Here is a 60,948-nt window from a genome sequence, read left to right on the forward strand (position 1 = left end):
CTGGAGACACTGAAAATCGTGCTCGCGCAATTGTGCGAGCTCGTCACGCCGAGGACGGCGTTGGGGAGAGCCGATGGAGGTCCGCAGGTCGCTGCCTTGCCTCCGCTGTCGGCGCCATTGGCCACGCGGCAAGAAGACGCCATCTTGAGCGTGGCAGGAGAAGAACGGCGGGAAGCCGCCATCTTGCGCTCTCCGCGGCGAGAGGCCGCCATCTTGAACATGTTGCGATGCGACGCCATTTTGAATATGCCGCCGGGTGAGTCATCGGCTGAGGACGGTGCAACAAGGAGTCGCAGTTGTCATCTCACGACCGTTAAAGAATTCTCCATCGGGGGCGATTGGAGTGCTTTCTGGCGGCGGTACGCTCAGCAAGGTGGACGGACGCTGAGGCATTGGAGGTTTTACCGACTCTTCTCGATGACGAGTCGGTGAGATTCTTCTGCTCTATAAAGGCCGAGAAGAAGAAAACATTAAGAGGAGTTTTCGACGAGATGGCAGATGCATATGAGCCACCGGATGATGCTCATCGCCGGTTTGTTCAACGTCAGCGAGCACCCGAGGAGTCGCTGGTGGCATACAGGGGTGCGGTATTGGAGTTGGCCATGGCTGCATACCCGGAGACGGAGCCTGACCTGCTCGAACCTCTCATCTTGGGTAAGATGCTCGAGCTGTCCCGGGATTTGGGGATTCCTATGCCGGTGTGTGGCCACAAAAAGCTCACGTCCCGGGTGGCCGCTAAATGTCTTGATGCCCAGTTCAACCTGCGCCGTTGGAAGCAAGTTACGGCGTGGATGGGGGGGCCCATCGTCGATGGAGGTGCGCGGGTTGGGATCCCAAGAAGGCGGTGTACGTTCCTGACGGGGGGGGGCCCGCAGGAGCTGACAGCTGCCTCTGCTCAGTGGTCGGCCCGCAGTACGCCGGGGCCGCGATCTCTGCGCCACCGCCACGGGAGCGTCGGGACGGGGTGCCTGCGGCGCGGCGCAACAACATCGACTGCTTCCGCTGCGGCCGTAAAGGCCATTACGCCAGGGACTGCTGGGCCCGCGTCCCGGGTCCGCCCCAGCAGGAGGCCTCGTCAGCGGACGTGCCACGGAAGGATCCTCCAGGACAGGCAAGTCGGTGCGCACCAGACACCCGGCAAGGCTTGACACCTCACTCATCACCGTTGTCGTGCGATCCGGGTGTTGTTAATAACGGGGGGAGGCCATCGACTGGGCCACGTCACTCGGTAACGCAGTGGCGTAAATTGGCATGGCGGGTCGTCGCGGCCGCTACTGGTTCGTCCACTGTACCTGGTTCTATACAAGGGGTGGACGTACGTGTGTTAGTGGATTCAGGGGCGTCCGTGACCATTATATCGGATGTCATTTTCCATCTGTTGAACATCCCACCTGAGGCCGTGCGTCCGGTTTACGATTCCTGCGTCGCTGCCAACGGGGGTAGCATGGGCATTGTGGGCCAGGTGGACGCTACAATATCTATCGGGGGAGTGTCGGCCTCGGGAATTGTGTTAATTTCGAGGTCCCTCGCGGTTCCTTGCTTGTTGGGAACTGACTTCCTGGCCAAGATGCCCATTCTAATTCGAATTAATCAAAACTGCATTGAATTACCGGGTGGGCGAAAAATTACATTTCTACCGTCGCCCTGGGGGCGACCTGCTCCGGTCACTCAGGTGCAGGCGCTGTCCGAGGTATCTGTTGATATTCCACCTGGCTCACAGATGCTTATCCCCTTGCAATATCGGAAGCCTGTACCTGGTCGTCAGGGTGCAATTGGGATTTTGCTGTCGCCGTCCGCCACTATAACGGGCGGAGCGGCGCTTGTTGGGGCGCAAACTATTGTCCGGCCTGACCAGCAGCCGTTTCTGCAGGTGCTTAATGCAAGTACCGAAAATGTGTGTGTGCCGGCTGGTACGGTTGTGGAACATGCCACTACGGCGTTTACGGCACAAGATCATCTGGGCAGCCAGGTCGTGGTTGGTGGTGTTTGAGGTCCTGGTGCCGCTGATAATCGTTGGATCGCCGAATTGTGTGGGGAAAATTCTTCCCTTTCCGGTGAACAACGTTGTGCGCTTCGTAAATTATTGTTGACTTATTCTGATGTGTTTAGCTCCGACGAGTTGGTCTTGGGAAGCACCTCGTTGCTTTAACATCATATTGACACAGGGGACGCTGCCCCTATTCGGTTGAACTCGCATCGGATGAGGCCGGCGGAGCGAGATCAGGTTCGAGGGGCAGTGGATGACATGTTGGCTGCGGACATAATATCTCCATCTAACAGCCCATGGGGCGCGCCTGTTGTTTTGGTTAAAAAGAAGGATGGCAAATTGCGATTTTGTGTCGACTTTCGGAAATTGAATAAAGTGTCTGTGGCAGATGCGTACCCCCTGCCGCGTATGGACGACTCCCTCGATGCCTTGTCGGGGGCGAAGTTCTTTTCAACGCTGGATCTCTCTTCGGGATTCTGGCAGCTTCCCCTTGACGAGCCCTCGCGGGAGAAGACTGCTTTCCATACGCCGCAGGGGTTATTCCAATTTAATTGTCTTCCGATGGGGCTGAATGCTGCCCCTGCCACATTTCAAGGGTTGATGGAGTTGGTGTTAACGGGGTTGCAGTGGGAGACATGTCTGATATATTTAGATGATATTATCGTCTTCAGCCGCACATTTGATGAGCATTTACTGCGGTTGGAGGCGGTGTTCGCCAGGATGCGTTCCGCAAATTTGAAATTTAAGCCTAAGAAATGTCACCTACTGCAACGGTCCTTGCGCTATTTGGGGCATATCGTAAGTGCGGACGGGGTGGCCACGGATCCGGACAAGACAGCATGCGTCCGTGACTGGCCAACCCCGGCCACGGTGGGGGATGTACGTCGCTTTGTGGGGTTTGCCTCATACTATCGGAGGTTTGTTCCGGATTTCGCGACGATCGCGAGGCCCTTGCACCTCTTTACGGGTAAAGGAAGAAAATTTGCTTGGGGACCGCCGATCACCCCTTCATTCTGGATATGGATGCGAGTGACACGGGCATTGGGGCCGTGTTGTCTCAATCAAAAGGTGGTGTGGAATGCGTGGTGGCGTATGGTAGCCGGGTTTTGTCTCCCGCAGAAACTCGCTACTGCGTCACACACAGGGAACTTTTGGCTATTGTTTTCTTTCTCCGCCAATTTCGACCGTATCTCTACGGTCGTTCGTTTATTGTTCTCACGGATCATGCGGCCTTGAAGTATGCTCTTAAGATGGACCAACCATCTGGCCAGTTGGCGCGGTGGTTGGACACGCTGCAATAATTTTCCTTCCAAATTCACCATCGGAAGGGGGTGCGTCACGCGAATGCGGACGCGCTTTCTAGGTTACCGCAGCGATCCCCTTGCGCGTGCGCGTCGGGGACGCATAGATGTGCGCCGATTCAGCAACCCCCTCAGCCTGTTGCGTTGGAGGTCGACGTGCCTGAAGCTCCAAAGCAGCCGGGACCGGCTGATGGGATTCTGAATCTTCCAAGGGCTGTGTGGATTCGGGAACAAATGTTGGATGGTTCATTGGTCTCGTTACGGAATCGGACTGCGAAGAAGAGTGGGGGACTGGGTACGGGGGATATGCCAGAAACCGCTCTCCGCGATGGTCTGCTGATGTGGAGGGAAGGGTTACAGGAACGCTGGCGTCTGGTTGTACCGGCATCCTTGCGGTACGAGTTGATTAGGACTCTGCATGGGGACACGCTTTTACATCTGGGGGTGCAGAAGACCCTATTGACGCTGCAGCGAGACTATTTTTGGCACGGCATGACAACGGATGTCGTCGGTCACGTTCGCGCGTGTCCCGATTGTGCCCGGCGAAAACCACCTAAGCAACCATATGTGCCGCCCATACAGTCTATTCAGGTGTCTAGAGTTAACAAATTGGTGGCGTTGGACATTTTGGGACCCTTCCCGCCATCCGCTAAGGGAAATAAATACTTGCTAGTTGGGGTGGAGTACCTCTCCCGCTGGCCGATGGCCTGGCCTTTGCCTGACCAGTCAGCGGCGTCTATCACAGACGCCTTTCTATTCGGGTACATTATGGACAAGGGGGCGCCGGAAAATTATGGCCTTGGTCACAGACCAAGGCCGTAATTTTTCTTCTAAATTGTTGGGGGAGGTGTGCGCGGCTCTTGGAACTAAAAAGATACGGACATCTCCCTACCATCTGCAAACGGATGGTATGGTGGAACGGCTAAATCGGACATTGTCCGCCATGTTGTGTCACACCGTGAGTGAAAAACAATCAGATTGGGATTTGCATATCCCTGGGGTACTTTCGGCATACCGAATGACGCCGCATGCGGCTACAGGATATTCGCCGTTTTTCCTTATGTACGGTCGCGAGAACGTGCCGCCAATGGATGTGCAGTTGGGAACTGGAGTGAGGGGACCTGCTAAGCCTCTTCCTGATTACATTCGGGATACCGTTCGCCGGGTTACTGAGGCACGGGAGGGGGCCCTCATGGCTACTGCCAAAGCCCAGGACCGGAACGAGCGGTGTGCTCGACGCTCGAAGGGGGAGTGCCCCTGGAAGGCGGGGGACATGGCCTGGCTCCATTGCCCACAGGTGCGGCCAGGTACCTCTCCTAAATTACACAAGCCATGGCAAGGGCCGGTCCGCCTCATCGAGGTTCCCAGCCCACAGTCTGCGCGTGTTTGGTTTGGATCTCGGCGTTGGTTCGTTCACACGTCGCGCTTGAAACCATATGTGGCCCCTCGAGACGATGCGTCATCTCCCGATGTTGCCTTGCCGGGGTCTGTGGCTGCCGACTCATCCTTGCCTGTGCCTGTTGACCTTGCAAGAGCGCCTGTCGTGCCTTTTACAGACAAGCCGCCCGTGACATTGCTGGAGACCGGAGACTCTGCTCGGGGTGTGCCTACCACGGCTGCGGGGACTCCGAGCCCCGCCGCCCTTCCGACCCCGTCGCAGACACGATCGCGACGCACCCCCGACGCTGGGCCTTCAGGGACACGGGACCGGGACGTTGACGGGCCTCCAATAGCGACAGGAAGACTTCATCCTGTCGCTCCTAAAACCCCGTCACGTTCCCGGTCTGCAGGAGGGCCGCCGCCTGTCCGGGACGGACCGGCGACCCGAACGAGCTTACATTTCGTTGAATTTTACTGTTGTGTTGTTGTTGTTGTTGTTATATTTATTGTATGCTTCGTTGTCCTTGAATGTGTGATGGTTGTGTTCGCTCGCATTACTTGTCTCGTTATTGTTCAGCCGAGGTCGGCTGGATTTTCTCTACGGGGGAGGGTGGTGTAATGCGGGCGTAAACGACCTCGCGGATATGACGTCATGGGGGGGAGGAGTTAGGTCACGTGGGAGAAAGGGGTGAGGTCTTAAGGGAGAGATACCGGAAGAGACGGGAGAGTGTGGGAGATAGAGTTAGAGTGAGGCCACGCAGGGCGGAGGTCGAGGAGTGGCGAGATCGCCACACACACGCAGAGTAAAACTTGGCACCGTCGGCCAGCGGTGACCAAGCGCGGAGGAACGACGGGCAGCGGTGGAGCTGCAGTGAGGGCAGCCGGAGGACTGCACAGGGGATCTGCAGCGGAGTTGCAGAGGTGTGGAGGCTACGGGAGCGAGCGCAGCTATGGAGCTGCCAAGGGGAGAGCTCTGAGCGAGGGCCGTGTGGGACAAGTGTAAGAACCCGAATAAAGGACAACGGAGACAGACCCAGGATCGAGTCCTTTATTACACATGTATGGATTTACACACACATGTGGACTAACAAACACACACATATGGACTGACACACACATACACAAGGATGCACACACACACATGGACTGACACACATAGACACACAAACGCACATTGACTTACACACTCAGATGGAGCCATGCACACACGTCAACGAACACACACATATGGAATAACACACACACAGCGACTGATACGCAATCAAATAGACTGACACGTACACTTGGATTGACACACAAACACTTCTCTACGGTCGTTCGTTGTCCGTTCGAAAAAAACAGACACACACATGGACTTAAAAACACGCATGGACCTACACGCACACACATATCGACTGAAACACGCACACATCGACTCACACACACACACATGGACGTGCACAGCACTCCCCGATGATGGCACAGTTATCAGCATCGCAGAAAAACGTATGAGTAAATAGCGTGATGTGAGCAATCGAAACAATAGAAATGCATAGAAGAAATGTTGAAATATGTGTAAATTTAAGAGCAGCAGTACACACAGGTAAATAGAGAAGCAGGCTACAGTCGAGATTATAGACTGGCAGTTCGCCGACTAAATGACATAAGCATAGCTACAGTCGACCTAAAATGCTTGCAATACGGGCAGCAGCTGAAAAAGCAGGATACAGTCGACATGAAAGGCTGGCAGTACACTGAGGTAAAGAAGCAGGCAACAGATTATAGACTAGCATACACTAATAATGGGCAAAAGCAAAATTAACAGTGTAGATAATAGAGTGGCAGTGCACTGATGTTAATTAATCAGCAGGCCACATCACAGACTGGCAGTACACTGTCGCAGCGTAATAAAAACGCAGTTAAAAAGAAGAAATTTATCAACTTAATAATGAAATATTACATTTGTGCACACAAACATTATTATTGTAATATTTTGCAACGTATTAGTCTCATAAGAGTAAACAATGAACCTGAGTTGTTATCTGCACACAAACATTGTTATGTAAAGATTAGCAAACGTATTAGTTTCATAATAGTAGACAGTGCAGCTGAGTTGTTAGCGAAAGATTCAATGAAATAGTACTTTACATTGGCGTGATGAGGCCTAGTCCTGTGCAGAGCCCGCGGCGTCGCCTACATTGCCCCCACCCCCCACCATCTCCACGGGCTGATCTACAAGAATACTATTTAAGCGTTGTAATAATATGAATATGTAAGGACTTTATAGCAGTAACTGCACGCATTGGGGTGGGGGGGGGGGACATCACACTGTGAAGAGAAATCCGCAGCGTGATGTATATATTTGTTCCGTGTAAAACGCGTAAAATAAAAGGTCCCCCGTGAACTCGACCGAACGCGCATCACTTGGCAGGGTCCGCCCCCCCCCATGCAATTGTCGTCAGTTGGTACGGTCAAACCCGCACAATAAGTAAATACTTAAAATAAGAATGGCACTAAATCGCTAATTATCGCTAATCGCTAATTAAATTTAGTTAAAGTTGACGAATGGGAAAACAAAATAACCTATTCCCACCGCCGGGCTTGGGGCGTGCCACCCGGCAATTTTTTTATAACCTCACCATTCGTGAGCCAAATCCCCCAAAGGCGTGCGCGGAGACTTTTACACGTGAAAGAAGATAATAATAATGGTCACAAAAGCATACACGTCAAACTGATCATGATTGTAAGCATAGCATTGGCTTTAACCTTTCCCGCAATAATGCAAGCAGGAAGTTAAGAAGTCCAAACACCAAAAAGACACCAAGGCACCCTCAAGTCTGCATTCCCCACAGATCATGATTGTGTTAAAATATGTTAACATATACTGTTTTCATCTTCTTGGTTCTTTCGGTAAAGTCACGTAGAAGGGAAGTAATAAAATAATAAAAATAAAACATAATAAAATAATTCTCACGACGTTTCGGCCACAACGCAAGTAGCCGACCTCAGGTGGAAACCAGGTCTGTCGAGGCGACAGCGTCTGAATGAAACAGCACACGTGCTTGGAGCATGTATATAAGCTGAGTTGGAAGGGGGGGAAGAATGGGGGAGCCTTAACAAAATAATATGCATATCCAGAGGAACTTAGCATATTTATGGGAAATGCAGGTATGTGATTAGTACTGCATATGCCCGTGCATTATGCAGGATTAGCAGCATCAAAGGGAGGGGATAAGGGAAATGCAGGTATGTGATATGGGAAATGCAAGTATGTGAATAGTACTATTTATGGCCGTGCATTATGCAGGATTAGCAGCATCAAAGGGAGGGGATAAGGGAAATGCAGGTATGTGATATGGGAAATGCAAGTATGTGAATAGTACTATTTATGCCCGTGCATTATGCAGGATTAGCAGCATCAAAGGGAGGGGGATAAGGGAAATGCAGGTATGTGATATGGGAAATGCAGGTATGTGAATAGTACTATTTATGCCCGTGTATTATGCAGGATTAGCAGCATCAAAGGGAGGGGATAGGGGTAGCATTAATGAAGGGAAGGAGTGTTAATAGTATGTAGCTGCAGTAACTAAAACCACCACGTAAACAACTAAAGTATAAACTACATATTATCATCAGTATACTAAATATACTCTACAATAAGCTGAGTTACTAACAGTAAGAAATACATTACAATTCTACGTCGTAAAAAAAAATATATATAATATGCTTCCATCTAAACTTTATTCTCTTGCATCACACGAGTCTACACCGTACTATATACTGCCATAGACAAACCCAACATTAAATTATATACTGTATTGCTATAAACCACCCTATACCTTGTAAATTATAATATAAGACTATGTATTTTTCTACCCACCTGAATGTATATCACACTGCTGTATATTCACTATACAATTACGATACTATATATTACTTTGTACATTGTATTAAGCATATAAATGTTATACTATTTGTTATTATACACTGTACCATTGACCGTCGTGTGAAAGATACTAAGAGGAAGAGTAGTGGGAGGAAACTTGCAGCGGAGCAAAGAATCCATTCCCTGCGGAGAATACAATGCCGGTGAGTGGAACGCGGTCAGAGTGGAACGCGGTCAGACCGCGTTCAGACCGCGTTCCACTCACCGGCATTGTATTCTCCGCAGGGAATGGATTCTTTGCTCCGCTGCAAGTTTCCTCCCACTACTCTTCCTCGTAGTATCTTTCACACGACGGTCAATGGTACAGTGTATAATAACAAATAGTATAACATTTATATGCTTAATACAATGTACAAAGTAATATTTAGTATCGTAATTGTATAGTGAATATACAGCAGTGTGATATACATTAAGGTGGGTAGAATAATACATAGTGTTATATTACAATGTATAAGGTGGTTTATAGCAATACAGTATATAATTTAATGTTGGGTTTGTCTATGACAGTATATAGTACGGTGTAGACTCGTGTGATGTAAGAGAATAAAGTTTAGATGGAAGCATATTATATATATATTTTTACGACGTAGAATTGTAATGTATTACGTATTGTTAGTAACTCAGCTTATTGTAGAGTACATTTAGTATACTGATGATAATATGTAGTTGATACTTTAGTTGTTTACGTGATGGTTTTAGTTACTGCAGCTACATACTATTAACACTCCTTCCCTTCATTAATGTTACCCCTATTCCCTCCCTTTGATGCTGCTAATCCTGCATAATGCACGGGCATATGCAGTACTAATCACATACCTGCATTTCCCATAAATATGCTAAATTCCTCTTGATATGCATATTCTTTTTTCAAGGCTCCCCCTTTCTTCCCCCCTTCCAACCCAGCTTATATACATGCTCCAAGCGCGTGTGTTGTTTCATTCAAACGCTGTCGCCTCGACAGACCTGCTTTTCACCTGAGGACGGCCACTTGCGTTGTGGCCGAAACGTCGTGAGAATAATTTTATTATGTTTTATTTTTATTATTTTATTACTTCCCTTCTACGTGACTTTACCGAAAGAACCAAGAAGATACCAATATGTTGTTAAACCCACCACCATGTGACGCAGGTGATTAGTAAGGAGTTTGTCATGCAAACATAACGTGTCAGTTATTTACTACTTCAGCACAACGTGTGTGCGTTTGAGAGTGTTCCCACAACATTTACAATTCGAATACCATACTGGTGACGTTTCGCTGAAAATTACAACCAGCTGCATCAGGCGATTTGCCAGAATTGGCAAGTAATTTTCTATTTGGCTGTGTCGGGTGGTGGCGAGTTTATCGACACATGTATTTTGTTTGGTTTAACCTAAAAAAGCTTGATTATGGTTATTGGTTTTGAAAGCCTACTGCTACTACTACGCATGAACATATATGATTATTTAACATGTAGGATTTGGCAACTGATATTATCCATAATAGAGGGGTTCTTTTGGGTTAGATCGCATCTTTTTTTTTATATATGTATAGCTTTATTTTGTTGATTTCGAAAACGTTTTGGTTTAGCCATATTTGTTTGTTGTAGTACAGAGTTAGACTGATGACTTTAATCTAATTGTCTTATGGTTGTTATGGTTTGACTTGCATCCCACAGGGATTTTTGCACACAGCATTGATATACAGTGCTTTTTCTGGAAGACTTTGCTATGTTTTCCTGGATTTCTCTGTTGCGTATAGTCACTTTAATATGTTTCTTGTTCATGTTTTTGTTTGTTAAGGTTGCACCCGATTCAAGAGCCGCATGGATCACAGGGCTATCTTTTCTTCTTTATTTTCTTATAATAAAAGTCTCTGTGCGCGCTTGCGAGGGACTTGGCTCTCGAACGGTGGGGTTGATGACCGAAATAATTTGCCAGCCAGCACGCCCTCAGCCCTGCGGTGGGAATAGGCTATTCCTTTTTCACGTCCGTCACCTTTAAATTAGTTAAATTAGCAATGTCTTGGGATTTAACTATATTTATTGATTGTGCGACATCGGCCGTATCAACTCACACCATTTGGGTGGGGGCGGACCCTCCCAAGTGATGCGCGTTCGGTCGAGCTCACGGGGTACATTTTCTTTCACGTGTTTAACATGCAATAAATATACACGTAACGCTGCGGCTATTTATTCACGGTGTCATGTCCTCTTCCTCCCCCCCAACACAATGCGTGCAGTTACTGCTATAAAGTCCGTAGATATTAATATTATTACAGCGCTTAGATAGCATTTTTGTAGTGTTATTGTTTACTATTATCAAACAAATACGTTGGCAGATATTACAATAATAATGTTTGTGTGCAGTAAATGTATTTTTCATTATTAGGTTGCTAAATATTCCCTTTTTTTGCTGTCTTTTTTTACGCTGCGATGGTGTACTGCCAGTCTGTGCTGTGGCCTGCTGCCTGCTCAATAATTAACGTCAGTGCACTTGCACTCCATTATCTACACTGATATTTGCCATTTGGCCATCATGAGTGTATGCCAGTCTATAATCTGGTGCCTGTTTCTTTACTTCAATCAGTGTACTGCCAGCCTTTCATGTCGACTGTATCCTGATTTTTCAGCTGCTGCCTGTATTGCCAGCTTTTAATGTCAACCGTAGCTATGCTTATGTCATTGAGTCGGCGTACTGCAAGTCTATAATCTAACTTACCTGTGCGTACCGCTGCTCTTAAATTTACACTTATTTCAGCTTATTTCTTCGATGAATTTCCATTGTTTCCATTGCTCACGTCACGCTATTTATTCATACATACTACTGCGATGCTGATAGGTGTGCCATCATCGGGGATTGCTGTGCACGTCGATGTTTGCGTGTGAGTCCATGTGTGAGTGTTCGAGTTCATATGTGTGTGCGTGTTGGTCCATGCGTATATTTAAGTCCATGTGTGTCTGTCTTTTTCGAACGGACAATGCCCGGTGTGTGTGTGTCAGTCCAAGTGTGCGTGCCAGTATATTTGTGTGCATATCAGTCTCTGTGTGTGTGTTAGTCCATGTGTGCGTGTTCATCGACGTGTGTGCATGGCTCCATCTGAGTGTGTAAGTCAATGTGCATTTGTGCGTCTATGTGTGTCAGTCGATGTGTATGAGTACGTCGATGTCTATGTGTGTGTCAGTCCATATGTGTGTGTGTTAGTCCACATGTGTGTGTAAGTCCAAACATGTGTGTGTCACTCGATGTGTGTGTGTAAGTCAATGCGTGTGTGAGTCGATGTGTGATAATCCATGTGTGTGTATCTAAAGTAGATGTCTGTGTGTCACAGTCCATATGTGTATGTGTGTGTCGGGCAATGTATGTGTCAGTCTATGTATGTGTGTGTTTGAGTCCATGTGTGTGTGTCTTAGTCGATATGTCTGTGTGTAAGTACATATGTGTGTTTACGTCAATGTGTGTGTGAGTCCACGTATGTCTGTGTGTGAGTCGATGTCTGTGTGTACGTCGATATATGTGTGTATCTGCATGTGTGTGTGTATCTAAAGTTGATGTCTATGCGTGTGTGAGTCAAAATGTGTGCGTGTAAGTCCATGTGTTTGTGTGTGTGAGTCTATATGTCTGTGTGTGTCAGTCCATGGGCGTGTGTGTTAGTCGCTTTATGTGCGTGGCTCCATGTGAGTCAGTGTAAGTCCATTTCTTTGCCTGTCTGTGGGTCCATTTGTGCATGTGAGTGAATCAGTGTGCTTTATTGACCTGGTCAAGGCCTATATAATCAGTAGGCTTAACCTCTGGGTTGTTCTTCATGCTTTCAGAGTCCCTCACCCTTTGCTCACGATGGTCAGCGGCCCGCGTCAAACTACATGGCCGTCAGTTAGAGACATTCCCTTCATACCTTCGCGTGCAACAGGGATGTCTGCTCCCACATTATTTTACGTAGATTTGTACCACGTAGTTCGGAGGAATTACCATCTGGTATAGATACAATGGGAGGCTGATCGATGCCCGGATGCGGTCAAGGCTCCCTATTGCTCAACCACTTTATGTATGCCGATGATCTGCTAATTGCTGCTCACTCAGAGGAGGAGTTCGAGGTGCTGCTACTGAACCTGGAGTTTGCCACCAAGAGGTGGGGCCTTATCATCAGCCCCACCAAAACTAAGCACCCGCCTGGGTATTTTTTACCATCGGACACTCCACCCCCGCAACTCCCAATTGGTGATGGGCCAGTTGTGGAGATAGTGGAGAGTTTCCCATACCTTGGCAGTGTGCTAATGACCAGCTCCGGTTTAACAGCAGAGGTCTCACTTCGAATTAGTCAAGCCACATTATCTTTTCATCAGTTGCGTAATGATGTGTGGAAGCTATCACTGGTCTATCACTCCACACGAAGCGTCAGGTCTTCTCAGTCACGGTCATTACCTCCCTTCTGTACGCTTGCCAAACTTGGACCCCCCTAATGTAACATCTTCACCAGTTATTAACATTTACGGTGGCCTGCCTACGATCCATCCTGGGTTTAACCAGGCTGCATTGTGTGAGAAGCTCACAAATCCTTGAAAGATGTGGACAGAGTACCATTGGTGAGCTCCTCTGGCAGGCAAGGCTGCATTGCCTGAGTCACGTAGCCCATATGCCCAGCCACCGCATGCCTAAACATCTTTTGTTCGGCTGGATCGAGGGGGCTAAACGGGCGAGGCCCGGGCTAGAGAAGAGATGGAGTGATGTGGTACAGAAAGACGTGGAGCTTAGTGGACTTTTACATTATTAGACCTTCTTTGCCAGTAGCAAGATATAGTAATAGGTTTTTATCCTATTATCTGGCACCAAAACTGACACCTTTATACAAGGGATAATGTTTGCAATAATCACAACACTTGCAGTCAAAATGCAAACAAAAAGAAACAACTCTGATAATGATGTTCACTGTCCTTGAAATTGATTGGTCCATACCCGAGACGGCTTTTCTTAGAGCCTAGTCTCACATGGTGTTGGACCAGATGACGCCTTTTAGCGTCATTTTTGGCCTCTGTGGAGGAGGGCTCCTGAAGGACGCTATTGGGCAGTTGGAGGCAGTCGCCCTCCAACAACTACGGAGGGCGGAGGGGCGATGATCACAACAATGAGCGGAGCGCCGGGTGGCTAAAGCACAGCAAGTTGCCACAGTAGGGGGCACAGATGGTGCATCTGCCAGTCGTCTCAGTCAGTCGACCTGTGCCATCTGGGTCAGCCCCGTGATCTCCTGCCAGCGGGCGTTAGACACTTCACGTGACCTCAAGGTGCATATAGCCTGGCACAAGCGTTGTGGTGACGTCACCGCCACTTAGTGGTGAATGGCGGTTCTTGTTGTTGTTCAGTCTATGTATGTATGTGTGAGTCAATATGTGTGTGTAACTCTATGTGTGTGTCAGTCGATTTGTGTGTTTAACTACATCTATGTGTCTAAAGTCGATATCTGTGTGAGTCCATGTGTGTGTGTGCATGTAAGTCCATGTATTTCTATGTGTGTGGGTCGATGTCTGTTTGTAAGTCCATGTGTGTGTCTGCCTTTTTCGTCCGGGCAACGCCAGGTATTTACTGCTAGTTCATTATAAACGTTGCTATGGGTTAGATCGCGTAAGTACAAGTGTGTCGTTGACCCGCCAACACCCAACGCAGCCAATTAGTATGGTTTGCCAGAATTGTGGCAAAATCATCCGATGATACTGCTGTATGTAATTTCCAGGGAAACGTCACAGTACTCCAATTGCAAATGCTTTGGATTTACTCTCCAACACACCGGTGGGCTGAAGTAGTCACGAATTTGCACGTTTTGTTTACGTTGCAAACCATTACTAATTGGCTGCATCCACTGGTCGCGGGTTAACGATACATTTATATTTACGCGATCTAACCCAAAACAAACCATTTCATTTCGGACAATAATTATGTCTACAACTTGTGTAACATTCTCCAATTCCGGTCCATCGTTTTGCTGTCGTCTGTCGGTGACATGTCGGAGAAAACAGCAAGATCATCATCACGTGCTATGCAAAGTACACAACAAGGAAATATGCTGCCCTTGTTGGCTCGCTTGGATGCTGAAGGCTCATTGATGCTTGACGGTGCATTCATCACTTGCGGGTTGTGTCCAGACCAATATCATCATTACTCGCTACAGAGTACGCCTCCAGTTTGTCCACTTAACCCCTCGTCTGGCCAACGAAACGCACCTTTGAGCGAAATCGCTGTCTCACGACATACGTGGTGACATCGGGCTGGCGAGAAAACGGCAACAGGCAAGTTTATACCCATCAATTATTTATCTGTAGTATATCATTTAAAAAAAATATTACTTTTAACTCCATGTGTTGGCTCCACGTAAAATACCCGATGTTTGACAGAGGCAAAACTGGGCGTCTGGAGTGAGTCCACATTGCCGAACGTTATTTTTTTTGTTTAAACAAATATGAGAGAGTAGAAGGCAAAAAAAGAAGGTTGAGTAGTATAAAAATCCTAGACCAAGGAGAAACTTGCCACAGCCGATTATCCAGTGGTCCTTCTTCCCTTCCAGCACCGGGAAAGCGTGGACATGGGCCGCTTGGCCCCGCCGTCCCGGCTTCTGTCCGGATCATCGCAGCTGATGCTGCTGATGCTGACGCTTGGCACGGTAAGTTGGACACTGCTTGTGGGGCATCGGGGCGAAAGGGCTGGAATATGATTCGTTTCATAGGTTTGAGGTCGAGTTGGAGGGCGGCGGGGGGGGACTGAAACCCAATTGGATTTGGGGACGATAAGGGTCAGCAACGGATGCCATAGTTTGCGTGACAGTTTGAGGATTTGTGGGCTCTCGTCGTTTCGACTAACAAATGGGCATCCCTTTTAGTCGTTTGTTGGACATTGAACTTCTGTCGCATCCGTGGGAGTCAACGAGGTGCTTATACCCTGGCTCTATCGGGAGAAGGTAGTATAGCAGCAAAGTATGTGGACTGATCTCCATTTGTTCCACACTCCCTACGATTCTACCTGTGGGTGGGTGTCGAGGAGCCGTACCCCCTGGCTCTGCAAGTAGAAGGCAGTAATGCCGCAAAGTGTGTGGACTAATCTCCATCTGTTCCACACTCCCTAACCTTGTACCTGTGAGTGGGCATCGACGAGGTGATTATACTGCTGGCTGTCCCAGCAGAAGGCAGCACAGCAGGTGGAGTACTCCTAATCTGGTTCCATCTGTACAGTGGGGGGGGGGGGGGATAGAGCGTTGCCCCCTCGCGTAAGGTGTGGTGGTTTTTTCCGGGTGCTCCGGTTTCCTCTTATCCCACGTGGAGAATGACTCATTATCGCTCATTAGCATCACACTTCGTCCTTCAAAATAATATTCTGGAGCAGAAGATTAGTGCCCTGGACACAGCAGTCACGTTTGCAAATGCGATTTGTAAATTTGATTCTTTTAAATGTATTGATCGTTTAATTTTAGCGTACAATTTACTTGAGCGAATGTGTGTTGTCTTGGTGTGGTCTGGGACTGTTTTTGCTGTGGTTTTACTGCCTGACCAAGCTGGAGAATGGATGCACTAAAGCAATTTTAACTTAAATCTTTTATTTTATTTAAGGGGCGCTGTGGTACAATAAAAGCAGACTGCGATTGAATCACGGAACTTGCTGATATTAGCCAATCAAATGAAGGGGGAGTGTGTCACATAATCACTCAATCCATGGATATATTGGCAATGCATCGACAATAGCGATTAACGTGCAAATTCCTATACATCATGTATTCATCTTCTTGGTTCTTTCGGTAAAGTCACGTAGAATGTAAATAATAAAATAATAAAAATAATACATAATAAAATAATTATCATGACGTTTCGGCCACAACGCAAGCAGCCGTCCTCAGGTGGAGAACGTCGTGAAAATTATTTTATTATGTTTTATTTTTATTATTTTATTATTTACATTTTACGTGACTTTACCAAAAGAACCAATAAGATGAATCCCTGCAGTCACGAAAGCTTTACATCGAAACATCAGGTATTGTTGATGTTTGTTTATTACATTCTTACTAGTTCATGAAGCCCGTCTTTGCAAGGCAAAGGTTTTCAATAAATATAATAATTAACCTGTGATTTATTTTGTATCTACGATTAGACACTAACTACTCCAAAAATGTGTATTTTCCACTAAATAAATAGTTGACAGGTTGATTCAACTTCTAATACTTAAAGACGTACCCATCGGAGACAGCTCAATATAAATATTCCATTATTTTCATATTAGAAAGAACAGAAAAGTATAGATCTTAATTATCTGAGGGGAAGCTCTCATATCTTCTATCGTTTTAAAATTATTCAGATGTGAACATCATAAAATGCGGATTTTTCCATTAAACCCGCTTGAATCTTAAAAATCTCCAGAACAATCAAATACAGAACTCCAATGGTTCTCGCTTTAATTGTATTTCCTTTTTTAACGATCTGTCAAAGAAAAAAATCCGCCATGTTATATTTTGAACGGTTTTTGAATGACACCACGCACACAAACATGTTCATGGGGCACTTAAAATCCAGCTTTGGATGCCTTAAAATGACAGATCTCAGATTTCCCCCGTTGTTTGTGTCCTAAAAGCTACCCGTGCACCAAATTTCAGCTTTCTACCTTGTAGGGAAGTACCCTAGAGCTTGTTTTATACGTCCACTGCTGGATGAATACCTCACTCCGCTAATCTTCTCCCCCAATCTTTATTGATATCGATTACCCTTTTTTTTTACATGAATGAAGAGGAATGGATTCTGATGTCGTTTTTTTTCTTACCAATTGGCGGTAAGGGTTACTTCTAACTCCTCAGCTCTCCAGAAGCTATCAATTTAGTTCTTTATAGGCATCCACTGCTGGATGAATTCCTCAACTCCCCGAACCTCCCCCCTCTAAGACACCATCGGCATCGTCAGCCAGGGTCTCTCCACTGCTGGATGAATCACTCACTCCACTGGCCTTCTCCCCTCACTCCACTAGTCTTCTCCCCCACTCTAATGCACCATCAACGTGGCACTCGTCGATGAAGAGCACCGCTCCATGCCGCTCAGCCAGCGAGCCGATTTCCACCATCGGGGTCGCCTCCCCATCCATGGAGACACACCTCTTTGCTTTCTCAAACAATGGAACCTCCCAAATTGTTTCTTATTTTCCTCCAGCCTACAATATTCTGCAATGTCATGGCATTGTTCGTTTGATATGATCTCCACCTGTCACCTGTAGCTTAAAATAACTCTTAGATATGCATCTAAGAGTTAGGGGCCGTCCATAAATGACGTCACGCACCTAGGGGTGGGGTCAGACATTTGTGACGATGTGTGACGAAGGGGAAGGGAGGTTTGAGAAATGTGACGTCACATCAAAATGCGCAACTTTAAATAAATATGGACAACACGTTCTACTTAATTAGACTTTTTTAATAAATGTTTTTCCTACAATATCAGAGTGCAGCGCACTATAATGACAATAGTTTAAAGCGATTTGAAGCATGTTTTATTTAATGGGGGGGGGGGGTGGGCAGAGCTTTGTGACGTCATGAGGGGGGGTCTGACTTTTTGTGACGCCGTGTAATGATGGGGGGGGGGGGGGGTCAAAAATCGTCCAAAATCGCTTGACGTCATTTATGGACGGCCCTTTATTAGGTCGGGTGTTAAAACCAATCCTGTTTCCATTACCGCCACATCTTCTCCATCACTCACCTTTGACTCGTTAGATTAAAAAAAGAACAAGACTGTGTAGTTCATCTTCTTGGTTCTTTCGGTAAAGTCACGTAGAATGGAAATAATAAAATAATAAAAATAAAACATAATAAAATAAAAATAAAACATAATAAAATAATTCTCACGACGTTTCGGCCGCAACGCAAGCAGCCGTCCTCAGGTGAAGAACAAGTCTGTCGAGAAGACAGAGTCTGAATGAAACACCCCAGACTTGGAGCGCCTATTTAAGCTAAGTTGGAGGGGGGGAGAGAGCGCCTTGACAAAATAATTTGCATATCAAGAGGAATTTAGCATATTTGTAATAAAGGACTTTGTCACACGATGTTGATCTCCGTCGGTCCTTTATTTGTGTCCGTCTTCCGCTCACCCCGCTGGCCTCCTCCTCGGCCCAGCGTCGTCTCTCCTTGTGCCCCGTGCACTCTGCAGCTACCCTGCTGCTCCCTATGCAGCCCCACCGCTGCTCCGTTATGCAGCTACTCTGCTGCCTGTGCAACCTCGCACCCTCTGCTAGCCTCCGCTAGTTCTGCAGCTACTCGGCTGCTCCGTGCAACCTCGCTCGCCCTGTGCTAGCCTCCGCTAGCTCTGCAGCTACTCGGCTGCTCCACGCAACCCCTGCACGCCCTGTGCGCCACGCGCACTCTGCTCTCTCCTCACCCCGCTGGCTGGCGCCATCCGATGAGCCCCTCAGCCACCAGGCTGAGGCACGGCGGCCACCCAACGTGGTCTCCCTCTTCAATCCCTCGACTGCCCCAGATGACTTCCGGTCTCCTTCCTATAACCCCTCGCCCACGTGACCCTGACTCCTCCCTCTCCCACGTGACCCTGACTCCTCCCTCGCGGATTGTCACATCCGGCCTGGCCAATTACGCTCGCATTACATATTTATGGGAAATGCAAATATGCGATTAGTACTACTTGTGAAAGGCATAGGAGGTGGGCGTTTGGTTTAAAGTCATATTATGCCCGTGCATTATGCAAGATTAGCAGCATCAGAGGGAGGGGATAGGGGTAGCATTAATAAAGGGAAGGAATGCTAATAGTATGTAGCTGCAGTAACTAAACCAACACGTAAAAAACTAAAGTATAAACTACATAGTATCATCAGTATACTAAATATACTCTTCAATAAGCTGAGCTACTAACAGTAAGTAATACATTACAATGCAATGTCGCAAAAAAAATATATATAATATGCTTCCAGCTAAACTTTATTCTCTTACATCACACACGTATACCCCGTATACCCCGTACTGCCATAGACAAAGCCAACATTAGATGAAGCCAACATTAAATTAAATCGAAATTTAAGACTATGTAGCCACAGCAGCCACAGGCAATGCAGAGCGGCGTCTTGTTAGGACCAGGGCAAGCGGCCTGGGACCGAGGATCCAGACCAGGCCGCTCTACCCTCACCAAACGATACCAAGCTGAGGCGTGTACACAATTAACATGGCTTTCGCGACCAATATTATCCACAATAAAAGGGTTTTGCGTTAGATCGTATAATTATAAATGTCACGTTAAACCCGCCATTGTATGTTGATGAACTTTGAGCAGCCGATTATAGGTACTGCATATTTATCTGCATAATTTTAGATTAATATAATGTACATATGTAATGTGAGGATTTATCCGGGTTGCTGACGGATCACAACTCGTCACGATGATTGGCTCTGCTGGTCCTGGTCCGTAGCCAATGGAGGGAAGCCTAGGGGCGTGGCCCTGACGTATTGGGAAGGTGACAGCTGTAAGTAGAGGATTGGTTCTGCTGGCTTTAGCCACAGCCAATGGGGAGACGAGTCAGGGGTGTGGTTCCGGGAGCCTACGATGGAGTCTGGAAGATTCCATAGAGGCTAACCAGGATTGGTGGAAAGGTACCACGTGATCCTGGTATTAAATAGGAGTGGAGACGAACAACACGTGGTCAGAACTAGAACGAACGGAAGGAGAGGCCACGCGTGAGCGGGGGTCCAGGCTGCCACGTGGCTGCGCGCGTCTCTCTCTCTCTATTCCTCTCACGCTGTCTGTCAGCAGCGTGAAGGAATGTTGTAAAGAAAGACAAATAAAGATCGGATTCCAGAAGTCGCTTCCACGACCTTTATTACACATACATTATGTATGTTCATTAACTGTGAATAACCCAAACCAATAATAGGTCGAGTAAATTAACTGGTTAACATGCACTATTGTAACTTATGTAACTACTTTAACCTCTCTCTCGTCTTTGGACTTGCTAAGCCCACAGAGGTGACATCACCTTTACAAATATAATCTTGATTTGACGATTTCGTGACTGCAGGAATCTATAATCTTTGGTTCTTTCAGTAAAGTCACAGCCAATGGGGGGACGAGTTAGGGGTGTGGTCCTGGGACCGTAGGAGGGGATCTGGAAGTTTCCAGGGAGGTTACCCAGGACTGGCTGAGAGGCACCACGTGACCCAGGGATTAAAAGGGGTGGAGACGGGCAACACGTGGTCATAACTGGAACGAACGAAGGGGGGAGCCACGCGGGAGCGCGGGGTCCAGAGCCTGCCACGTGGCAGTGACTGTCATCTCTCTCTCTCTATCCCTCCCTCTCACGCTGTCTGCCAACAGCGTGAAGGAGTTAGATAGCAGAGGAGCCCGTACGATGAGAGCTGTGGAAGGAAGTTAATAAACACTGATTCCAGAAGTTGCCTCCGTGACCTTTATTACACCTGTATAAAAGACACCTGTTCACAAAGCAATCAATCAGATTCCAAACTCTCCACCATGGCCAAGACCAGAGAGCTCTCCAAGGATGTCAGGGACAAGATTGTAGATCTACACGAGGCTGGAATGGGCTACAAAGACCATCGTCAAACAGCTTGGTGAGAAGGTGACAACAGTTGGTGCGATTATTCGCAAATAGAAGAAACACAAAAGAACTGTCAATCTTTCTCGGCCTGGGGCTCTATGCAAAATCTCACCTCGTGGAGTTGCAATGATCATGAGAACGGTGAGGAATCAGGCCAGAACTACACGGGAGGATCTTGTCAATGATCTCAAGGCAGCTGGGACCATAGTCACCAAGAAAACAGTTGGTAACACACTACGCCGTGAAGGGCTGAAATCCTACAGCGCCCGCAAGGTCCCCCTCAAGAAAGCACATATACATGAGCGTCTGAAGTTTGCCAATGAACATCTGAATGATTCAGAGGACAACTGGGTGAAAGTGTTGTGGTCAGATGAGACCAACATGGGTTTCTTTGGCATCAACTCAACTCGCCGTGTTTGGAGGAGGAGGAATGCTGCCTATGACCCCAAGAATACCATCCCCACCGTCAAACGTGGAGGTGGAAACATTATGCTTTGGGGGTGTTTTTCTGCTAAGGGGACAGGACAACTTCACTGCATCAAAGGGACGATGGACGGGGCCATGTACCGTCAAATCTTGGGTGAGAACCTCCTTCCCTCAGCCAGGGCAATGAAAATGGGTCGTGGGTGGGTATTCCAGCATGACAATGACCCAAAACACACGGCAAGGCAACAAAGGAGTGGCTCAAGAAGAAGCACATTAAGGTCCTGTAGTGGCCTAGCCAGTCTCCAGACCTTCATCCCATAGAAAATCTGTGGAGGGAGCTGAAGGTTCGAGTTGCCAAACGTCAGCCTCGAAACCTTAATGACTTTAAGATCTGCAAAGAGGAATGGGACAAAATCCCTCCTGAGATGTGTGCAAACCTGGTGGTCAACTACAAGAAACGTCTGATATCTGTGATTGCCAAAGGGTTTTGTCACCAAGTACTATGTCATGTTTTGCAAAGAGGTCAAATACTTATTTCCCTCATTAAAATGCAAATCAATATCTAACATTTTTAACATGCGTTTTTCTGGATTTCTGTTGTTGTCATTCTGTCTCTCTTTGTTCGTGATAAACTTACCATTAAAATTATAGATTGATCATTTCTTTGTCAGTGGGCAAACGTACAAAATCATCAGGGGATCAAATACTTTTTTCCCTCACTGTAGTCAGCGAATACTACTATACAGTCAGTATGTTTAACACGTAGGCTTTCGCGACCAATGTTATTCATAATCAACGTTTTTGGGTTTGGATCGCGTTATTTATAAATGTGTCGTAACCCTCCACCACCCGACACGGCCAATCAGTAAAAATGTGTCACGTTGACAAAAGACAAATAGTTCACTGCTTTAGCTCACCGGTGTGTTGAAGCCACAACATTTACAATTTGAGTACAACGTTTCGCTGGTTATTGCGATTTAAAGGTTTTTATTAACTTCTCAGCGGGTACAAGGAAAACCAAAGAGAGTACTGAAAACCACTCCTTCCCGGGCGCCCCGGTTGGCCTCTTCGAGTCTCCGTCACATCCGCGGGCTCCATCACATACAATGCAACAAAAAAAAGCTCGCCGCCATAACGCACACCGCCCCGTTCCCCTTATTCACCACCACCATTCACCCATGCGCTGCTCCATCACATCGCCTTCCCCCAATCGAACACGTACATTCCTCGCCCACACGACTTAGCAGGCCGGCTAAAATGTGCATGGCCATCCTTCACTATCCCTTCCCTATACCCGCCGGTCCCCTCGCTACCCCACCCCGGGTAGGGGCCACTTCCACTTTACACCTGCGGCCTTGTATCCCAGCCTAACCCGGTCTACTTCCATCACCCTTTCTAGCAACCTCCTCGCCCAGTAGCACACCTCCAACGGTGATATAGGGGACCCATCCAACTCTTTTCTGCGAGCGCCCCACAAGGCCTCCTTTGTCGCGCCTATTATGGCCCACGTTCGATCTGTCATCTCCCCGCACCTCCCTTAAGACTCCCCACATAATGTCCCGACTTATCACCTGCGACGGGTAAAACCAGGACAACAGCGGATTGTTCAGTCTCCACACCTCCTGTGGGAAGGGACACTTCACCATGACGTGCACCGCGTCCTCATCTGTGTTGCAGCCCCTCGGGCATTTGGGCGAATGTGCCATTCGGCGAGAAAACATGAAGCCCCTCATCTACAATCTATCCCACACCGCCAACCAGGACAGATCTCTCTGTTCTTTTGTGAGCGCCATTGATGAAGTGTTCCTCCACACTTGACGGTACATAGTCCTCTTCACGCCCATTACCCCCTCGCAGGCCTCCCCTTCGTTTACTTTGGCCAATACCTCCTTGGAGTTCCACGGTCCCCCTCTCTGACTCAAATTGTACTCTTTTATGTAGTCACCCACCGCCGCATTCAGCCATCCTTGTGGCCAGGCCAAGGGCGTGCCTGCTGGTAATTGGGTCAACCCGAGCCCCCTCAGGAGCCACATCAGGCGATACCTTAAATAACAAGCGGCCTTCCCCCGGGGCTCTTCGGAAAATAATAACGTCAAAGTGTTGCACACAAAAATTGAGGACAGCACACGTGCAATATTTGGGGCACCCTTCCCCCCGTTCTCGACGCGTTTACACATCACCACCCTCTTCACTTTATCCATCCCGCCTCCCCAAATGAATTGAAACAGCGATTCCAGGATTCTTGCCTCCCTCCTACCTGGCGGGTACACATATGCGAGGTAGTTGAGTGTTGGTAAAACCACCACCCTCACTACCAGAATCCTACCTTCCATCGTGAGCCGTCTCCCGGCCCACTTGCCTAACTGTCCCTTTACCTGCTTTATCCTCCCGTCCTAGTTTCGTTCCGCTGACCTCTTTCGGCAAAAGGACACTCCCAAGACCTTGACTTCCTCCGTCTTTATCCCCAACTCAGGCGGCCGGCACTGAAATAGTCTCGGGTCCCCGAAGGCCATCAATTCGCTCTTCCTCGCATGCACCTTCAAGCCGGAGGCCAGGCCGAAGCGGTTTGTCTCCTTCATGGCCCCCCATACTGATGCCACGTCCCTACAGAGCACGACTACGTCATCCATATATAGCGCCACCTTCCCCTGTTCATTATTCCCGGGGATGGTCACTCCCTTAATCTCCTCATTGTTTCTCATTGCCTGTGCAAGGGGTTCCATACACATTACAAATAGAACCGCGGACATCGGGCACCCCTGTCTCACCCCTGACTCTACTGGAATTGTCCCCGAGAGCTCCCCATTTATCAGTAGTCTGGTCTTGAGCCCTTGGTAAAGACGCCTCACCCAATCGACCAAGGGTCCCCTCACTCCTATTTTTTCCAACACTGCGAACATATACTCGTGCGAGAGGCGGTCGAAAGCCTTCTCAAGATCCAGGCTAAGAAGCCCTAGGGGACATCCCCTCTTTCCTTCTACCTCTATTGCCTCCTTTAATAAAATCAGGGAGTCCGAAATCCTTCTTCCTGGCACCGCACACGTCTGGTCGGGTTCGACTCCTCCCTCCACCACCTTCCCCAGGCGCGTCGTAGCTATTTTTGCCATAATCTTGTAGTCCGAGTTCAGGAGCGTAACTGGACGCCAGTTTCCCAACTCTCTCCGGTCCCCCCTTCTTATACATCAGTGTGATGAGCCCCTCACACATTTCTTCTGGCACAAGTCCGCCCTCCAGCATTTCCCTATACATCTGCAGCATGTCCCCTTTCATTAAATCCCAGAATGTAATGTAGAATTCTGCTGGAATTCCATCCAGTCCTGGCGTCATGTTCTTATTCTGCCTCCTCCACTTCCTCCATCTGGATCCTCCCTCCCAGTACCTCTGGGTTCTTAACCTCATGTCTTGGCTCCCCTAGTAGTGCCTCCCTTATCCGTTCCCTTCCTCCCATACAACTCCCCATAGTACTCCTCCGCAATCTCTATCATACCCTCTGTCGTTGCCTGCCTGCCTCTGACCGGACTCACCAATTCCCTAAGTGTGTTGTCTCCTGCCTTGCATTTCTTAAAGAAGAAACGCGTACATTTCTCTCCCTGTTCCGTTGCCCTGACCCTTGCCCTGTATGCCATTTGTTTGACTCTTTTCTCCAATACCGAGGATAACCTTCCCTTTAATGTCCGTATATCCTCACCCACCGGGAATCCCAGCTCAAGTAACCTGTGCTTCTTCTCGATTCTAGCGTTCCACAGCTGCAGTTCCCTGTTTACACTCCTCCTCCTACTATGTGTCTGGAAGAGGGCCTTTATCCGGCCCTTCACCATGCTCCACCACTCCACCCTCGTGGCAAAGCATTCCTGCAGGGTCGTCCAGTCTTCGTACTTCCTTACAAAGTCTGCCACGACCCTTCTGTCTTCCAACAGGCTTACATTCATTTTCCAGGTTCCCTTCCCCATCTTCAGGTCACCTGGAATACCGAGCTTTGCCTTCACCAAGTTGTTATCTGAAAAGGGGAAGGGTTCCAGGTCTGCTCCATCCACCTTCACATTGGCAGACACAAAGATGAAATCTATTCGTGATTGCGTTCTACCGCCCTTATCCGACCACGTGTATCCCGGTCTCACCGGGTGTACCTTTCTGAAGGTGTCAGTCATTTTAAAATCCTCTATCAGCTCCTTCAACTTCCTAGAGGAAGGGTCGAGCCTCCTCCCAGCCACCGATAATAGGTCTGCCAGGTACAACGGGCAGTTAAAAATCACCCCCCATTATGACTTGCCGTCTCGTCACGAGTAGGGTCGCTACATTATTCCATAGGTCCACTTTTCTGTGCACGTCGTGGGGGCGTACACATTTATTAGTCTCAGGTCTGCCTCTCCATAAGACACGTCCACATAATGGAGGCGGCCCAGGATCACCTCTTGGGACCCGACTATCTGTATACCCGTCAAGTGGTTACCCGCCGTAATTTACAATACTACAACTGGCGTCAGGAGTGAAACAGTCGTTCCAGCCATGGATACCAGGAAGACTCATCGGACTCACGATTGTGACCGAGAGGAAAACCACGATGACTCGGGCCAGCAGGCATCAGGGGGAGAAGAGGAGGAGATGCCGGCGCCACAGGACCCCTCATGGGCGCCCAACGAGCGGCTGGGAGCTGATGCTGGACTCCGCGATGCACACTCCCGCCTGGCAGAGCTACTACTCGCCGCGGCGTCCATCCTAGCGGAGATCACCACGTCTGGAGGAGCGAGAACGTCGACGGACATTGAAAGGGCTCGCGTTGCTGATTCCCGCCAAAATGACTTTGAAATTTCCGCCATTTCTGCTGAGCCATCTATTGGCGGGAACTGCGAGCAACACGTGGAGGGAGTCCTCCAATTCCTGCCGCTTACGTCATCATCACGCGCTACGGGCCGCCATCAGCCACCCGCCATAGGGGCCGCCATTTTGCAGGTCGACGGTGCGGCGCGGGAGAGTCACGAGGCAGAGGACGACATCATTTTCCAGCAGCGTCTTCCCGCGTTGACAGCCTTCAAGGCAGAAGGCGGGGACTGGGGCACATTCCAGTGAAGATTTCTCGCCCATCAAGAGATGTCGGCCTGGTCCGATGCTACGGCGCTGCGGGCACTGCCTGCCATCTTGGACGACAACGCGCTCACGGCCTTCATGTCCGCACCAAGATCGGCCTGCTCCACGCTCAAGGCTGCGCTGGGCCTCATGGCCAAAGTGTACGGACAACCTTCGGCCTGCCGCCACCAATTTTACGACCGACGGAAGGCGGACACGGAGACCGTGCTCGCCTACCGCACGGCGTTATTGGCTCTCACCGACGCCGCGGTCCCTCATATGGACGAGGAGGGGCAGGACGCAATGGTTTTGGAACAACTGCTGAAGTTGGCGCAGGACCTGGTGGTCCCGATCAACACAGCCGACGAAGTGGACATATGTTCGTTGCATGTTGCAACGAGTATCCAGGCGCACGGGGTCCTGAAGCGGAAACAGGTGGTCGTCTGCACTGCTGCCACGGTCTCAGCTCCGGCCCCGGTGGTCACCGAGCCCCAAGTCGTTCGCCCACGGGAGGAGGCGTTCGCTGCAGCACGACCGGGGGATTGGAGGTCGGGGGGTCGGTCGCCTCTGCAATCGACCCGCAAGCTGGAGCAACCGAGACCTCCGACGTCCCTCATCACGTGCTACAACTGCGGCCTTCGGGGCCACGTGGCGTCCGGGTGCCGCGCTCCACGTCAGCGGGCCACGGGACCTCGGCTGGACGACGACCAAGGCCCCAAGTCGTCCCAACTACCCCCGGCAAGTTGCGGCACTTCACATGCTCGGCCTACATACACGACACACATGGGCCGTCGCTTTGCGGTGGAGGACGTGCGATTGGGGGTCGGGGATTCGGTTCGGAGAGGGGGGTTCGTACGGGGCCGGGGGGACATTAAATGGTCCGAGTTGGGCCACAGAATAGTGGCTGCGTCGGCCGGTTCGTCGGTCGTTACGGGATTCATAGACGGGGTCGAGGTCAGGGTGTTGGTGGACACGGGAGCGTCGGCGACTATAATTTCCGACCTCATTTATAACATTCTCCCCGTCCAATGTCGACCTCTGCTTCCGGTGGACTTGCCAATTTACGCGGCAAATGGGGGCTCGTTGGGTATTATCGGTCAGATTCGGGTGACCATTTGCATAGGGGATATTAAATTGGCGGGACCTGTTTTCGTCTCCTCTTCCCTAGCGGTTCCTTGTCTGTTGGGCACAGATTTTTTGGCTAAGATGCCCATTACAATTCTTGTGGATCAACGTTGTATTGAGCTGCCTTCGGGTCGCCGTAATTCATTTTTATCTAAATCTACTGAAATACAGACGGCGTGAGCGACGATCCAAGTGCTAGCGACACAGACGGTGCACGTGCCCCCGGGTTCGCAGATGTTGATTCCCCTCATGTTGCAGAAGCCATTGGGTGGGGAGACTGCGGGACAAGGCGTGCTTTTGGGTCCATTGAATAGAGCTGTCGGGGGTCTGGATTTGGCGGTGGCTCAAACGTTGGTTCGGGCTGACGGGGACCTGTTCGTTATGGTTTTAAACGCTGGTTCGCGGCCGGCCGTTATTCCGCCGGGCACCGTGCTTGCTCACGCGGCACGTGTCCCTGCGGAAGAGCGCCTTATTGCACATGTTGATCTCGTCCCGGCGCAGAAAATTATATCGGGTGATGACCTTGAATGGGTCGATTCGCTGTGTGCCGACTCCAGTGATTTGTCAAGGGTGCAATTGGGTGCGCTGCGCGCTCTGCTGATCGAATTCTCCAATGTGTTCAGCAAGCACAAATATGATATTGGGTGCACGGACCTGTTACGCCACCACATTGAAACAGGCGATGCGGCACCAGTCCGGCAGAATCCCTTCCGGCTGAGTCCTGCCGAGAAGGAACACGTTCAATCGGCCGTCAATGACATTCTGACGGCCGACATCATTTCGCCCTCATCCAGTCCGTGGGGAGCACCTATCGTTCTGGTTAAAAAGCAAGACAGGCGCTTGCGTTTTTGTGTAGATTTCCGTCGCCTGAATAAAATCTCCGTGGCTGACGCGTATCCGCTCCCCAGAATGGATGAGTCCCTGGACGCATTGTCCGGGGCGCGGTATTTTTCTACACTTGACTTACTGTTGGGATTCTGTCAGCTGCCACTCGACGATGAGTCTAAACCTAAGACAGCATTCCGGACCCCAGGGGGCCTGTTCCAGTTTAATCGGTTGCCCATGAGACTCCACTCCGCTCCCGACACGTTTCAGCGCCTTATGGAATTGGTTTTGTCGGGTCTGCAATGGGATACTTGCTTAATTTACCTTGACAATGTCATTGTTTTCACTAAAACTTTTGAGGAATACCTACAGCGATTAAGAGGGGTGTTCTTGCGGATGCGATCGGCTAAGTTGAAGTTTAAACCGGCGAAATGCCACCTTCTTCGGGAATCCGTGAGGTACTTGGGCCACATTGTCGATTCTTCAGGGATCTCCACCGATCCCGCGAAGACGAACTGTGTCAGTTCATGGCCAACGCCCACGTCGGTTTCTGAGGTCCGCAGCTTCATTGGTTTTGCTTCCTACTACCGCCGATTCGTTGAGCATTTCGCCACCATTGCCAAACTCTTGCACGCTCAAACAGCCAAAGGAGTCAGGTTTTGATGGGGGCCAGAGGAGGAGGCCTCGTTTTGCTCCCTCCGGGACGCCTTGGTGGGTGCCCCGCCCTTACGTTACCCTGACTTTACGAGTCCCTTCTTGCTGGATACTGATGCTAGTAACACGGGCATTGGGGGGGTGCTCTCACAGGTCGTTGGGGGAGTTGAACGGGTGGTCGCCTATGGTAGCAGGGTTTTGTCGCCTGCAGAACAGCGCTACTGCGTCACCCATCGCGAGTTGCTGGCTATTGTTTTTTTTGTACAGCAATTTAGACCTTATCTCTATGGCCGTCATTTTATGATCCGGACAGACCACGCGGCGCTTCAGTATTCATTGAGGGTCACACAACCCTCGAGCCAATTGTCACGGTGGTTGGAAGTCCTCCAGGACTATCAATTTACGACCACTTACCGTAAGGGATTCCGCCACACCAACGCGGATACCCTGTCGCGGTTGCCGCCTCGTCCCGAATGTGCGTGCTTGATGGGGTCGGCGCGCTGTAAACCACCAGGTGCTGTACCCGAGAGTGAGTTGGTCACGGCCGCGAATGCGCCGATGGTTGACGTTCCCGCTACCCCTGCGGGCGGACACTCGCTACTCTCACTGTCTCTCGTTGAGTGGGGCCGACTCTAGTTGGCTGACAGCTCCCTGCTCGCGGTGCGTCGCAGGGCAGGGGGTCCTGAGGAGGGTCGAAAGTGAGCTGGCTCCTGGCTGCTCAAGCAGGGCCTGCTAATGAGATGGGACAATATGTCCCGGCTGCACGCACTCGTCGTGCCTTCCGCTATGCGGGGCAAAGTTGTTCTGGCCGCACACGAACGCCTCTTGCATCTGGGGGTAAACAAAACGCTTGCTCTGCTCCAGCGTGACTATTATTGGCCGGGGATGGGGAGCGATGTGGTCAATATATTGAAGGGGTGTGTGGATTGCGCCAAACGGAAACCACTGCCCGTTGCGCCAAATCCACCGCTGCAGTCTATTCAGGTCTCGCGCACTAACGAGCTCGTTGCGCTGGATATTTTGGGGCCTTTTCCTGTCACGCCTAGGGGTAACAAGTACCTGTTGGTTGGTGTGGAATGCTTTACCCGATGGCCTATGGCGTGGCCACTCGCCAACCAGTCGGCGGCGGCCGTGGCGGACGCCTTTGTCCAGGGCTACGTCTTGGACAAGGGGGCTCCCGAATGCTTGCTGACCGACCAGGGAAAGAATTTTTCGAGTAAATTGCTGCAGGAGGTGTGCGACCTTTTGGGTACTAAAAAGGTGCGTACCTCCCCGTACCACCCACAGACTGACTGGATGGTGGAGCGACTCCACAGGACTTTAACTTCCATGTTGTGACAGCAGGTGTGCGAGGCACAGGTTGACTGGGACTTGCAGGTCCCGGGGGTAGTCGCCACGTATAGAATGGCCCCCCATGCAGCTACGGGGTTCTCCCCATTTTATCTGATGTATGGTCGGGAGGCCGATCCTCCCATGGAGACTCAGCTGGGACTTTCCGTGCCACGGCCTAATTCCAAATTGGCCGACCATATTAAATTTAACATTGCAAAACTCGCCGAGGCACGGGAGGCCGCACGGCTTAATTCGAGATCTCGGCAAATCGCCAACGAGCGCTTGCGTGCACGGAAGGTGTCCGTGCACGATTGGAAACCGGGCAATAGGGCCTGGCTGCACTGCCCTCATGCACCTTTGGCTACGTCGCCTAAATTGTTGAGGCCATGGCGGGGACCCGTGGAGGTCGTGCGGGTTGCACGCCCCCAGTGTGTTCAGATAAAATGGGAAAAGCACCGTTTGTACGTTCACCCCTCCCAGCTGAAACCGTTCTCGCCTCCATATGGCCTTCCTTTATGTCGTGAGGACCGAGCATGTGATGTGACCGGCGACCCGGGGAGGGAAATGTCTCCGCCTGATCCTCACATGTTTTCGCCTCATCCGCTCCCAGGTGTCTTGGAACTGACGGCTGCCGACCACCGGCGACCGGATCCCCGCGGCACGGCCGGTTCTTCCAGGCCCGAACCGTGCCTTCCTGGGCTGCCGGAGCCACCGGACGGTCGACAGCGTCCCGTCCCGTACGACGGACCGGCCAGGCGGACTCGCGCTTGGTCGCGCAACTTTTCCTGACCAAATAAATGGGGTGGGGATGCGGGCCGACGCGGCCGGAGCGTCTCGTCACTACGTTCCCCGTCCGTTCGACCGCTCTATCACCCCGTTCAAGGAGCGAGCGGAAGGGGGATCGGTAGTCAAGGAGACACTGGACACGTCTGTTTTTTCGGAATAACTTTTATTGTGTTACTCGTCGGTTTGTACATAGGTTGTTGTTGTGTTGTGTTGTTGTTTTGCGTTGTTGTTGTGTTACGGGGCACACTTGGGCAGTGGGGTTTTTGTTGTTGTTGTTGTTGTTGTTTAGCAGCCGGGCCAGCTGCGAGCTATGTGGGAGGGGGTGATGTAGGGGTGATACGCGCTGGCAGTAGGGATCGTGGGGCAGCGTGTGGTGATTGGCTGTGTAGTGGTGACGCGCGCTGACAGTGATGGATCATGTGGCAGCGCGTGGTGATTGGTTGTGTGCGCTGACACAAGCTGGAAAAAGGGATCGTGTGGCAGCGCATGGTGATTGGTCGACTAGGGTGGGTGCTCACATCGCGGTCTGCATAGGCTCCGTCTCCTCGGGAGCGGAGGGCTATATAAGGCATGCGCGCGGGCGCTCGAGGAGTTGGTGACCAGTGAAGACGGAAGACGGAGGAGGAAGAGATAGGGCCCTGAGACACCTATTCCCGCTGTCCTTGTAAGGACCGGGACCCTGTGTGGCTCAGAGGCGGGACCTTGGGACCCGGGGCCGGACGTCCGTGTGAGGGCCGGGCCGCGGGACCCAGTGGTCGTGACCCATACCCAAGCTGGGGTGGGTCTGTAGGTTCCCCCGGATGCTACGGGGCTGGAATGCCTGTGTGTGTGTAGCCGGGTGGAACGTGTAGCGTGAGCTGTAGTAACCACACGTGTCGGGTGGAACGTGTAGCGTGAGCTGTAGTGACCACACGTGTTATTGTGGCAAGACAAGTGTTAATAAAGTGTGCTACCCGTCAAGTGGTCTCCCGCCGTAATTTACAATACTACATACGTATGTGTTATGTTTTTAAGAAAAGGCAAGTTTTTAAATATATTTTCCCCTGCATAAAGCCGGGTACTTCCTGTTAGTTCAAGATAAAATCGTACAATTTCAGGATGGCTGCCCAAGCAACTTTGAGCTGGGTGCTAGATCGATTCAGCAGCATTGATTACAATTAGCCTCGATTCACGAGCCACAATGACAATATGTGCCCATTGACACGCCCCCTCGGCTATTACCACGCCCACTTTATTCCATTTATGGGGAAATCTCGGATCGGTAATTTCGTCAGGTGTTCGACTTCATCGCTCTATTACAGCGCCACGGTCGTTTGGGTGGTGTAACGTTATCTTCCTCGCCTGTCGGTTCAATACCCACCCTGATGCCTGCATATTTGGAGTTTGAATTTTCTCCCCATGGTCATGTCGATTTTTTTCTCTGGGTCCTACGAGTTTTCCCTCCACTTTTATAAACATGCATTTAGATTATTTAGATTATTGTGCTGCTGTATATGTACACGTGATAAGCCACTTCGTTGAGCTGTCATTTCTGGATAGGTCGCTTTTGAAAAAGAAGCTAAGAGCCCAGTGGTCTTTACCTGGTACAATAAGAAAAAAGTTCATTTTTCTTTGTAAATATGTTTCAAAGTGATTTGATTAATGTTGTAACATTCTGACGCGCCCCTACTGGAAAAGATCTGTAAAGTTTATTGGATTCATCCAATATAAATTAATATTCTGATCTGATTCTGATATACGTAAGCCTTCCATAACGAAATATTGAGGCATAATTAGTTTAATTTGGGTTTAAGATTGGTCACCATGTAGATATAACGCCAGTTTTTTTTCCTTAAGCCTTAACCACCCGACATCTGTGAAAAAGAGCTTTAGATTTAATCGGATTCGTCCAGTACACACAAATATTGTTATTCTGATCCAACACAGATTCATATTGCTCTCAGCACCATTTATTTCACTTTTAACCACGACCGCCCCATTTAATTCTCTGTTAGGTATATATGTTGAACTTTTTTTGCTCCATATGTAGCCAATTGTGCTAATATCCAAAAGAATTCGTCTCTTGCAATGCCCTGTGCCTACATTCTATCACTCGATCTTGCTTCGTATGTGTATGTATGGTGAACTTATTTCACACCGTACATAGCCAAACGTGCTAACCGAGAGGTGCTTCATAGACTGCACTACAATACCACCACACTGTTTATGGTAATAATCTTACAACTGAACTCTCACCACTTTTAGAACCACCGTAGCCCTTCGAGTACAAAAGCACACTCCTTGAGAAGCAAAAATGTATTGTAGAATTGGAAAAAAGAACCTGACCATAAAGTCCGCAGCCAGATCTGGAAGGATCACATTAAACCATATTATTCACCCTCAGACAGGTCCATACATTGACTTAAAGCTTTCGTGACGGCAGGAATTCAAATTATTTTGGTCTTTCAGTAAAGTCAGGTTCAAAGAAAAAAAACTAAAAATAACAAAAAAACTACGACGTTTCGATTGCAACACAAGCGTTCGTCATCAGGAAGAAACCTATCTACGTGACTTTACCGAAAGACCCAAAGAATAGGTTCCATACCTGACTTATTGTACTCTGCTCCCATCACAAATGGTGCTCTGTGGCAGGGCGGGTGTGAAAGTGCTGCCCCCTGCTGTGTAAAAGAGAGATCGCTTGAAGGGATGTCGGAAGTAGCTCGGTGGTATCCGTTGTCGTTGGCTGCTCTGACACGAAGAGTTGCACTGGTCTGCGAAGTTCTAATTAGATGCTTAATTTTTGTGACATGGTGCCGATGATAAACAATGGCAATTACAGTATTGTTCATAATTAATGTTTTTTGGAGAAATGCGTCGTTAACGACACATTTATACTTACGTGATGTAACCCAAAAAAAACGTTATTATGAATAAGACAGTATCGGTGAGTAAATTCGTGATTAACAAGCTGACGTTAAAATAATGCATGCTAATTTTTAATGGTGCGGTTGTTGTTGCCCTAGGTCGCAAGAGTTGCAAATGGTTGTCAGATATCAGGTAAGCCTGCAACCATTAATTTCCCTGTAAAACATACCCTCGCCATTTCCTGTGCTCACGATCAGCGAAACAAAATATATTTTGGGGCAAACGCGGAGGAGGATCCTAGAGATGGAGATATAGAGACACGCTCAGACAAGATGCTAGCCAAACAGATAGGACACAGACACACAGATACAAGATGCGAGCCAAACAGATAAAACACACGCAGACGAGCCAAAGAGATAGAACACAAACACAGACAATATGCTAGCCAAAGAGATAGGACACACACAGAGCAGTAGCGTAACTATAAGCGAAAAACTTGTTTTTATTTACCAGGTAAGGCCCATTGAGCTATATTGATCTTTTTCAGAAGTGACCTGGCTATCACAAATTCTAGCTCAACATGTAAATTTAGAGCAGCAGCAAAATACTGTCTTAATGTTGATTTTAAATGTGGAGGGAAAAACAGAAGGACCCAGTTGAAAAATACACATGCCCACTGGAAGAGAGAATACAAACTCCAAATATACAGGCGTCAGGGTCGGGATGAAACCGACGACCTCATAAATAGCAGGCCAGGTAGTTAACATATCCTAGCCACCATGGCGCCTAGCGTAGGGGCAGGGTTCGCCTTGGCCCCCTGGTAACCAAAGCTATGAGTTGGGGCCCTCTTGACAACCACAATGAGATTTGTTTTCGATAACAATGTCAATTGCGGTTTCAATATATTTTCATGAAAATGCTTTCACATTATAACTCCGTTTCTGGGATATTTATTTCATTAGATACGCGACAATTATATTGCAAAGAGGCACTACGGAGCTGCAGTGGCTGCATTTTGCAAAGACGGAGCGCCCCTACGGCGTTAAATATTTGAGACAACGTGAGTGTATTTACAATGTAGTTAGGACAAAATGAGCTACGATATCGAATAGCCTCTATGTGCCACCGTGCGAAGAGACAATCACACTATTTGGGGCCCCACCTGATCGATTTCCGCACCCCCTGAGCTGATGTAGCTAATATGCCACTGACATAGAGACAATGAGAGAAGCAAGGAGATGGGCACACATAGATGCAGACACAAAGATGCCCCGTATTAGCTTAACAAACTGTTGGGGAAAGTGCTGTTAGCGAGTAGCAGCGCCTATGAAGGCCGGAATGGCACATTATGGGATCGGTGGTGAGGCTATCACCGTACCCTACCGTCGTTGAGACAGGCCTAGAGAGACAGGCATCGGGTAAACGAGACAGACAGACGCAGAGGGACAACGAGAGAATGGGTGAGCGATGAACACAGAGAGGGCAGGCAAATAGTGAAAACAGCAGACATGGGAATGATCGGAGGCAAAAGGAGACAGAGGTATGCAGAGATAAACAGATACACTGAGAGAGATCCAGACGCAGCTAGACAAGAACATGAGCACAAGAGAGAAACAAGGAGACCTGAAGACAAGAACACAGCGCGAGCGATTCCTTAATGGTGCGAGATGCTGTTTAACATTTTCAATGAACTCCTTGTATTTATGATGGAGGAAGCATTGCCTTCGTGAAAAAATGGAGTTGTCCTAAGGTTGTCGTAGTGTGGAAAACCATGAGATATCGTTTCAGGTAAGGTCCAAGATTAGTGTTTAATCTGCTTTGTTAAACTGTTCTATCGCTATTGGTGTGCATAGCATTTAAAGTTAATGTCAAAATGAATATGTATTATTATTATTCGTGCTTTGCAAAATGTTCGCGGTTTTGTGATAATTGATTAACTTTTATCAATTGTGTAACTGACAACATCTGCTTCATCGATTGTAAAGTTCAAAGGTTAGACTCCTCATGGCTGACGTCGAACTGAAGTTGAACAATAAATGGCATAAATTTAGACTTACAACTTTTGTGACTGCAGGAATTCATATTCTTGGTTATTTTGGTAAAGTCACGTAGATAGAAAATAAAAAAAAATTGAGAATAATAATAGCAAAAAACCCACGTCGTTTCGATCGCAACACAAACGTTTTTTTCCTCTCTGCCTGATGAAGACCGCTTGTGTTGCGATCGAAACGTCGTGGTTTTTTGCTTTTATTATTTTCAATTTATTTTTTATTTTATTATTTTTATTTTTTATCTACGTGATTTTTCCGAAAGAACCAAGAAAATGTCAATGGCATCACACAAACGATGCACATTTAATTAAATATTTGTGGACAACTGATGCAATGCTGATCGTCGTATTGTTGAAATGTTTTAACCTAACACGTTGGTTTCCGCAGTCAATACGATTCATCATATATTTTTGGAGTGGGCTATGCAATTATCTGACCAAACTTGTGTCGTAAAAGCCGTCTACCACCCAACGCGGCCCATAAACATTTTTGTCGCATGTTGTATAAGCATTTAAACGAGTGGGTGCTTTGCCGGTTCGCTGATGTAATCAGCATAATCAGGCAGTTTCAGGAATTGTGTAAACGGCCTAATGATGGTGGCTGTAACTATCAGCGAATCGGCGAACAATATCCAATAGTGAAATATTGCGACATTGGCTCTCCAACGCACCGTGGCAACTTCATTAAATTGGCCGTGTCGGTTGGAGGAGGGTTCACGGACGCAACATTTTACTCACGCAACGATATATCAATGACGATCCCTGACGTCCACTGCTGGCTGAGGACACAGCGTTGGAAACGACAGATGGCCAGAACTTGTAAAAAAAATGTTTCCAGTGCATTCGTTCGTTTCTCAGTCCGCTTGTCGTGGTGAGGGTCGTGGCGGTAACCTCTTGAGTAGTAGCGGCCTAGACTTCCCTTTCCCTGGCGACATACTTCAGCACTACTATACACTGCACTACGATACACTACTATACGATACACTACTATACACTATTATACACATACTCTAGCTCTTCCTGGGAAATTAACAGGCGTTCCCAGGCCAGCAGATCGACGTAGTCCCACCAGCGTGTCTTGGGCCGGCCCCAGGGTTACAGTGCGGTGTTTTTCGTATTACAACGATTAGACACGGAGGTGGGGAGTGGTGCCACAGTGGTTAGTGCACTGCGCTATGAACCCTGTGACCCGAATTATATATCCGGCCATGAATATCATCCGTTTGACAGTGATAGCTGAACTGTTTCTGCCAAACCTTCGCTATCCGAGCTCTATTTCCTACCCTTTCACCAATACAGAATCATCAAAATATGTATTTATACTGGAGGAATCCATTGAGCTATGAATTTATTTTTCACATTCCTGTGACACAGGGGTGGTGACCTTTAAGTAGCAGAGGACTGTCTAAGACTGTTATTTGTCATTGTTATTGCTTTGTTTATTAAGATACTTGTGCATTAATTATAACTGAAGGAGTGCAGGTGAGTGCCAGGAGTGAAACAACGATCACAGTCACGTGGACGGAGATCGGCGTGGACGCCACCAGCTACGGCTTACAATTGTACGATCGGTCGACATTCACATACTCCCCCTTCACCATCTATGGGAGCGCCTCCAACTTCACATTCACGGGCCTGGTGCCTAACAGATACTACAGCATTGCCATAACTGTCAACTGCACTGGCGGAAGCTACGTCTCATCCACCGTGTACGACAGCACATGTGAGTGACCTGCTGCGAGATGGCACCGCCATAGAGTTTTAATTTCCTTATCACAATTTGAAAAAAAGAGTGTTCTGCCTGGATGGCTAGCTTCCTTCCTGGTTGGCTAGCTGGCAGGGTGGGTGGGGGGTACATACAGATGGTTACGTACAAAGGATGTGCTGGTTGCTATTTATAAAGAAAACTAAACAATTTCCCGTCAATTGCAATTAGTAATAGAGTGGCCCTTTGAAGTCCTCCCATCGTCATCGAGTAACACCACCAGGCAGGTGAAAGTGGGTAGAAACCGCCTCGAGTGCTGTGGGTTCCATGCGGTGAGGAATGGAGGTCGAGACTGGGATGCCACTAATTCCTCACCAAAGACAAAAAAAACCCCCACCCCAAAGCCTGGACAGACTATTGGGGATAGTGCTGTTAGCAAGTAGTAGCACCAATGAAGATCGGCAAGGAAACACGAGGCGGTGGATGACCAACACCACACCCGACCGCCTGTCTCTGCAGTGGCGATGTTAACACACAGCACCAGGTACTCATTTTAGGCTGAGCCGACCTAGGGGAGGCTCATGACAGGTTTAGATAATTGGCATTGGTGTTGGCCCTGAGCAGGAATCAAACTCGGGTTGCCGGGTTCATAGTGCAAACCGCTACACTACCGCCACACACGTATACACAGCTGTCTGTGCAAGTGTGTATGCACATATGCATCACCATATCATTCGTACTATCATATAATACTACGGTATATTATTTAAGGTTCGTTGGCTAGCTGCCTGGCTGGCTGGAGGAAAGGGAGGGGTCATGTCCAAAAGGGGCACGTGGGGTGCTAGTTTTCTATTAAAAACAAGATAACAATATGGGAGAGAAATGGTGATGACATTTCCGACCATAGGAACATTGTGTGAGATCTTGGGGGAGAGGAAATACCTCAGCCAAAAAAAACATAATCGGGAAAAGTTGGGATGACCCTACTGGGACTGCCGTGCCTCAAATATTGGAAGTAGTAGTCACAACCTGTGAACGGCTGGCTGAGGTGCCATCTGTTGAGGACGTACAGAAGGCGATCCAGAGTCTGAGACCAGGAAATGCACCGGGCAGAGATGATCTCCCAAGCTAACTGCTGAGGGAGGGTGGCGTTTGTGTGCAGACTGCCCTATATGACATCATTACAACACTCTGGACATCTGGACGGGTTTAACAGGATTGGACGACTGTCCTGATGGCCACCCACTTTAATAGGGAGGACAACACAGACTGTAACAACTGCAGAGACATTTAATTGAACTTCCTTGTCACTTAAGATAAGCTGGCATTAATAAGGATGCACAAACATATGCATCTGACATCAATTATCTTGCCACATGACAATCATGCAGGCTAGCAACGTTCCAGAAACATTCACGTGATTAAATTAAGCAAAGGGCAATGTAACACTGATTTTTTAGTTTTTGTTCCAAGTGTTGACAAATCGAAGTTGAGAACTCTCAGTGATTTGATTTACTCTGTTGCACCCTAAATGCATTTGTTATTCCCTACTGGTCGTTTTGCAGTACCACCCTGAAATGTGACGTACAGAACCGCGATACATGGCCAATAAATTATCTTTACGAAATCGATTGTAAGAACGTGTTAACGAAAACAAAAAACACATGAATGCACTTTAAAGCGAAACGAAATGTAAACTGCGAAATCGAAATGTACTGAATAATGCTATATGTTGAAAAACAGTGAACATGTTGCTGATGTTACTAATCCACTTTCTAATGCTGTTTCTCAGTGCCACCCAAAGTCAATGTCACCATTACTGGCAAGACAATGACACGCATGAGCTTCTCGTGGGAGGTTCCTTCCTCCAGTTTGATTTACTACGCTCGATTGAAAGACGAAAGCAACATAACCCAGTCCTCGTCTGTGCAGTCTCCGGGTAGCATCACATACACCAATCTGATTCCTGACACAAACTACTATGCATATGTGGCGACGATAAATTCTTATTGCTCCCACGAATCTGATGTGGTCATGGATAGAACCTGTAAGTATTTTCAAATCTGCAATTCAATGTCATTCCAATGTCATGAGCAAGGGCTTGAGGACGTGTAACAATAATTTATGTTTACATGAACGTATTGGCTGTACATTGGCGGTGCACGGCATATAACAAAATAACGTGTTTGCGCAATGATGATTTATTTTCCCGCGATTCGCAAACCGCCGGTCGTGGTGGTGTGTCAAAATCAGTTTTCGCGATGCCAAAGCGGTGGTTAGACGGAACGTTAAGTGAGCAGGGCTGAACACGAAGCTTCGCAGTCTGTTGCCATATAGCAGCGCCCAGCCTGATGACAATCGACTGCTCCGTGCTCCAAAAAGGCAAGATTGGACTCCTTGTGCCCTTAGAGACTTGGTCAGCCGGTTCCTTGATTAATTTTCGGAATAATTTATTTGGCGGACGGTGGCATTAAAATATTACGACTCGTGGTGTCACCACTGCACGTTCGAATGGGGGACGCGGCTGCTGAATCTGAGTGCAACTTCTGATGGAGAGTCCTGCATCTCACTCAAGTGGCAACAACGACGTCGTCAGGACTATGACAAATCAGAATAGGTTTTATCCTTCATGGCAATAAAACAGGAGATGTTAATCTGTTGAAACACCAGATTGATTATACCTTTTGCAAGGAATCAAGTCTGCATTATGCACCAGTACTTCTGGCGGACATGCAAACAAACACGCTCTGACAATAATGACATCATCAGGACTGTTTTATGAGGACCGGTGCATTATTCTGCAACTGGTGTACCGCCAATACGTCCAAATATATATAAACATAAATGTTTACTTATATATGAACACGTCGTGCCTTCCTCTTTTCCTCAGTCTTTGTCTTGGCATCATTTGCGTGCGAAGCATTATCTCACTCCATTGTCTTTTTCACTCGCCATCTCTTTCTTTATATTCTTTGGGTCTTTCGGTAAAGTCACATAGCTAAGTTCAAAGAAAATAACAAAAAAAACTACGACGTTTCGATCGCAACACAAGCGGTCGTCATCAGATGACATCAGATGACGTCAGATGACGACCGCCTGTGTTGCAATCGAAACGTCGTAGTTTTTTTCGTTAGTTATAGTTATTTTCTTTGAACTTATCTTCGTGACTTTACCGAAAGAACCAAAGAATATGAAATCCTGCAGTTACGAAAGCTTTAAGTCAAGATCTCTCTCACACTCCATCGGGAACGTGTTGTATATGTAATAATCCTTCAGGAGACGGCTTCGGAATCGGTTTTTTTTATTTTCACTCCACGATACACCTTGCTCACTCACTCTCCGTTGCTGGCAGACAACGGAGAGAGGACAGACCACACACTAAGTCCCCGCCGCGCACGTGGCAACCCCCGGCCCCGTCCGCGCGTGACCCTGCTCTCTTCCTGTTCCAGTCTGCTCACGATCGTTCTCCTCCCCTCGCTCTTAACACCGTCGTCACGTGGTTCCCCCAGCCAATCATCCATGGACAGCTCCGACCATTCTCGATGGTTCCCTGTCAATCCCGGGACCACGCCCCTCATCCGGCTCCCCATTAGCTGGGGCCCCGAATGGCTAAGCCCATCCCCCTGATGGCCTGTCATGATGACGCATGGGCCATGGTCCCTATCTCAACCCTTATTGGCTACAAGCAGGACCGGCAAGCCAATCCCCACGTGAACCCTCTGTGGCTGTTATTACATCACCCCCCCCCCCCCCCCCCCGGGTGAAAAAAATTTAGCCGTCTCGGCTGGGAAAAGGGTGAAGAACCAATTCCGCAACATCTTATTAGTGAACCAAGGTGCGTTTATTTAACAATTTGAGGGTGAACCGGCGTTTCCGCGCCTAACAACATTTAAACAGTCACCCATAATAATAAAAATCACAACATACATTAGGGCGCCCCTGCAGCGCGGTAACGACAGGGAATCAGCAAAACGATCAGACGTTAACGAAACGGAAGAGATCTCGACCGCGTACGCGACGTGGGACCCTCTCCGCTCCCAGTGCAAGGTCGCTTTGCCTCCGGATGGACAGGAGGTGGCAGGCTCAAAGAAGAAGTCGGTTGTTGGTGCTCGGTCACGTCCAGGGCGGGCCCCGTTGGAGGGGGGGCAGCGGGGGCTTCCTCAGCCCTCAGAACCTGTTCATCTGCAAGAGGCACAACACAATCCCCCCTGGGATCAACGGGCGTATCACGCGGCGTAGTCGGCCCAGCAGAACCCGGCAGGTCAGCTATTGGGGATGAAGGACCGACACGCGCGTCAACATAGGGTTTAAGTCGCGAGGAATGAACGTACCACCGACGTTTGCCGTATTGAACACGGATACTTTGCGAGTTCCGAATATCTACGAGCGTCACAGGCCCCCACCATGGCCTGTGCAGTTTAGGGGATGTGCCCGCCGGTACTTGGGGGCAGTGGAGCCACGCCAGGTCTCCCACCGACCAAGGCATGCGAGTATGCGATCGACGCGCGTACCGTTCGTTCCTTGTCTGAGCACGGGCCGTCGCACACCCGGGCGGCCTCTCGCGCCGCCGTTACTCGTTCGAGCGATTCACGCACGTGGTCAGGCAGGGAGCGGGACGGTTGTTTAGCCGGAGTACCCAGTTGCACATCGATGGGTGGAACATTTTCAAGGCCATACATAAAAAAAAACGGTGAGTATCCCATGGACGTGTGCGGAACCATGCGGTATGCCGCCAAGACGCCTGGTATGTGCAAGTCCCAATCGGTTTGCTTTTCACTGACCGTGTGACAAAGCATAGCGGAAAGGGTACGGTTGAATCGTTCCACCATACCATCTGTTTGTGGATGGTATGGGGAAGTGCGAACTTTCTTTGTACCCAGCGCGTCACAAACTTCCCTAAGCAATTTAGAGGAGAAATTCCGGCCTTGATCTGTGAGCAGCCTTTCAGGTGCCCCTTTGTCCATGACATACCCGTTCAAGAAAGCGTCGGTGATGGACGCTGCCGTTTGGTCGGGCAGAGGCCAGGCCATCGGCCATCGAGAAAAATATTCCACCCCGACCAGAAGGTATTTATTGCCCCTAGCCGACGGGGGAAACGGCCCCAGAATGTCGAGAGCCACTAATTCGTTAATACGGGACACTTCAATGGAACGTAACGGTGGTACATAGTGGTTCCGAGGCGGTTTCCTTTTCGCACAGTCATGGCACGAGCGGACAAAATCATTGATGTCCTCCGTCATACCGGCCCAGAAAAAATCCTTTTGCATCGCGGCCACAGTCTTTTGGACACCGAGGTGCATCAATTTGTCAGCGTGCAGAGCACGGAGCAGGTCGTAGCGAAGCGAAGTAGGCACCACCAAGCGTGGTCGGTCAGACACCCCGTCGGTGCACATTAGCAATCCCGACTTACCCCGAAACCTCTGCCACTTCCAGCCTCCCAATCGCGATTTCTGTTTCCCAACCAATTTACGTAGTGGAGACAGCGAGGCGTCGGCCTCCTGCTCGCGCAACCAGACCGCGTGCGGCAACCGTAAGGTGTCATCGGTGTCCACCGACACCTGCTGGTCCTTCTCTTTCGCTTTCGCCCCTGCGTCGTCCTCATTCGCTATTGCCCCCATAACCGGGCAGGGCGACGTGGGCGGTACGGCGCAGCGGTGCGTGCCCGTCAGGTAAGTGCAAGGAGGAGCGGGCGGCAGCCTTGAGAGCGCATCAGCATTCGCATGACGGGCTCCCTTTCGGTACGTTATATCGAAGGAGAATTCCTGTAACGATTCCAACCACCGGGCCAATTGGCCTGACGGCTGATCTAATTTGAGGGAATATTGCAAAGCCGCATGATCAGTGCGGACTAAGAATTTTCGTCCATACAGGTACGGTCGGTACAATCGAACAAAATGAACAATTGCCAAAAGTACCCGCCTTGTCACGCAATATCGCGTTTCCGCAGGGGACAGAACCCTGCTGCCATACGCCACCACCCTCTCAACCCCGTCCTTGCGCTGCGACAAAACGGCCCCTATGCCGATATCACTAGCATCCGTATCAAGGATGAACGGCTGTGAAAAATCAGGGTAATCTAACGTAGGTGCCGTGGCGAGGTGTTCCCGAAGTGCCTTAAAGGAATTTTCTTCCTCCGCCCCCCATTTTAACCTTTGATTTTTGCCAGTCAGAACGTGTAATGGTTTTGCCAACGTCGCAAAGTTCTTAACGAAGCGGCGATAATAGGAAGCGAATCCAATAAACCGCCGAACATCACCCACTGAAGTGGGTGTGGGCCACTCACGTACACACTTCGTTTTCAGAGGGTCAGTAGATACACCGTCCGAGCTGACAATATGACCCAGGTAACGGACGGAGTGTTCAAAGAGGTGGCACTTCCTCGGTTTAAACTTAAGGTCAGCCGCACGCATTCTTTGAAAAACTGTCTCAAGTCTTTGGAGATGTTCCTCGAACGTGCGGATAAAGACAATTATATCGTCCAGATATATGAGGCACGTTTCCCACTGCAGTCCCGCCAACACCAATTCCATAAGCCGCTGAAACGTGGCCGGAGCCGCGTTCAGGCCCATCGGCAGCCGATTAAATTCAAAGAGGCCTTGCGGCGTGCGGAATGCCGTCTTGTGTTTTGACTCGTCATCGAGGGGAAGCTGCCAAAAGCCCGAGGACAGGTCAAGGGTGGAAAATAATTTTGCACCCGATAACGCATCCAATGAGTCATCCATCCTCGGTAAGGGGTATGCGTCCGCCACCGAGATTTTGTTCAACCGGCGGAAATCAACGCAAAACCTCGTACTACCATCTTTCTTCTTAACCAAGACGACGGGCGCGCCCCAAGGACTATTGGATGGCGAGATAATATCCGCCGCCAGTAATTCATCTACCGCCCCACGCACGTGTTCCCTTTCCGCGGGGCTCATGCAGTGAGGGTGCATACAGACAGGTGGCGATGCACCGGTTTCAATATGGTGCGACAAAAGTGATGTGCGTCCGAGGTCCAAATCATTCCTGCTGAACACATCAGCGTACTGCAGCAACAGCGAACGCAAGGCGTTCCTCTGTTCATTAGACAAGGACGAATTCTCTCCGCATAAATCCGTGATCCAGCGTTCTTGTGAACGATCATGCGAAGATCCATGAGCAGGCATCCGCGCGCGCGGCGGTTTTTCACAAGAGGCGAAATCGGTAGTGGAGTGAGCCAGCACCGATCCCTCCGGAACAACAACGCGATCAGGTCCCCCATTCAAGACATGTATGAAAGGTGCCTGACCCGGGCGCACAATCGTTTGTGCCGCCGCCAAAGAAAAAGATTTCGATACGGAATTCGATGGTGATAACAGCACGCCTTTTGCACCCCTTCCCATTTGAAGCGGTTTTCGGTAACGTAGCGGAATGAGCATTTGCGCTCCCGATGGAACTTCCACCGTAGCCGTAACTACAGCAGTAACTGCGTTACCTGTAGGCGCCTTGGCCAGCAGGGAAGGCAGGAATGCCATCCTATGGCCCCCCAGCATTTCCAAACAGTCCTGGTCGACCCGTATTCGCAACGGCATCCGGCGCAGGAAATCCGTCCCCAACAAGCATGGAACAGCTAGCGAGCGAGAAATTAATACAGGTCCTGCGGCGGTGATATTTCCAATAGCGATGCTCACATCCACCTGTCCGCAGATACCCATACTCCCCCCATTGGCGGCAACACACGCATCATTAACCTTGCGTATTCTCGACGCAGGAATTGACAACAAATGGAAAATCACATCCGAAATGATGGTAGCCGACGCGCCAGTGTCCACCAAGATACGGACGTCAACGCCTTCGATGGTACCACATACCGTCGACGAGCCCGACGCCACAGCCACAATCCTGCGAGCCAATTTCTTCCACTGTGTCACAGAGCGTGTCAATGGAGCAGAAGTAAAATTGGCTCCAGGAGTGTAAGAATGAGTGCGAGTGGATGAATGATGTGACACGACCTGCCAGGTGTCTGTATTGTGCCGACTCGCCCGAGGTTGTTGCAGCTCCGCGGCAGGTAGAGGAGATGGAGGTCCCCTTGGCGGAGGAGGCGATAGCAGAGGTCGGCAGCGGCAGTCACGGGCGAAGTGGCCCCGTCTGCCACACTTGAAACACGCGGCCGACATCGGCCGGCGGTCGGACGACCCGGCCCTCGCACGCGGTCGGCCCGTGTAGTCGCCCTGCTGGTCGCGCAGCCGGCGGCCTGGAATCCTACGCGGAACAGCCGCTGCCAACATGTCGTCGTCGCCTGAGTCGTCGGAGCAGTGGACAACCAGTCGCGGAGACCACCCCAGCGGCGGCCCGTCGATCTCGGGTTTCCCCGTCCACGCCGCCATCTGGTCCCATCGCTTGATATTAAACTTAGCGTCCAGGCAGCGCGCCACCCACCGCGATGAAAGCGGTTCGTGGCCGCACACTGGTAGCGAGATGTTGAGCTCCTGAGACAACTCCAGCATGCGGGAAAGGATGAGTGGATCCAAATGCTCGGCCGTTGCGTCGGGGTAGGCGGCCATGGCCATCGCCATCAACGCCCCCCGATAGGCCAACGGCGATTCCTCCGGTGCCCGGCGACGCGACATGAATTTCCTGGTGGCCGATGTCGGCGGGTCGTAAAATTCCGCCATCTCTGTGAACGCATCCCGCAGTGTCTTCTTCTCGGACGCCGGGATGGCGCGGAAGACCCCAGAGACACATCATCGAGCAGCGTAGGTAGCGCTGCCAGCGCTTCTTCCTCCGTCCAGTTGACAGATCTAAAAGCCGACTCTAAGCACCACGTAAAAGCACTCCAATCGCCTCTGGCGGTGAATTCTTTTATGTGTGGAGGGCGATGTCCACAGTGGCAGGCGCGTGCCGCGGGTGTCTCCGGCCGCCGTTCCCGCTCTCCGCTCGGTGCAGGCAAAATGGCGTCCGGCGGCCGCGTGGTAGCAGGCACGCCTAAAATGGCGGCTGACGACTCCGACGCAGCCGCCCCACCCAAGACGACGGTGTCCTCCCGCGTGGCAGGAGCAATGGCGGGGCCCGATTCCTTAGCAGGACCCTTTCCCGCGGCGTCCAGTTGATCGGCGATCTGGCGACCAACGGCTGGTGAGGACGCCACCGCGGTCACCAGGCTTAGCAGAATTGCGCGCAACGACTCAATCTGCTCCGCCATCAGCCGCCATTCGTCTCTCGATCCTGCAATGGTCGCATCTTCTCCCAGTCGACGCTGAGAGGCGTCGAGGCGAGCATCCCCGGCCGGCGGCACCAGGGCTGTAGCTCCTAACAGCTCATCTTCATCCGTCTCAGCTTCTTCCTCCGACAGAGGCACGGGCAGGTTCTTTTTTCTGAGGTGTTTAGACATCTTGACGATCGTCCAAACAGTCACAGAATCACTTCTGACACCAGTGTAATAATCCTTCAGGAGACGGCTTCGGAATCGGTCCTTTTTATTTTCACTCCACGATACACCTTGCTCACTCACTCTCCGTTGCTGGCAGACAACGGAGAGAGGACAGACCACACACTAAGTCCCCGCCGCGCACGTGGCAACCCCCGGCCCCGTCCGCGCGTGACCCTGCTCTCTTCCTGTTCCAGTCTGCTCACGATCGTTCTCCTCCCCTCGCTCTTAACACCTTCGTCACGTGGTTCCCCCAGCCAATCATCCATGGACAGCTCCGACCATTCTCGATGGTTCCCTGTCAATCCCGGGACCACGCCCCTCATCCGGCTCCCCATTAGCTGGGGCCCCGAATGGCTAAGCCCATCCCCCTGATGGCCTGTCATGATGACGCATGGGCCATGGTCCCTATCTCAACCTTTATTGGCTACAAGCAGGACTGGCAAGCCAATCCCCACGTGAACCCTCTGTGGCTGTTATTACATATATATGCCCCCTTTTTAAAAATGTATATTAAGGTAAATTCTGTCAATTGTTTTGTTGTTGTAATAATCAATCGGGGTGTAGCTTGGGGCACAAAATGGGTGATGCGAACCCCCACCCCCCAAACAGCAGCTGCCTCTCACAAGCCACACCAGGCATGGAAGTAGACATAAAAGTTAACTAAAAAAAAAACCCTGGTGGTTGATAATGAGATTCTCGGGAAATCTCTACCGGGCTTCAAACGCCTCCACAAAACACGTACAAGCAACAGGCGCCGCAATTCTTCCTGGGTGGCGAGAACAGGAGAAGGATTGAACAGATAACTGTTTTTTTTTTAATACAACGGTAAAAGTTCGAAGCTTGGATATAAGAATAAGGCGATATTATAGACTGCACTCCGATTAAGTACCAGGCTACAATCTACATTAGCAGGTTATTATTTATCATATTATTTTAATATTAATATTATTCACCTTATTTGTATTACTATTTTTCTATCTACGCGACTTTACCGAAATAACCAAAGAATGGATTTCGGCAGTCACGAAAGTTTAAGTCAAAACTTAGTTATATCTCCAACCCCAGGATATCAAAATATAACTCGAGAAAAAAAAAGCACGGATCCCTGGATACAGACTGGGAACAAAGGTTAATAAAACCCTCGGAATACATGTAGTAACAACGATGGTAGATCACAAATCTTGGTTAAACATAAACCAAATAATAATTATGAAGTATTAGACCGAGGGTCATCCAGAAGAATTCCAATGTGGAGAAGCTCAATCACATACAACCAAGATAATATGTATCCCATAGAATCAGAGCCTTCCAAACACATTTTTCTTCCAGAAGCACGTGGTAGCAAGAAATTACACATGTAGGGAGGGCGCCTCCCCGTGAGATATCAAACACCATGGAAAAAGTCCAAAGTACGACGGACGTACTGTAAACACTGCTCAAAACATACCTTGAGTCACTTACATTGTCAACACCGCAAAAACGGATACATACGAAGATAAGGGGTGGAAAATGTTTCTTTTTCTTTTAACTTACAACCTATGAGAGTGAACGGAAAACATGGTAACAGGAGGTCACACTTCAAGAGACGGTAACCCTCTTTGATTTATAATTTTTCAAAACCGAATATATACAACAAACGCAACCCACCCCCCCCCCCCCCAGCGTGAAGCGTTGGACTTGCTATACGTTGTGAAAAACAAGGGTGTAACAACCATGGAAGTTTTTCTACATCCCGAGCATTCATTCACGCTCCGCATTTCCCAGGTCTGTGAGACCTCAAAGATCCAAGGATCCTCTGTGTAGCATTGTTAGACTGTTGGAGCAAGTGCTGTCAATAGAGTAGCATCACTTATGTAGGCTGGTACTTTGGCACACGAAGCAGGTTGGCGATGTTTTTACCCCCATTTGAGCCGACCTATGGGAAGCCCTGGATCGGTTCAGATAGTCGTCACTGGTGTTGGTGGCCATGAGCGGGAATCGAACTTGGGTCTCGGGATTCGAAGCACAGCGTAGCGCTCACCGTTACAGCTACTACCGCTGCTCTGTAGGACCACTCCTACCTCTGCGCCTGCACAACATCGCCGGCATAACGGCATCGTCTTACTCCATCAGCTTCTGAGACCTTGATCCACGGACGCAATTATTATTAATGTTCGCTAGGACGACTGCAATTCACTCGTTTGCAGTCTCCACATTTGACCATATTTGACGGTTTCTGATGGATTTAGAATGGCCCTGCAATGCCTCCTCACCCGTACATTATAAAAATGTCATTTCACACCAGCACTCCAACTCTCACTCCAATGGCTTCATGTCAGTCTCAGATCCACTTTTAAGATTGCAATGATTGCTTTTTTTGAAGACGGTTTCGTGCTCTTGTGCCTCCATACAGTGAGGGAAAATGTATTTGATCGACTGCTGATTTTGTACGTTTGCCCACTGACAAAAATCAGTCTATAATTTTAATGGTAGGTTTATTTGAACAATGAGAGACAGAATAACAACAAAAAAATCCAGAAAAACGTATGTCGAAAATGTTATAAATTGATTTGCATTTGAATGAGGGAAATAAATATTTGACCCCTCTGCAAAACATGACGTAGTACTTGGTGGCAAAACCCTTGTTGACAATTACAGAGGTCAGACGTTTCTATTAGTTGGCCACCAGGTTTGCACACATCTCAGGAGGGATTTTGTCCTACTCCTCTTTGCAGATCTTCTCCAAGTCATTCGGGTTTCGAGGCTGACGTTTGGAAACTCGAACCTTCATCTCCCTCCACAGATTTTCTATGCGATTAAGGTTTGGAGACTGGCTAGGCCACTCCAAAACCTCAATGTGCTTCTTCTTGAGCCACTCCTTTGTTGCCTTGGCCGTGTGTTTTGGGTCATTGTCATGCTGGAATACCCATCCACGACCCATTTTCAATGCCCTGGCTGAGGGAGGGAGGTTCTCACCCAAGATTTGACGGTACATGGCCACGTCCATCGTCCTTCTGATGCGGTGGAGCTGTCCTGTCCCCTTAGCAGAAAAACACCCCCAAAGCATAATGTTTGCACCTCCATGTTTGACAGTGGGGATGGTGTTTTGGGGTCATAGGCAGCATTCCTCTTCCTCCAAACACGGCGAGTTGAGTTGATGCCAAAGAAACCCATGTTGGTCTCATCTGACCACAACACTTTCACCCAGTTGTCCTCTGAATCATTCAGATGTTCATTGGCAAACTTCAGACGGGCATGTATATGTGCTTTCTTGAGCAGGGGGACCTTGTGGGCGCTGCAGGATTTCAGTCCTTCACGGCGTAGTGTGTTACCAACTGTTTTCTTGGTGACTATGGTCCCAGCTGCCTTGAGATCATTGACAAGATCCTCCCTTGTAGTTCTGGGCTCATTCATCACCGTTCTCATGATCATTGCAACTCCACGAGGTGAGATCTTGCTTGGAGCGCAATGCCGAGGAAGATTGACAGTTCGTTTGTGTTTCTTCCATTTGCAAATAATCGCACCAACTGTTTTCACCTTCGCACCAAGATGCTTGGCGATGGTCTTGTAGCACATTCCAGCCTTGTATAGGTCTACAATCTTGTCTCTGACATCCTTGGAGAGCTCTTTGGTCTTGGCCATGGTGGAGAGTTTGTAATCTGATTGATTGATTGCTTCTGTGAACAGATGTATTTTAACAAGCTGAGATTAGGAGCACTCCCTTTAAGAGTGTGCTCCTAATCTCAGCTCGTTACCTGTATAAAAGACACATGGGAGCCAGAAATCTTTCTGATTGAGAGGGGGTCAAATACTTATTTCCCTCGTTAAAATGCAAATCAATTTATAACATTTTTGACATGCGTTTTTCTGGATTTTTTTGTTATTCTGTCTCTCACTGTTCAAATAAGCCTACCATTAAAATTATAGACTGATCATTTTTTTGTCAGTGGTGCAAACGGACAAAATCAGCAGGGGACCAAATACTTTTTTCCCTCACTGTACCTCTCTTCTCTCATATTACTTTAACCTTTTGGGACGTTGTAACCACCCACAAAATGAAGGCCTTCATCTTACAAAGCCCACAGTCATCAACCGGTGGAGGTCGCTTCTGCTCTCGAATGTCTGGAATTGTCTCTCCCCCTTGAAACTTTTAACGCATTGAGAGCTGCTTTTTTTGTTCAAGTCAAGACTTAAGCCCCATTTGTTTTCACAAGCACGGAGCTAAAGCAATGTTTTTCCAAGTGAAGCATTTGCAGATGCGGTTGCATCTAGATGCTATATAATTGTATTGTAGTGTACAAAAACATAACTAAAAACAGAAAGAGCAGTCGCAAGCTCCGGCTGTTGTTTTTACACATCGCATTTGCTCTGCAATCACTTGTTCACCGAGTTTTTACCTCAAATGCCCTTCGTTATGCTGCCTCAACACATACTGTATGCGAGGTTCGACACATTTCGTTATTATGATGATCATTATATTTAATGGATATTGTATGGGTTGATTCTTTTTTTAACAGCCTTTGCAACGGGTTTGCATAATGCAGCAGGGGGCAGTGCAGCAAACGATTGTTGTACTGTACAGTAAGTGCTTGCTTAACATGTGTTGTGACACAACGCGGATGTGCGCCGTTATTATAACACAGAACGCACACCGTTATTATAACCCGGAATGTGTGCCATTATTATAACGCGGAACGTGCGCTGTTATTATAACGCGGAACGTGCATCGTTATTATGACGTGGAATGTACACCGTTATCATAATACGGAACGTGCACCGTTATTATGACGTGGATCGTGCGCCATTATTCTAACGCGGAATGTGCACAGTTACTATAAAGCAAAACGCAAGCCGTTATAAAGCAGAATGTTCTCCATTATTATAACGTGGAACATGCGCCATTACTATAATGCAGATCGTGCGTCATTATAAAGCAGAACGCTATTGTTATAATGCAAAATGCACACAATTTGTATAACATGGATTGCGCACCATTATAACGTGGAACGTGCACCATTATAATGTGGAACACGCGCTGTAATAACGCGGAATGTGCACCATTATTATAACACAGAACGCGTGCCGTTATTATAACATGGAATGGGCGCCATTATCATAACGCGGACCGTGCATCATTATTATAACGTGGAATGTGTGCCATTATAAAATGGAATTGCATCATTATTATAACACAGAATGCGCACCGTTGTAAAGTGGAATATGCGCCGTTGGAAAGCGGAATGTGCACCGTTATAATGCAGAACGTGCACCAATGTATCGTGGATCGCGCACCATTGTAAAGCAGAACACACGCTGTTATAACGTAGAACGTGCGCTGTTACAACATGGAATGATATTTTTTCACAGTGCCAGCCAAAGTCAATGTCAGCACCATTGCCAAGAATGCGACCACCATAACGGTGTCATGGAACATGTCCTCTGTTGACCTGTCCTCCTATACCATCTCCTTAAAAGAGCGTCAAGACGGACCAGATATTCAATTTCTGTCCAGAATAACATTACCACAGAGCGTTACATTTACTGGTCTGGTACCTGGAAGGAATTATTTTATTTTCGTGACAATCAACATCCGGGGATCATATACTATATCAGTCACTGTCACGGAGAGAACATGTAAGTATGTCACAAGTCATCGCCATCATGGAAGGAATGCCATCCATAAATAAATATACACGGGATTATAGAGACTGGGAGGGAAGGTGATGCAGAGGGACTAGTCTGTTCTATAATGCCGCAGGTTGTTTTCATGATGCGAATTGGATATAACGGGATTAATGTATTAGGGAACACGTGTTTTGTTTATATAACGTGAATTCGAATTGGATATAACGCGATCGAGTGAACAGAAATAGGAATAAGTGGTCGTACGGCTGCCTCGGTGCAGCATTGCACAAGGCATTGGGATGCTGCTGGATGCTTCTAGATGTTACCCATGCACTAAAGTCTTTGACTGAGCATGCATCTCACATGTTATAGGGGACTGTATTTTACCCCATATATTATATATTATTTATTAACGTGATTTTTTCTTAATGCAGTATTCTTCAGGAGAACAGGCTGTAATATTATTAAGATGGGTGCAGCAGTGGCTAACAGGAGTTTTCTTTTCATGGATAATAAGATGAAAACAGTGACAGGGGGCCATATTTTGACATGGGTGCTGCCATGGTGTAATGCTTTAGTCCACGAGACTTAACAATCCAGAGATCACCAGTTCGATTCCATCTTAAATGGCATCAGTTAAACAATGGGCAAGTGTCTTTAACCCCCCCCTCTCCCACCACCCCTATCCTCAGTCCACCCAGTGGTGTGAGAAAAACAATGTAGGGTGAAAACTTCATATTTTCCTTTGCTGCTGAAGTTATTAATGTAAACCACGCCTGTCACTATTTCACAGTGCCCTCCAAACCTACTTTGTCCATCACTGCCAATACCATGACGACTATGACGGTGTCGTGGGCAGCCCCTGCCTCTGACGTGGACTACTACCTGGTCTACTTGAGAGAGACGGCAAACGGAACCTCAGTCAAAACCAATAATGTAACTTCCAGACCAACAACGTTCAATGAACTGGTTCCTGGGAGGAATTATTCTGTCTCTATAGAGGCTCACAGCGCGGATCTGTTCCAGATATCAGATGCAGTCATGAGTAGAACCTGTAAGTAACTACAACTAAACCATCACACAAACTCTAGTCGTCACAGCGGCGGCTTTTGGCTGACGAACGAGGTTCACCACATTACACGGCACATTGCGATATGCTTCTGTGGCCGTATGGAATGCTCGTACTTCTGATATTAGGAAGCCACTGGAGCTATGCACTTTTGAATCATCCTGATTAACAAACTCATTTCTTTAGAATGTTTTTTTTGTGTTTAGATTGTTTGTCCTTCCTCCACACCTCCGATTAGCCCGGTTGGCTACGAACGATGCGAAATAAGTTCAACATACATACGTGCCTGGTGTGAGTTATTCATTACGGGGAAAGAAAGACGTAACTTGAGTCCAGTGCAATTTTTTTTATTAAATGTAAATGTAATTCTCTGTACCCCAAAAAGCATCAGTTCCCCTCCCCTGAAGCAGCAACATCATCTCCATTTCTCTGGCACCTCCGTTCTTGAACTGATCTTAAGTCCATATCAAAGGAATTGTAAATACGATATTTTATCTGATGTACTTTTTGGTTCTTTCGGTAAAGTCACGTAGGTGAAAAAAAGTTAAATCACGACGTTTCGATTGCAACACAAGCAATTATCATCAGGTGTGACAACCACAGCAATATTTTTTTTACTGAAGTGGGAGATATGCTGGAGTTAAGGGGTTTATATAAGTCAGAGAGGGAGGTGGGGGGGATAAGGCGAGGGGAAGCATTGCGTGTGCGCTAGAGACTGGAACGTGAGACTGGGCAGGGGTGGGCTAGAAGTAAGTGCATACGGAGCCTTGAGGTGCGCGGGGGGAGAGGGAGAGCAAAGCACCAACACGGTTGCGACCAAAACAGATGATGGTGCTCAAAACAAAACAAACCAAATAGCCGAACTGCTAAATCCTGAGGATGCAGTTAACTTGGTAAAATAGACTAGTATCCGGTAAATAAGATGGAACAACTATGAACAGTTGCTCAATTTGTATCCATCCTCTCGGTTGAAGTTACGTCTATATTTATATATCTGGATGGCTTCATGAACAAATCTTTGATGGTAGCCATACGACTTGCAGAATACCTTGGTCTCGGAGAAAACAATATCATGAGAGCCCACAGCGTTATAGCAATGATCAGCAATGACGGAGGAATTAGTTCTGCCGTGGTTCAGATCTGACTTATGCTCACGGATACGTTCATAGACATGACGTTTACTTTTATTATTATAATATTTTTTTTCACCTACGTGAATTTACCGAAAGAACCAAAGAGTATGGATGCTTGCAGTCACAAAAACTTCAAATCTAGCATGTGTCTGACGTATTGCAAGTTACGTTATAAACTTTAGTTAACGATATACACGCAGCTCTTTATCCGAGTCTGTGTCAAACGTTGTTATTTGCTGTTGCAGTGCCTCCAAAGGTCAATGTCACCATCAGTTTCAGCAGCCCTACAGCCATGACGGTCTCATGGGTGGCTCCTATTTCAGACATTGACTACTACGTGGTCTACTTAAGTGAAACGTACAACGCAACAGCAGTGAAGAGCGTCATTTTGTCCTCCACCATTACAACACAAGCATTTACTGATCTGGTCCCTGGAAGAAGTTATAACGCTTATGTAACAGTATACAGTGGCATCAACTCCCAACCGTCAGACATTGTCACGAATAAAACCTGTAAGTATATGTATTGTTTATATTTACATAATCATTTGGATGAGCACCACAGAAGAAACGCATTTTCACATGCAAAAGCATTCACGATAAATATAATCTAGGTATTTTATTAGGAGACATTTGTAAACAGTCACTGTCGTTAAAAACAATTATTTGTTTTGAGCCAAGTTAAAATAATTGAATTCAAAATTCGAAGATAAATGGTCATTACATTATAATACATTGCATTGATCTACAAAGTTTCGTATACTTCATTGAAAAATGTAAAATACATGTCGACTTCTCCATGGTTAACACAACTTTATTTACCAATGCCAACTGTGTCTATGTCCCTAAAACTACAAAATATAACTAAGAATGATAGTTAAATAAAAAAAACCATCATGTAGCAATTCATAAACAATTTGTAATACAACCGGAACACGTTAGTTAATTATATAGTGCAGTTTTAGAAGGCAGACCTAAATTATTATTAAATAATGAAAACAAAACATTTCAGCATGTTAAAACAGGATCATTAGTTTTCATTGCAAACCGAATGCTATGATGTATGTTTATTAAACAGGGGTAATAATGGACAAAATATGAAAAGTGCTTAAAGACTCGTGAAGAAGTGCAGGCTGGGAGACAGGGCATGCTATTAGAAGCGACGGTGGCCAATGGTTGAGTGGCATCAATAGGAGGGAGCGTGCATGGGAGTGTATTCACCTTGGATATGGAACGATAAAATCAGTTCTACTGCAGGAGCTAGATGGACTGTTACATTATAGGACAAAAGATGAAAAGTGCTCAAAGACTCGTGAAGAAGTGCAGGCTGGGAGACAGGGCATGCTATTAGAAGCGACGATGGCCAGTGGTTGAGTGGCATCAATAGGAGGGAGCGTGCATGGGAGTGTATTCACCTTGGAGATGGAACGATGAAATCAGTTCTACTGCAGGAGCTAGATGGACTGTTACATTATAGAATTAATGAGGGATTCTGATGTCTTAAGGAGGACTTCATCCATAATTATATTGATCACGGCTAATGTTGATGACAAAGCTTTTCATGATTTAGTATTACATTGCATAGCAGCATCGTTTCCAAAGATTAACGTGGGAGCACACTTCACACAACCCACAAGATACTTCTAAGATTCCCCAAAAGTCAACATTGGGTCATCATCACCCACACTGGCATCAAAATCCCTGTGATTGTGTAGAAACTATTACCAAGATGGAACCTGGTCAAAGCTGACTGGGCCAATATAAGTAGGCTGTAGAGAGAGTGGTGAGTCATTCCCATGACAGCAGAACGCTATCACCCTTTTATTGGCCTCCTTACTGCAGCTGCAAAGAAGAGCAACCCCCAATGCTTCCAGAAAGACTACCCCTGCTGGACAAAAGAGACCCAGGACCTATTCCGACAGTACAGCCAGTTGAGCAGCCCACAGGTTGGAAAGGCCCTTCTAGGCTGCTAGGCTAGATAGTATCTCCCCAAAATTCCTCCATCACTTAGGCCCTAGGGGACTCCAATGGCTGGCAAAACTGTACACCAAAACCATGAAAACGGGATGCATCCCAAAAGCATGGCAGAAGGCAATGGTCGACCCGGGAAGCTATAGGCCAATATCACTCCTGTGCACGACCTATAAACTCCTGGAACACATCATCCTTCTGAGAATCACCCCCCTTGTCGAGTCTAATCTATGCAGAACAAGCTGGATTCCGTCTTGGATGCAGCTACTGTGACAAAATTTTGGCCCTTGCGAAAAACATTGTGGCTATATTCCAGAAATCCAAGACCAGTGAACACTCTGAAAGTGACATTCTGCGGCAACACTGCGACACGACCCTACTCCGATATGTCTGAATGAAGCTGGATCCTACGCTAACATTCTACGACCACCTGAAAAAGGTAGCCGCCAAGACCAAAACAAGGGTCAACCTGGTCCAGAAACTGGCAAGCACAAGCTGGGGAATATCAGCACCAGTGCTACGGACTTCAATGATGGTCCTTGTGTACTCTGTAGCCGAGTACTATGCACCAATGGACCAGAAGTTGTCACACTCGACTTGTTGATGTCCAACTGAACACTACAAAGTGGTGTATCATTGGAACCCTCAAGTGGACCCCAACACACTGGCTGCCCGTGCCGCTAAATATGCCTTCCCCACCCATCCGCCGCAACGCTGCAAACATGCGGAAGTACTGCAAATCGAGGAAACTCGCCTTGCCATTCATCAGTACTTTACTAACGTCCTTCGTCATTACTTGAAGTCACACACGCCCTTTTGAACCAATGTGCTTCCCATTATTCAATGCAGGTTCAACCTCGATGAATCATGGAGAGCTGAATGGAGTTCAAAATCACTCACAAATACTTTGTGAAAGACCCAATGCAGTATATCCATGGGTTTAATATTCCACAAAGCTCATGGTACACTCTAAGCGGTATCTGCACAAACCATGGCAGTAAATGTGGATACCTGATCCACAAATGGAAAATTTTAAACTGTCCAGTGTGCGACTGTGGTCATTCAGAACAGTGACTGTGCAACATATGACAACCCAATGCCTGATCCACAAATATAAAGGAGACATCACAGTGATACATGCTGCTGCTCCTGACGCGGTTACCTGGCTTGACTACCTTAATGTGAAATTGTAGTTGTTGCTCTGCATCTACATTAGCCATACGGAAGAATTTCACACCTGCCCTTGTATGTATGTTGAACTTCGTTTGCACCATATGTAGCCAACCGTGCTAATCAGAGTTGCGAGGGAAGAACAACGAACTAACACACAAAAAGCAGTTATAAAGAAATAGGACTTCAACCTGCATGTAAAAGTGCATAGGTCCAGTGGCTTCCTAATATTGGAAGATCGTTTCAGACGGCTGCAGACGCGCATCTGAAAGCCCACAATCTTTACCGTCAAAAATGAAGCAACTCCTCTCAGTCATATTGGCAAATATATATATCAATGCATACCTCATCATGATGGTCAATAGATACTCGTTTAAACATGTTGCCTAGCGATCAAGATGCAGTGCCTTTGACTCGAATATTCAGCCACGCGTATTCTGACATAATAGGCACATGCTGATGCAACTGTAGGGGTGATACGCGCTGGCAGTAGGGATCGTGGGGCAGCGCGTGGTGATTGGCTGTGTAGTGGTGACGCGCGTTGACAGTGATGGATCGTGTGGCAGCGCGTGGTGATTGGTTGTGTGCGCTGACACAAGCTGGAAAAAGGGATCGTGTGGCAGCGCGTGGTGATTGGTCGACTAGGGTGGGTGCTCACATCGCAATCCACATAGGCTCCGTCTCCTCGGGAGCGGAGGGCTATATAAGGCGGTGCGCGCGGGCGCTCGAGGAGTTGGTGACCAGTGAAGACGGAAGACGGAGGAGGAAGAGATAGGGCCCTGAGACACCTAGTCCCGCTGTCCTTGTAAGGACCGGGACCCTGTGTGGCTCAGAGGTGGGACCTTGGGACCCGGGGCCGGACGTCCGTGTGAGGGCCGGGCCGCGGGACCCAGTGGTCGTGACCCATACCCAAGCTGGGGTGGGTCTGTAGGTTCCCCCAGATGCTACGGGGCTGGAATGCCTGTGTGTGTGTAGCCGGGTGGAACGTGTAACGTGTGCTGTAGTAACCACACGTGTCGGGTGGAATGTGTAGCGTGAGCTGTAGTGACCACACGTGTTTTTGTGGCAAGACAAGTGTTAATAAAGTGTGCCACCCGTCAAGTGGTCTCCCGCCGTAATTTACAATACTACAACTGGCGTCAAGAGTGAAACAGTCGTTCCAGCCATGGATACCAGGAAGACTCATCGGACTCACGATTGTGACCGGGAGGAAAACCACCATGACTCGGGCCAGCAGGCATCAGGGGGAGAAGAGGAGGAGATGCCGGCGCCACAGGACCCCTCATGGGCGCCCAACGAGCGGCTGGGGGTTGATGCCGGACTCCCCGACGCGCACTCCCGCCTGGCAAAATGACTTTGAAATTCCCGATATTTCTGCTGAGCGGCCATCTATTGGCAGGAACTGCGAGCAACACGTGGCGGGAGTCCTCCAATCCCTGCCGCTTACGTCATGAGCGCGCGCTACGGGCCGCCATCAGCCACCCGCCATAGGGGCCGCCATTTTGCAGGTCGACGGTGCGGCGCGGGAGAGTCACGAGGCAGAGGACGACATCATTTTCCAGCAGCGTCTTCCCGCGTTGACAGCCTTCAAGGAGGAAGGCGGGGACTGGGGCGCATTCCAGCGAAGATTTCTCGCCCATCAAGAGATGTCGGCCTGGTCCGACGCTACCGTGCTGCGGGCACTGCCTGCCATGTTGGACGACAACGCGCTCGCGGCCTTCAGGTCCGCACCAAGATCGGCCCGCTCCACGCTCAAGGCTGCGCTGGGCCTCATGGCCAAAGTGTACGGACCACCTTCGGCCTGCCGCCACCAATTTTACGACCGACAAAAGGTGGGCACGGAGACCGCGCTCGCCTACCGCATGGCGTTGTTGGCTCTCGTTCATGCCGCGTTCCCTCGTATGGACGAGGAGGGGCAGGACGCTATGGTTTTGAAACAACTGCTGAAGTTGGCGCAGGACCTGGGGGTCCCCATCAACACAGCCGACGAAGTAGACATATGTTCGTTGCGTGTTGCAACGAGTATCCAGGCGCACGAGGTCCTGAAGCGGAAACAGGTGGTCGTCTGCACTGCTGCCGCGGTCTCAGCTCCAGCCCCGGTGGTCACCGAGCCCCAAGTCGTTCGCCCACGGGAATAGGCGTTCGCTGCAGCACGACCGGGGGATTGGAGGTCGGAGGGTCGGTCGCCTCTGCGATCGACCCGCAAGCTGGAGCAACCGAGACCTCCGACGTCCCTCATCACGTGCTACAACTGCGGCCTTCGGGGCCACGTGGCGTCCGGGTGCCGCGCTCCACGGCAGCGGGCCACGGGACCTCGACTGGACGACGACCAAGGCCCCAAGTCGTCCCAACTACCCCCGGCAAGTCGCGGCACTTCACATGTTCGGCCTACATACACGACACACATGGGCCGTCGCTTTGCGGCGGAGGATGTGCGATTGGGGGTCAGGGATTCGGTTCGGAGAGGGGGGTTCGTACGGGGCCAGGGGGACATTAAATGGTCCGAGTTGGGCCACAGAATAGTGGCTGCGTCGGCCGGTTCATCGGTCGTTACGGGATTCATAGACGCGGTCGAGGTCAGGGTGTTGGTGGACACGGGAGCGTCGGCGACTATAATTTCCGACCTCATTTATAACATTCTCCCCGTCCAATGTCGACCTCTGCTTCCAG

General features: G+C 48.7%; 1 pseudogene; it reads left to right on the forward strand.

Moving 5' to 3' along the window:
- The first annotated feature begins 34,323 nt into the window (after positions 1-34,323).
- Positions 34,324-60,416, forward strand: LOC144948135 (receptor-type tyrosine-protein phosphatase beta-like; annotated as a pseudogene).
- The last annotated feature ends 532 nt before the right edge of the window (positions 60,417-60,948 follow it).

Source organism: Lampetra fluviatilis, chromosome 48 (genome assembly GCF_964198595.1).
Source record: "Lampetra fluviatilis chromosome 48, kcLamFluv1.1, whole genome shotgun sequence".
NCBI classification, from domain to species: domain Eukaryota; kingdom Metazoa; phylum Chordata; class Hyperoartia; order Petromyzontiformes; family Petromyzontidae; genus Lampetra; species Lampetra fluviatilis.